The sequence below is a fragment of the Thermobia domestica genome, chromosome 8 (assembly GCF_964235325.1).
Source record: "Thermobia domestica chromosome 8, izTheDome1.hap1.1, whole genome shotgun sequence".
Lineage (NCBI taxonomy): Eukaryota > Metazoa > Arthropoda > Insecta > Zygentoma > Lepismatidae > Thermobia > Thermobia domestica.
The window spans coordinates 7,471,625-7,539,523 of record NC_137461.1 but is presented as its reverse complement, the minus strand read 5'-3'; the positions used below and the strand labels follow the sequence as shown (position 1 = coordinate 7,539,523).

The following is a 67,899-nucleotide window of genomic DNA, read 5'->3' as shown; positions in this document are numbered from 1 at the left end:
AATGAGATACCTGAGCATGGCGTGATTTCACTAGTGCGGCAATGTCCGGTTCAATCTTCGTGATGCACATTATCAAGTCATTTAAGATACTCTATAACTTTTTTTAACAACTGTCCAACTTTTAAACCAAATTAGAAATCACTTTATTTTTTTTAAAATCAAAATTAAGTAAATTATGAAGTTTTGAAAATTTTCAAACGTCCTCCATTTTGAAAGAGTATGGCTGAACGGATTCGATATTTGTAATACTGACCAAATTTAGTTTTAATCCATTTGCTTTTAGGGAAGCTGCTGTGTCAACTTTATACAAGAAATGGATTCTACTATTATAGAAATAGATGGATATCATGAGATATCCGCAATAGGTGTATTAAAAATCCCACACAAGCTTATTACAATCCAGAAATTATAAGGAAGTCGCTGGCAAGAGGATATGATAAAATGGGGGTCGTGATACAAATTATTTTGAGAACCACTGTTCTAGATTATACGAAAGAAATCTTATGTGTTTTTATGAACGAGAATATATGTAGATTTATGGGCTAAAATATTTACAAAAACTCATTTACCTTTAATTATATATATATCAAAAATATTACAAGGTTTGTTGATGAAGCTCCCCCTTCCCAACTTGGGATGACATACCACCTAAAATAACTTGGGATTTCTAAGGTAATGAAGGTACCAAATCTTGACTATTTCAAATATAATTTTGTGTTAATTCGTTTCTCCATACTAAAAGAAATAATGTAGCGATTTTGAAATTATGCGAAAAGAATTTAGGATTTAGATTTCTGGGCTTTCGACATCTATGGCCACGTTAGCCCGTCACGTATTAGGGACGACGTTCCTCGGCGAGCTCATTATCTGGTGGAAGGGAAGGAAAGAACCGGCCAGGGACCTATATGTTAGGTACCACCCCGGCATTTGCCTGGTGTGAATGAGGAAAACCCAGTAAAACCTCATTCAGGATGACTTGTCCTGTAAAAGCTTTTCACATTTTTACGACCGAGTGTTCCCACTGGGAATCGAACCCGGGACCGGTCGTACCGAAGGCGAAATTACATGAAAAGATTTATCAAAAGACTGTTCGGGTACAGCGGCATCTTTTGTATTCTACACGGCCAGTTTTATACCCTCACTCGATTAATGTTGACGATTCTTCAAAAAGAAACATTTAAATTTTATTTTCTCTAACTCTAATGAGTTTATACTCAGATAAACCTTGTAATTATATTTTAGTGAAGTGCCTTGACACTGAGAGACTCACCTAACAAGTGAGAAAGAAAGTATATGTTTGATGAACAGAGAGGGGTAGAGAGGAGAGAATCGTGTTGATTACAATTATGTGTATTACGATGTTTCATTGTCTCCGCGTCACCAGTCTGTCCGAGTTATGCCAGGTCTTCCGGTCAGGTTGGGTCTCTCGTAGTAAGAGGTCTGTGCGAATAACCAGCCCCAGCTATTTTTTGCTTATTTTTTTCTTTCTGTGTTAGCGTCCCACGATTATGAACGGTGGTTAAGGGAGACGGCGATAGTGAGAAGGATGATAATGGTAAACTCACAAAAGTGAGAGGAAACGAGAGAATCCTACAAAATCTACATACATGGGTTTGTTCGCCTTGTTCCTTCTAGTAGATCACGGATCTGAATGCTTTCGGGACTTTTGGGTCATAAGTCAAGAAGATCGTAGGCTATTACGTCATTAAGGTTTGTATATGTAAAATGTGAATTTGTAAAATATGTAATATGTCAAGATACTGTATCCAACATTTTTTTTAAAGATATTGGGTTTTTCGGGTATTTTTTTAGACTTTCAGTCAAGCAGCTACTGCATCGTCACCATTTATCCTAGGATTATGGTTCAAAAACCATTCTCTTTAGGAGAGAAGGCTTTCAAACGATACCACCTATATGCCCATACCATATAGCAGAAGAGGAAAAAATTGAGGGGGAAAGGGAAACTTTTGTCACATTTGGGCCCCTCTGGAACGACCTGTATGAACGTAGAGAATCTAAGATTACTAGAAAAATATGACGAGGTGTACTGGATACTTGTACCAAACATCATTGAGACACATTGAAAACTAAGGACGGAAAAAAATATTTACCACTGTAAAATTTATATAAAGTAATAAGGCTATCTGTTCCCCAAACAAAGGATACAATGTAAACGTTTCCTAACAAATTACTGTTTATTCTAGGATCGTGGTTCATACCTCATTCTCTTCAGAATAGAGTAGCCTTTCAAATGATGCCACTAACATGTCCATACCATACACCAGAAAAGGGAAATTTAAGGCGAAATGGGAAATTTTCTGGAAAAAATCCCTTTTGCGAACTGACGTAGATGACGTCACTACACCCACGATACGTACGCATTCGCCCTAAAACATAAAGAAACTTACTTTGCAATGCTTCTGTGGGTGAAAAACAAGAGAAACCCGGGCGAGAAGGGTTATATAGGAGAATTATAGTGCAAAGTTTCAGAAAACCCTCGTATGCTATAAATTGTACCATAAGATCTTAAAAGGGATGAGTGAGAGGCCACATTTTAAATTAAACTGTATAATGCCAGGATATTCTTTGAAAATTAAATTATGGGACTAAAGTACTGTACGTTCTAATAACGAATATATATCCACTTCAAAAGGTAGCTCATGTGTGTATTTAGACTAATACTTTTTAAAGCATTTCTGACGTTTAAATTTCTTACTTTTTCGACGGTCAATAACTTGGTGAACATCGAAAATGTTTCCGCTTAACGTTCCACGATTATGTCTTTAGGATTAGGAAGATTATAATTAAGACAAGTGAATGATGATCGAAGAATTGATAGAATGAGAATGAAGGAGGAAAAAGTACCACGAGAAAACCCACGGACACGATGTTGTCCACCACAAACTTACTTGGCTGCAGATCGAATAGGGACCACACGCATAAGAGGTAAATGCTCTATCCCCGAGCCATCGTGCCCACAAGTTGAAGCAACGTGCAAGAAGTATTTTCAGGCCCCTAACATTAAAAGAGAAAGGAAAATCTTCATTAGTCCCAGCAGCAACCTTCAGGCAGAATATGTAATAATAATAATAATAACTTTTCCGTGCAAAGAACGGACATACTTGTACTAATTGGTGCACGTAAGTTCACCACCAGTATGCTGAAAGTAAGACGCACTGAAGGAACTTGTTACTATGTATGCTGTTCTCTCTGTATGTTAGATACGTACTGAGTGATTCAGGAGCCTAGTAAACCGAAGGGAAAAGGGAGAAACTCTTATCCATTGAATGTAATTTGTCCAAATACACATCACGTAATGGTGCTCTGTATTGGCTTTATGACTATGGACAGCCAGTGCGTTAATAGATTGATGCTGTAAAACCTTTCTATTTATGTTCGGTACTACAAGACCATTTCGTTGTTCAGTGCAGACAGACTTCCTTTATTTAGATTTCCTTTATTTTCGTTGCGTCTTCAAATCGTTTTCCACCGGAAACCATGAAGGAAGTTTAGAACAATCGACGTGCGGATGCATGTTGCAAAGTGTTAAAAGGACATATAGATAAGATAACAATATGTCTTTTTTTGTTTGTTTGTTTTTTGTTGCTTTCTGATGAAAAGCATTTTTCAGATGCACGAAGGGTCGCTGTTGGTGTTTCACTGCTTCGAGTGGCAGACGAGACAGTATGGATGTTTCGAATATTTCGTGGAATTAATATTTTGTCTCAGCTCATCTATCATTTGCCATATTATCTGGAAACCGTATGCCCATTATCATTCTACCTTCTACTGAAATGTCGTCTTTATTATGTAGGCTCCTTTTCCTAGATAGATATTACATAATGTAGGCGAAAGACAGTATCCGTATCGAACTCCCCTTCCAATTGGACTCTCTTCTGTCAGTTCATCTCTGGTGCTTGGGGTCTCGGGTTCGATCCCAGCCCCCGCCAAGTGAACTTTGTGGTGGACAAACACCGTGTGCGTGGATTTCCGCGGGGTTCTCCCGTTTCCTCCCACTTTCTTCATTCCACCATTTCATTCATTTCTCATAATCACCGTCTCCTTTAGCCTAACCGGCATAAGCGTGGGACGTAAAACTCAAAGATTTCATTTCATTTTTTCTCTTCTGTCATATTCTCCCCTATCCTAACACTTACTTGTTGATTCAAATGTAAGTTTCTTATGAGTCTTCGATCTTTTCATTCCAACATAATCTTATTTAGAACTTCCAAGAACAATTCCGAATTCACGCGGTCAAAAAACCTTTTTAGATCAATAAATATTACATGCATCTATTTCCTTTTTTCTATAAACATTTCACCAATCATCCTTTATATTCCAATTTGCATCTCTTGAGCCCTTACCTCTCCTGAACTTGATTTGTTTCTCTTCAACATTTTCATTTGTTCTTCCATATAACCTTCTGTTCAGAATTCGAAGCATTTTTTTTTTTCTGTGTGTGATATGAGACTAACAGTTCTATAATCCTACATCTCTCTGGGTTCGATTTCTTAGCCATCGTTATCATAATCGTCTTTAGGAAGTGCGGCAAGTGGACTGACAAAAAATGGCAGAATATATATATGATAATGATCATCATTATCCTATCGTATCTCATGGTAATATCCTATCGTATCCCATGGTAATATCCTATCGTATCTCATGGTAATATCCTATCGTATCTCATGGTAATATCCTATCGCATCCCATGTTAATATTCTATCGTATTCCATGGTAATACCGCCGCAAGTGTAGGAGAAAAAATAGAATGTTTTTTTTTTTTTTTTTTTTTTTAGCTAATCAGCTTCATAGGCGAACCCAGAGGGGACAAAGGGTCGTTCGCTCTCCCGCGTCCTGCGACACAGGTAAAATCGCAAGGAAGAGAAAATTGAGAAAATTTTCACCGACAGATTCCAAACAGCGCATCCCCCAAGAGTTCATCGTTATCACTCTCTGATTAGCTTAATGAACTTACATATAAAATAGTTTGCAAAAGAGGAAACGGAATCTACATTTATTTCGTAGGATGTTTTTATATTGCAGAATAAATTTTACTATATGTTATTTGATTCACGTAGTCTCGGGTGTGATTCCCGCTGCTAGATCATTGAAATTTAATCGCATCACAGTAACTCTGATTTCGCCGTAAATTGTAGGTTCATGTCTCATAAAGCATCGGTGCTGCAAAGGGATGCTAAATAAACAAAAAGCTATATATTATTTCTTATAAAATACATACTACAGAGTGAACATAAAATTTCTTCCTGATAAAAAATGTTAACAACAAGAAAACTAAGAATGATAAAAGCATGCAGTTTGAATCAAATAATAGGAAAACTCAAAAAGTTTTATTTATTTATTTATTTTGTGTGTGTGATTTAGACAATTTGCTATTGGATCCCTTATCCTGTTTTTGAGTGTTCTAATATCACGGACAGATGTTACGTAAACCCTGTCTTTAACATAACCCCACAGGACAAAGTCAAGCGTGTTATGTCTGGGGATTGTTGTGACCATGGTATTGGCTGAGCCATCTCTCCCAATCCATCGGTCAGAAAACGTTTCATTGAAAAATGAACGAACATTAGAACTCCAGTGTAAAGAAGCTCCGTTCAATTGAAGAATTACACTTGGTTGGTGTTCATCTAATTGGGAAGCTATGTACCACACCAAGTTGTCTAAGAAAATGCCTCAGTAATGGTTGATTTCTGAAAAAAAAAAAAAAAACCTCCAATAATTTTGTTATACATAATTCCACAACACAGATTAACTTTGGAGCTTTCTCTTTCATGTTATGCTCTTAATATCTGGTAGCTGCTCTACATACTCTCTCTGGAATGTTCGTTGAACTGAATTTTGTTTCATAATACTATGTACAACAGACGTTTCCCTTTCTGCTGTGCTGACGCCATTTTTAAACAAATGACTGTCGCGCTTTGGTCCGTTGCAGTAGATGACAGGACAGGCTGTGGCAAGATCTTGAAGTATCATAGAAGCGATGTTTTCAGACGGCATGTTTCTATCATTCTTTGTTTTCTTATTATTAATGTTTGTTACCACGGAGAAACTTTATGCCCACCCTGTATTACATGTATATAAGTGCTTATTACGACTTATAGTAGTTTCCGTTTTCTATGAAAATATGTTTTATGTCGGTTGGTCGCCTTTCTAAGTTGGAAAATTTGTAATAGTACCGAAAGTGGACAACATAGACAGTTTTCACTGTATTATTCTTTCATATCTAAGCTATGAGATAAAGGAAATATACAAATTGTATGTTGTTACAAGGATGCTGTTGACATAATACAATAGAAATAAGTTCGATGTAACTGCGCATCTTATAATAAGGCAAGTAGATGTCACTAGGTCTTGCACTATCGAATGCAATCAAACCATTTGGTATATTGGCATATATACAATTGATGTCTACACAGAGACGTCACGTGGCTATACGAGGTGAGCTCAATAAAAAAAAAAGACCAAACGTTACTGTTCTTCCCTTATTGCTCATTATATAAACTTTCAACTACAGTACAACCCCTCAAATCCGAACCCCGGAAATCCGAAAACCTGGCAAATCCGAACACGTTCTCAGGAGAAAAAAATAACTACAGCTGGAAAATGAAAAAAAAAAAGATTTAATCACACAAACTTAGTTTTTTAAGCTTTTAACATTTTTAGACTTAATGCTTATTCAAAATCATTATCTAATTATATTCTTACAAGAAGACAGTTATAGATATGCGACAATCATTTTGGACATGAGTGTACACCCGCCAGTCAAGGTCACTGCGCTTTCGACCAGTGGGCCACCCTGTCTAACCTCAGTCGTTGTTTTACCGCCAATTGAGTGACGAAATAAATACGTAATATTATTTCCCGGGTAATCCGAACAGGCTTCAGCTCCAATTAGTTCGGATTTGAGGGGTTGTACTGTACCATCTCCTTCAAAGTACTCCCCCTCTATTATTAATACACCGTTGGTATTGTTTTTTTAATTTTTGGAATTCTTGCTGGAAATACTTTTTCGATAGCGTGCAGTACTGCTGTTGTATTTTCTTGAATTTCCTTTGTGTACTGAACACGACGTCCTTTCAAAGTGTTTTAAGTTTGAGAAATAGAAAAGGGCCTGCCAGGGCCAAGTCCGGAGATAGGGTGCGTGTAGCACAACGAAAGTGCAATGTTTTGCCATATAATTCGCAATTTACTCAGAATTCAATGGAAGATTGTACACTTATACTAACGTCTTCAGTAGATTCACAAACAGTTCAATCACATTTTTTTTTAAATAATTTACATACAGCGTGCACAATCTCAGAGTGTTGGTCGTCTGTTGACGTGGAAAGTCATCTTGTCATTGGACATTCGACAATCGAACTCCTGCTTTCCACAAAACGCTTAAACCAATCAATCATATCACTGCGTTCGGCTCGTGTAGTCATTCTTCTGTATTTGGAATGTTTCCGTGAAAGTTTACGCCAGTTCTACGCATAATTTTACAGAGACTCACTGTTCCTCTAACTGCTTCATTGTTGCTTTATCACCAATCCGACGAGCACCTTATGCACATCAGTCAATCGTTCTTGGTTGACAGCTAACGCATAGATAATAAAGCTATAACCAAATGAAAGCTATATTTTACGAAGTTATACCGCTACGTGACCACCGTATTCGGAGCACACCACCTGCAGCCATTGGCCCTATATTTAAAAGTTCGATCTTGTTTTGAATACACCTCGTATGTTTACTATTCGACCAGGGTTCGATTCCCGGTATTAGCTGATGTAGCTTGGATTCCACATTAAACTACAGGCAGGCTCCTTATATAGCGTTGGTGTTAAGACATCAAATTCAAAAGCAACTAAATAGTCAATCGATTTCGACAGTTGAAAATTAGAACGAAATGTCAAGTGTGCGTAGAAATATCGTATACTGTGTTAAAGGAAACATCTTACATTTAGTGCACAATTACTTAAAAAGAAACTTGCTGTGCCTGCGGTACTTACACAGCGCACAGTTCTAATATGAGCGTGAATCTCCTTCCCACATCTCACTATATCTGGGTGAGTCCCTTTACGAACACAAGAACAGGAGGGTTCCAGACATAAATCCAAAAAACAGTCTTATTAACGTGAAGAGCTACAACAGCTAAGAATAACCGTTTCTCCAACCTAAGATGAATCTGTATGGTTTGGAGGTTTTGCTCAATGAACACCATGTGTCACTGATATTATGATTAATTGTGTGTGTAATGTATTTTCTTATATCATAGTGAATGCAAGCAAATATAATACACTGATCATACATGAATTATAAACTCCAATCGGAAAAAAATAATCGAAAAAATGTCTCCACTTTGTGGTTGTGTATATATAGACGTTGTGAGGAATGACAAGGAGATCCATGCTCATACGTGAATGATGAGCTACGTAGAGAGCTCAGATTCAGCTAGTGTGAAATTAATAGGATCAAAACGACACCTAAAATGTGGAATAGAAAAATAAAGACAATTTTAAAAACTGAACGAGAACTGACAAGTGTACACCAAATTTGAAACCGACTAGCGAAAACGGCACGTCTCTAGCAGTTATGGGTTCCGAGATCTCTAAAGGATTGGTCACAAACATATAAACTTTTCTTGACCACAAATATATAAACCTATCATTTTAATATATAGATATGCATTTGAAAACAAAAGTTTGCAATTTCAGTCAGGAGTAGAGCAACTAATTAAATTCTAACTTAGAATATCAAATGTAGAAATGATGCTCACAAATTCCTGAAACATCCTTCTGTGTTTGACATTAGAAACTTTTGTCCTATATATATGTGTGTGTCAATAAATACGAGGTAATGGCATTATTTATTATCCCTTATACCATTTTATTATTTAAATATATTTTCTATCTTTACACAGATTAAACCAAGGAAAAAGAACCTGGTATTTACATGCTTATGAAGAAATGCTATAGTTAAACAACTCGAACTATTCACTATAGCTCTTAGTTATGGGTAACATAACTAGCACCAGAGTAACGAGCCTTCTTGTTCCTTCAACAAACCTTGGACCTTTACCGAGCGCCAATGAACCACAACACTTAGTAGTAATTCCGGACGTTCTTTATATAGAAATTCATCTACAACTGTTGAAAAGCATTAACGACAGTAACAAGGAGGATCTAGAAGAAGCAGTTATATATGGGGCTGATGTTAATTGTCGTTTCGGTGAAGCATACTATACACCTCTCCACTTAGCAGCACATGTGGGAAATGAAGAGATTATCAAATATTTATTGGAAAATGGAGCTGATGTCAATGCAGACAATAAATTCGGAGAAACACCAATATTTTTCTTTCGGAATTCCTACCAACTTGTGAAGATGCTGGTAGAAAATGGGGCTGAAATAAGTAAGCAAACAGGGGAAAGGCAACTGAATAATCAAGAAGACTGGGATGTATTTAGGAACAATGATGCTCTGTCATTCTTACCGGATAAATTCAAAGCAAATAAGGTAAGTAGATATTGATAATTTTAATGTAGGATGATCTGCTTGGATTGTCACAAAATAAGCCATGTGTAATATAGGTGTACTTACGACTCTGTGTCCTGATAGTTTTACATGTAATAATCACAAGATTTCTATAAAATAATGAATAATGTCAAACGACAAACTTAATATGTGTCGAAGTGACTATACCACAGACTTCAAAAATTTTTGTTGTGATTTTCCGAACCTTTCTGTGATTTACATTAGCGGATATTGCAGATCTATTTGAAGATAATAATATTTAACAAATTATTTTGCTCTCGCTGTGTCATGATAATGTGTTCCAAAATCTCTAAGTAATTGAGAAAGCAAAGTTCGTCTTCCAAAAAGAAAAACAGCCATAAGCTTCCTGACTGGTTACGTCACACAACTAATTCACTTTAGGGTTCCATGGTTCGAGTTCGTAGATGTATGTGGGTCAAATGATTTTACTGTGTGTTCATATAGCCGCAAAAGAGAGAGAGATGGTCTTGGTGACCTTGCCCATATACATCCATGATTTAACCACTATCAATCTGTTGCATCCCAATCATTGGACACGTCGCTAAATATGTGTCTTGCACTGTAATAACTGTAGTTCATTCTTTGTAGATGTCATTGGGAGAAGCAAAAGTTTGGCATGTAGCATAAATGCTGTTTTCCAGCTCACAGCCGGAGCAACAATCTCGTGGGTTCTGACTCATGATGAAATCTAACCTAAGCTACTAGTTGACACTATTTTCTAATATTTATTGAACAGTGGAGCTCCTCTCCACGCAGATGACATATTTTAAGAAAATAATATTTCTTGTGTGAATGTCGTATTCACCTGTGAGGGTTATGGTAGAAAATCTGGCTGAAATAAACTAAGAAACTGAAATTAAACCAAAGGATAATAAAAATAACTGAAAAGCATTTTGTATTGTTTATACTTTTACTGGCAGCTCTTTGTTTTGGTTCTGTATGATGCCTTCTGCGATGTTTTCACTATATTTTATGTTCGCATTCATGTACCCATATCAAACAAGGTGATATCATACGTCAGGAACATGTCCTACCAATGCTTTATGTCATGACATTGGAGTGTATAATAATAACCATACTGCTCTAAGTAGTCGTTAAATACAGGTTAGATTACTTAACCAAGAGTGTCCCAAAACGGATTCAGCATTTCATGAACAATTTGGCAGAAAAGTTATCCGAATCATCAAAATGGCAAAAACCCTTACCCACTCAACCTCCCGACAGTCAAAACCTCTCTTACCATATCGAACCATCAGAAAAAGCGCACCGTCACATTATATGTTTACTATATTCCAAAAGAATCATCATGTAGTTGTGTACAAATGTTAATATTACCTTAATATATGCAGGGTCTAACTTAATTGATGTAACAAACACCGGAAATTGCTTCATGACACCGAGATAAGCAAAAAAAGTTTCTATTAACATATAGAAATTTATCACAGTTGAGTTGATTTTGAATTTACCGTCCCGTTCGGTAGCAAGGCTATATGAGACGTGGACCCACTAATTAACGCTAGCCAGGGCCGAAAACCTTGGAACAGGAAGTTTCAAGCGGTAGATATCGACGTACAGAAGGACACAAACGTGCGTGTGTAAGGCACATCACAGCAGATGCTTAAAGTAACCACCATCAACAGGAATGCATGCATGACAAGGTTAGATCATGGATGAGAGAACCCGTTCGAAGATATGTAGGTCTTGGCAAACAGTTGCACAGGTGTTATGGATTCGATGGTTCCAAGTCGTTGACACCATTGACGAGAGTATCGTACACTACAGTCTTGATGTGTTCCCACAGAAAAAAATCAGTGGATTCGGGTTGGCAGGCGAATAAACTGGGTCCTCGCGCCCGATACAATGTCTTGGGAAGTTGTAGATATTCACACTGAAGTGCGTGGGAGCCCCATCATGCAAGTAACACATGTCGCGGAGAATCGCTAGGGGAACATTTTCCAATGCTTCTTGTAATGTATCATGCAGGAAGGTCAAATACTGTGCTCTATTCAGCCTTCGGGATAGCATGTATGGATCGATCTGTTGATCATGGACAATACCACACCATACATTGAATACAAGTTACTGTTGATGATGAGTAACAACCGTACCATAGGAATATGCATCTGCTTATATGTATGCGTTATGTATGTTGACGGTGCCATCCCCAGGAGACGTGGCCTAAAACAGCATAAGGGTAGTGGTCTGTTGAATGAACCACTGGCAGCATGCTTCATGTGGTTGGAAATCCTCTTATGTCAGTCATTTTGCTCTTTGTAGGTGGTATGGCTAAAAGGCATTTTCATGTAACGCACGCCACACAGTCAAGTAACTAACATGCATTTCATGGCTAAGTTCCCTCTCACTCGTATCTGACTTATTGTCCACAGCTTCTAATATACTTTGGTCCATAACAGGTGTTCATACAGAACATGATTGACTAGCACTAGTACGGTCCCTGTTTCACATACTCGCTGATAAATTGCTGCAAACATCCTATATGATGGTTGACGTCTGTTAAGAGAACACTCCAGATAGAGTCCTGCTGCTTCACGCTCATTGCCATCTGATCAAACGTACATTAATAGTACGTTGGTCTGTTCGCAGTTTGAGTAACGAACCATGTTTTAATCGAGCATTGGCCTTGCCCTATTTAACACTCACACCACAATGGCCACCCTCCGCTCCATTATTGTAGCGTCTTCTAAACAAGAGTCAACTGTGTGTGTGTGAACAGAGAAACTCCGTATTGAGCACTAGCGCCATCTCCAGACCTTCTAGACCGGCATCTATAAGAGTATTGGTTTTCGAAATCTTCCACTTCGATGTTACTGTTCCCATGCAGTCAGAAAACGTAAACTCTGTCAATATGCTCAATATACTATACTCTCATAGGATTTCTTTTGGTTATCTCGATCGCAGAAAACATATCCCGACGTTCGTTACATTAATTAAGTTACACGCTGTATAAGTATTTAGTTAAAACCAGTGTTGGCTTCCTGTAATTCATTTACATCTCATTTAATTTTTTAAAGGCAGAGAGAAGTTGTTAGTATAATGTTTTGAAGAAATTGCATTCAGATAAATCTAGTTGAGAGTATGCTGGTAAGAAATCAAAATAAGTAAAGAACATTTTCAGCAGATGAATATATTGGAAAGAGTAATTATCCTGTCAAAACTTAAAAAAAAAATATTTAGAACTGCATTGCTTAGAGACTCCAGTGTCAACAAAATATCTGTGATGTTCAAGCATATTCACTTTATGTTAACGATTATTAAAATATGGACCAAGAAATCTTCTGGATCCGCAGTTCCAGTCAAAGAAAACTTGAAACATTTTCTTTACATTAAATTCGTAGCTTGATAGAATGTGACGTGGAAGGAAAATAGTTGCTGATAGGACAAGAAAAATTTTGATAGCTATAAAACTGTGTCAAGTACAAAAGGAAAGTGGAATAGATGGTATTAAAGAAATGAAAGTGGCTAATTTAGATATAATTACCTAAGCAAAGTTTAAAAAAGAGAAGATATGTAGCATTACTAATGAAGATCTCAAATAAACCTGTTAAGGTGGTATAAATAGCGGGTGGTTAAGTTCCGAAATATGGATATGGAGAAAAATTGATAAACTTGCCTTTGTTTAAAGTAATACATTTTGGGATTCATGGTCATGATGTAGATAGCGGTACTTCGCATTTGATTTATTTGATTCATGTTTAACGTAAAGTATATAAGAATCAAAGGTATTCTTAAAATATTGTCGGGTCACCGAACTTATCTTAAATCACTCTATTTTCAAATAACTTGGTTTTCTCCTCAGAGATTCTGGCAAGGAATATTTTTACTTTATTTTTGGTAAAGTTTAGCGTCTTTCTTCTTCACTGGGTCTATGTTAGACATCAATCTATAATTAAAGGTGGGATTCAAACCACCGCCAGTTAATATATTCAAGTCTCTTTCACCAGGAAACAAACCCGAGATCCTGTGCAAAAAAAAGTGCTCGCGATAGTTACTAGAACGGAAGGAAATGCTAGAATTGAATTCATATCATCGATACATACTTGAAAGAGGAGAGAATCGAACTACAAAAGCATCCCCTCTCTTCCATGAAATAAATTCAAATACATATTTTTCGCGCTGGAACCTAGCCATAGGAACTAAATACGCGTTTCTGATTGGTTGAAGTTATCTGTTTGCCCGGCCCCGTAGTACACATGTTAATCCCAGCTGCACCAGCCGAATGTGACATATGCGAGCAAAGGTAGAACAAAACGAGCCCTGCGAGGCTTCTAACCCCCTTTGCTAGCTAATGCTCGCTCACCTATGTTTCGTAACGTAAACAAATACCTTTTTAATCAATAAAGTTGTGTGTGTGCAAAGTTGACTAATAAACCACGTGACATTACGTCACGACCGGATGGCATAACTTAAATGTAAATTTCCCTACTTCGTTGAGGCGGGTTTGAACCCACACCAAAAGCGATTTTCATTACTAGTCCGCTAGTTAGCATGCTCGATTAAGAGGACCTACAGCATCTGGAATTTGATTTTTGCTATATGTATGCTACATAGCGAGAACCAGTTAACTCCAACCAATCAGAACTGTGTACTTAGTTCCTGTGGCTAGGGTTTAACGTGATTAAAATATATGCAATTCAAATATCTATCAGAGATTGGTAGTTTCTACTTAATAAGCAAGAACCTTGAGGGATTGTGTTTCTTGAACGTAATTCTACCACAATAGTATTAGATAATTCAATACACTGTAACAGCTGTGCGCAGCGATCGAAGCATCACAAATGACATGAAGACTACTAAACCGTGATGTAGTGTTATGACATCGTAACGTCGTAGTACATACATAACTGCCTTTTTTTTAAGAAAGAATATGCATACCAGTCCAATTCAACGGACTTACTAGTGTGCACTCGTACAGATGCTTCGAAATACATCTCAACGATTGGTTTTAAATATTACTTTTATCTACAGTTTTCTGTAAAATAGTATGCCTCTGAGTGCTTTACTGTTTGGTTCAACAGTGGAATGTTAATCCTTAGGCTCTCAAGACAACTAACGTATTTCTAACAGGAACGAATTTGTAATACTTAGATAGTGCTAACATACAACCAATTATTGCGTTATTATAGGTAATCAGATACTAATATTAAAATACAATTATTTTTAAATAACTGGTGTCTATCCATTTTTAGCCTATAACTGACGTTGGACGAACTCCATTGCACGAGGTGGCAGCTGCAGGCAATGCAGAATGCGTCGAGTTCCTTCTTCAAAAAAATGCTGATCCCAATGCTGTTGATGTAGACCGATGTACACCACTACACCTTGCCTCGTCCGGTGAAGGTAAATCATCAGAAAAGTAAGTATTAAAGGGTGACTGAAAAGCTGGCTGATTAATTAAAAGAAACGGCAAACCTTCTGGTAAGAGCCAGAGGCAGATGGATTGGGTTAGCTGTGATATTCCTGTTAGCTGTTTCATGAGTGAATCACCCAGTATTACACTTACTTGATCATAATTATACAGCATTATAGTATAATCTAATCTTCCTTCGCGAAGATAGGCAAGTTGAAGTGGAACAGTGCAATTATCATAAACTTTACAGACAACACATAAAATAAAAATGGTGTTTGCTGGTGCATCCTTAGATACCTACAGAAATGTGCGTGTTAGTCACCGATTTCTTAGTTTCAATCAATGGCATGTCGTTAAAATTTACAATTTTATACCCACAAGCTAAAAGAAGGAAACTTACAATTTTATAGCTATACGTGAAGGGGAGAAACCTTGTCAAATATCCCATTTATTTACACCCTGGTTTCGGTTAAAACATGTCTGTTAGAAATGAAAAAGTTCTTCAGTTTCTAAGAAGCTTGATAATTGTTGTATCTGCATCTGTTAAACCGGCGAACAGCAAACATATTTTTAATACTGTGCCGTTGTCTCAAGACATATTTGAGTAGTACAGAAACTTGAGTGTTCTGGGGAAGTACCTTAATAACCCATTAGAATCGGTCTTCTTCTGTTTGTGATATCAGACAACGACATGTCACAATAGTAAAGGTTGCATTTGCAAATATCTTTGGTCTTAATACTGTCGGGAAAGTTTTAATCTGATAGGATCTAAATCAGCAGTTGCATGATAGGTAATGATTCTGTTGGATTACCTAATTTCATTCCTATAATATCAGAAAGAATGTCTGTAACTAGCGTCACCATTGTACGGAGTACCATATATTTGGTATTCTTTACACCCAGAGGTACGTGATTGGCTATATGTGATGACGAAATAATTCGTACCGCTAGCGATCGAGTGATTGAAACACAATAATCAATCTTTACCTACTCGTTATTTCCTATTAAACTATTGATATCTTAGCATTACATGTTGTATATCAACACATGCTGTTGCTATCACGGTGGCTTAGTGATGCAGCGTTCACCTCTAAGGCGTAGGGTCTCTGATTCGATGTAACATCATGCCCAATAGGCTTTGTGGTGGACAACAACCATGTGCGTAAGTTTCCTGGGATTTCTCCGGCTTTTTCGCACTTCATTTATTCCAACATTTTATTCATTTTAATCATCACACTCTCTTTAAGTCTACCGGTATTACTGTGAAACGTAAAAATGCAATATTTAAATTCACGAGTCTCTATAGCGACTAACGTAACGGGATGACAGAAAGTGTTGCATCGGAGTGCACACAGATTCATTACAACGCATCAAACTACAAATATAAGTGTTTAGAAACTATTTAGAAAAATATACTTATCAATTTAAGAGCAATGCTTGAAAAAAGTGGCAATTACCAAAATAATATGGTGCCCTTCATCCTCAAAACAGCTTTGATGTGACGTGGAATAGAGTCATAGAGCTTCTGAATGGTTTCAAATGCAATGCTACATCTTTACGTAGGCAGTTCTCTGAGAGAGGATGGAGGAGAAAATCTGCGACGGTCTTTGTCTCAGAAACGAACCACATATGTTAAAATAAGTTCAGTTCCGGAGATTGGGTTGGCCAGAGAAATGTTATACTTCTTCCCGATGTTCCTCAAACCACGACACAACAGTTCTAGCTTAAAACATGTATCCATTGTTATCCTTGAATATGGCACCAATGTTCAAAGGAAATATATGTCCTAAGATGATGAAATAATCACAATCAGTGACTCGACCGGTAAGGATCGTTACAGGACCTCCAAAAAGCTAGGAAGCTGCGATCCATAGCATATCAGAGTCACTGTCATATATCACTGTTCGGTAGAGGCAGTGCGAATCATACCTCTAAGGGCATTTGCGAGTCATAAACACGGATCGTGGTTGAAATAAGGAGAACATTGCCTCAACCGACCATACGAGACGATTCTAGTCATCAGTGGTCACTGTTGCATACCCTGGCCACCATTGGCGTCGTGCAAAAGCGTTATGGTCTGTTATCAGAGGTTTCGTACAACTCGATTCCGTATTTGCATGTTTCGTAACCAGCAGAGGACTGTGATTGAACACAGGCTGTGGGAGGTGCGTCTTGAGTTTTTCCATCACTTGTACCATTGTCGGATGACGGTTCAGAGGACAATCCGCTCTAGTGCTCAGCGATTCAATCATTGCGAATTTTCTTCCGGCCACTGTTCTTGTTGGCCAATGTGGCTTAGCTATGAGTTTGTAGGCCGTCATCTCCATGAGCACTGCCCTTCACGACACACTCAAGAGAAATGACACTATCGTCACACTCACCACTTAATCAACCACTAACAACTAACCTATTGGGGAATCAGCAGAGAGTTCCTCCATGCTTAGATTACTGCACACTTCCGTTTTACTGTTCCATGCGTAGTAGCGAGTTTGCCCCAACATACCACCAACTACATGTTGGCGTTTAGGCTGTCATTGAACGTTACTAAGCCAGAAATCTGACGTGTTTACAACTTGAGGTATTTCCTTGAAATTCATGGTGATGTGTGTATGTGAACCTTATGAGAACTTAAAACGTTTCGTTTCGTTCACAACTATTCGATTTTTATCCCTGAAGTACCTACTAGCAAGAGAGAACTGTGTTTGATTCTACTATCTGTTCTTTGTTTCGCATACTATTGTTAGCTGCCGTTGATAACTGTAAGTAGTTGATCCCGTCATAGAAAAATGTAGCATGAGCAGTCAAAAATCAATCGGTCGTCTAAGGTTTCCAGATGTATTTAAACGATAGGGAGGAACATAGCATCACAAATGAACGCCTAGGATTTTAAAGCAATTATTTCCAACTGACCGATGTATGACGTACTAGCATGGTTTTACAATGTGAGAAAAAAGAAAAAGGCATATAATGGGAAATGGATGGGAGGAGATGCAATAGAATTGAACAAGCCTGTATTGGCAGTGTATGAGTAGTTATCGATTCATGAGTAATATCCGTTAAAAACCATCGGCTACACACTCGATGTTACGTTCTTGGTTGCCTATTACAGCTGTCTTTTATCAACGTCAGGTTATCAACTCCTTGTCTTCTCCTAGAGATTTAATCAAAAAAGGAATAGTATCCTGTTATGTCATATTTATTCAGTTGGAAATGATTAATTTTAAAGTTGTAGTTTCTGAGAGATGCCAAGATTATAGACGATGTCCGTTGTCCGAGGAAACGAGGATGCGAAGGTGGAAGAGGTGTTCCCACGGGGAACCTAATGAATTAAATATGATTTTAGTATTACGACAGAGACTCCTGTAGTGAGCTAGACTCTAATTAATTAATATTAGTTTCTTTGATCTCTGTACACTTTACAGTTTCCAGTCTAAACATTTGACGATTGACTTCTTTTCCAGCCATAAGAAGATCCTTGGATTGTTGTTAGACCACGGAGCCAACGTAAACGCCGAGAATGTCATAGGAGAAACACCTCTTTATTTTGCGATCTACGAAGCTTCCACTGCTGATGCCATAGACTTTTTGATTATAAATGGTGCTGACATCACTCATCAAACACACTGTCGTCAAAATATTTTCCACTATGCAGCTGCTTACGAACACAACGGAACCTCCATTCTTCAGAAACTACTGGAAAAGTAAGAATACGTATATGTATAATACATTGTATAGTTTATTATAAGTACCGTAGAAGCATGTGGTATAAACATTACAGAAGATACTTTTTGAACACATGGTACTGATGAAAATGTTTACCATTGAACAACGTAGCCACTGTCATAGGGAAATGAAATATTGAGCTAAGGAAATGAATATTTAAGGACTTAACTACTGTTGAAAAGGAGAAATGTGCATTAAGTTACCAGTATTTGAATGTGCAAGGCCTAGGAAACATGCTTTCAAAACTTAGACTGAATATACCGGTATTTCATTACGTAGCTTTGAGAATAGTGTGATATTTTTCCTAACGAATAGTACTAAAGGATCATAAATCTTGCATAATAAATTCTGCATACAAACTGACAACATTCTATTTACTTGTTTTGTATGAGATACATTCAGAAAGTAAAACGTTTCTTGTAATAAGCGAAAGTTACTATGTACTATTTGTGTACAGTAAGTATATTAACTAAAAACAACATGGTGGCTCAGTAGTAGAGCGTTTACCTCAGGTGCGAGAGGTCCTTGGTTCGATCCTCAGCCAGTAAGTTTGAAGTAGAGAACATTGTGTCTGAAGGTTTTCTCGGTGTACATCCATTTCCTTCCTCATTCTTATTTCACCAATCCTCTATCCTCAGTCACTTGAATCAATAATCCTCTCCATTACCCTAAAGGGCATAAGCGTAGGACGTTAAACAGAAAGATTTCATTTCATTTCATTTTAGATGCATAACCACCAGGAATGGAATTCGAAAACTGTTACCCAATCAGAGGCAGGCTGTAATGTAGTCACCAAGTCACGTGCCTTGCAAATTAACAAGAAAAATAATGATTAACAAAAATAATTATACACATTTATTCCCATCATAGGAATGAGCAACGACCGAATAAGAAATGTAGTTATTTTAATATAGAGTCTGCATTCCTGGTTGATATCCAGAGATATTTAGCAACATGATGTAGATCACGATCCTTGATGTTACCCTCTGTTCACGTGCTCTGGCTTTGCTCTTTCTTCTGTTACCCGGTCACAGAGAACAACCCTTTAAATACCTGCCGTTACATACAACGTAATCACACTGTCGTTAACAGGTTTCCAGCAAATCTATGGTGCTGAGAATGAAAGCTTAAGTGTACACACTTGAACTCACAAATGAGAAAAGAAAACTCATTAATATCCATTGAAGCTTTCCTAGCAACGTATTGCGAACACATCTTTTCGGGTTAGCAGCCAGGTAAATACTGTTGTATCTTGCAACGTTTCGAGGGCTGACATTGTCGTCATCTTCAGGCGAGTATGATGGGGCAATAGAATGCGTGGAGTATATGCTTCAGGTGTCTGTGATTGGACTCTTCTCATTGGTGGTTGAAATGGTGGGATATGATACAATCAGAAGCACGGGGTACCGGGGTGCCCTCAGGGCTCTTTGGTGCAAGGGGTACCGGTTTCGATTATTGGTCAAAGAGCCCTGAAATTTGAACGCTTCGCTTTGCTTCCACCTTCCTCGCTTCCTTCCACTTTATATAGACTTGGTGCTGTAAGAGATGTCCACTCCAATCTTAGTAAACAACTAATATTTTCACGAGCTCTTGATATTTCACTGTTTATAAGTTTATTAATAGTTTCATTTTACTTAGCCTAACCATTCGTTTATGTTTATTCAAATAATTTAATTGCAATACTCTGTAATAAAAAAGTTTGGTTTAGGTAGTGGTTATACACTGATGATGTCTTCGAGACTTCACGTACAATATTCCTCATGATTCAGCAGATGACCGTACATTGTCCTGTGTGCATTGGATACTCTCTTGCTGTAACTCTGTTAAATCAGTTTCACAATAGCAAATTTTCCCTCGGAAGCCATGGAATTTCCGGATTACATGCAAAATTTCTTGCCAAGTAAAATGGATATTTCTTCTGGTAATTATAACAGCAGCAACGCTTGTAAGTATTCAACAAAATCACCAAAAGAATACTTCCCAATGTTTTTTTTTTTCGAAACCTACAATTCCTTCCCATGTGTGCCAAGTAGAAGATGTAGCAATGCAGAAAGATCAATTTATCTACAGTAAAAATCCACGATTCCAGTTTCTTCTTCTTTCCGATTGAGCTTTCCTACATTAATTCAGTTCCTACATTCTTCCATAGGTTTGTGGCTACACTTGTTTAGATAGGTAGAAATTACTTCAAACTCTAGATGTAAAAGTGATTGCTTTTATGTGTGCCTGAAAGGGAAAGTGTGTAATGGAATAAAAAATTAAAGAATGAAAAAATGTGTTAGAACAATTCATAATATTAGAATTTCCTGTTTTCAGTCTATTTTAAAGAAAAATACCCGCTAGTATTAAGATCTTCCTTTAGCGTGTTCGCCTGTGCCATCTTGCCATGCTGTAACGCCCATGAAAATCATTGATGCTTCGTTGTGAGAGAAACACTAGACCAGTTCTTTGGCTTATATGCAGTTTCTTTTACGAGCTCTCAGTTTCGACGGTTGACACCTGTATATTTAACTGTCTACAACTGTTGGTCATCGTATGTATAGTTCACTACCAATAAGGCCTGTTATATACTATGAGATAAATCCAAGAAAATATCTTAGGATTTATCTGAGGAAAAGTGTTGCGACATATCTTGTAGTAAATCCTACCATTTTGTGCCATACACGTAACTACACAGCACACTCTACTGATATTGATACCAGGTGCGATATTGATATATTATACACCTCCAAGAAAACCATAAAAATGAGAAGATAAATTAGCAAAACGTACCTCATCAATCCCTGCACCTCTTCATTTTATCTAGTATTTTTCCTCTATCATCCACATAGGCTGGCGGGTAGAAAACAAATCTATTTTCACTTTTCTCACCTGATGACGCTTAAAACGAAATCTTGCTAAATTTCTTTCCGAAATAGAGCGCGCTCTAAACAAAAGAAGTCTCATAGGAACGTTTGGAAAATAGGAAATAACATCCGATCTGATACCATACACGTTGAGAATTTGACTCTAGGAAAAGAATAAGAGACTTCCTAGGATCTATCCTATAGTGTATAGCTGGCATAACTAACACGAGTGCAGCGCTTCTACGTAAATTTTTTCTGTGTATTCATTTTTATTTTCCTACAAATATTTAAAAGCAAACATATATATATATATATATATATATATATATATATATATATATATATATATATATATATATATATATATATATATATATATATATATATATAACAAATTCAAGACAAAACATAAATATGTTTTGAACAGTTTTCTTTGTATTTATTTTCAGATACCAAGAAATGTCGGAAAAAAGGAATGAGAAACAAGATCAAGCAAGGTAGGTTATGACTAAATAGTTGGATTTGTACGTCAATTATTCGGTAATTATGCAGTGCGTAGTTTGGAAGTTTAAAAAAGAGATAGAAAGCAATTTTTCGTGTAAATTGACATACTTACTCAAACACACAGGATAAGTGACTCTTGTGATAATTATATGCTATACGAGGGCGGTTCTATAAGTAACTTGGTTCGCATACTAATAGATGGCACTGACATCATTTGTAAATGTATTCATAAGGTTTCTTATCTATGAATGGACAATCTGTGTTCTCAAGTCATTTGTTGTTTGACAGTTGCTTAAACAGATGCGCTTAAAGTAATGGACGAAATTGAAATTCGTGGTGTGATTCAATTCCTTTGTCTGGAAGAGAAAAGAGAGAAGGAAATTCATGAGATGAATTTACCTGCATGAAGTCACTCATGTTCATCCTATGAATCTATTCTACTTTTGGTAAATAAATTTATGCGTTGCAAAACAAGCATTAAAGATGAACCACGTTCTGGAGGCTCGAAATCAGCTGACACCCGAAATGATTGATAAAGTCCTTGATTTAGTTTGGGCCGACAGATGAGAAAATGTGTAAGTTAGCAGAAGCAACAAGCATCACAATTGAGTGTGTTCACTTCATTTTGTATCATGAATTGTACATGCCGTGTTTACTCACTCCAGACAAGAGGCGAATTCGAGTGTGAATATCTGCCGACATTTTGAAAGTATTTGAACTTATATTTGATTATGCCTATTCACCAAATATAGCACCTTCGGTCTACTATCTACTCCCGAAACTCAAAATTATCCTGACAGGATGAAAATTTGAGTCAAATAAGTCCATACAGGAAATAAACGATTATTTTGAAGGTGTCCAAGAACCTCATTTCCGGGAAGGAATCGCGAATCTGGACAAGGGAATTATATCAAAAATTAAGTGCGTTACAAAATTCAAATTGTTTTCTTTAACATCAAACTAAATTAATTATGAAACCACTCTCGTATTATGATTGGATTAGAGTTGTCCTCGTCAATTTGTCTTAATATGGTGAGGTCATCAAAGAATGTACCTAAATCATCACAATTCTGCTTTAATTAGCTCCTGTTCTGTCCGGGTGAGATATAATTGCATCAATTTTAGAGCAGAAGTTACTTCATGAAATGAAACCAGTGCGTGCTTAGTATTCCGTTTATTGTATAACTGCGGCAAGGATGTATTGTTTTATCAACGCAATTGAAAACATTACATTAGGATTGTTATCAGCAGGGCCCGGATCTTGTTGACCTAAAATTTTCTAAAATGTGATCTATAAAATGACACTAAAATTTCTGTAAAATGACCCTAAAATTCACAAAAATTGGCCTTAAGACTTGCGTTTTCTTAAACGTTTATTTCGTTGAACATTGACATTTTTTTTAAATATTCATTGGATTTTAATTAACATTTCTCAGTCATATTCAGAAAGTTTTGTTTCAGTTAGTTGCAGTCCATTGATCGTTTATGTCTACTGATCAGTGCATTGTACGGCATTGTATGCACTGAAAGCGTCAATTCACTCCCGAGTTGAAAATAGGAAGCACTCTTAAACAATAAAAGTTCGCAAGTGTCGACTTCATGAGAATAATAGATAAAACCCTATTTAAAATCTGTGTACGCTTTCTAATCCATTTTTAGTTATTCACGTGATCACATCCTTTGTGGTCAACAACCCAAAACTACCTGTTTGGCCATCTAACAATCCCCACCATTCGTCAACCAGCTACAGCTTAGTTTTCATTAGTTTGTTAAGAATCCAGTTTTTCCACCCTAATAGTCAGGAAGCATGAAAATAGATAATTTAACTTTCTCTTTTTCACATCCGTAAACACTGTTCATTTTAAGATTTCCTTATGTAGAAAAAACAACAAAAATACCATAAGTGACCTAAAAGTTACCTTAAAATATTAAAAGATGACCTGAAACTTCAAAACGGCAAAAAGTGACTAAAATTTGATCCTAATAAAATGTATTTTTAGAACCTAGAGTTGATGGATAACGTTTTTTTTTTTTTTTTTTTTTTTTTTTTTTTTTTTGAACTTGCCTTGTCTTATGCGTAACAGAAAAAAGTTGAATTGTCAATAAGATCCGGGCCCTGGTTATCAGCATTGAGACCTGCACAGTTCTGTTTCGTGCTGTGTTTCTGCAGATGCCTAAAAGTAAATGCTGTAATTGGCATAATGTAGATTAAATAGTAATAAATATTATGGAAAAAATAAGAGCAAGTTGTTGATTGATTGCTCTACTCTTGCCGTACATTTTAACGAGTCAATTTTAATAACACGTTTATAATTAAGTATTCAATTAGAACAAATTGAGGAAATAAAATTTAATTATTAACTAGGTATAGCTGTCTTTCAACCTATAATAACATAAAATGAGGATTGCAACATAACTCCAGCAACTGGATAACAGATCTAATAGAAAATCCTTGCCTTTTATTTTGCTTTGTACCCTCTAGGACGATTTGTGAGGTCCTCTGGTGGCAACAGCGTACAAAGTAAAAATCCAATGTACGTAGTTGTTTGATTGAATTAAGAGTTAAGAGTCTCTTTTAGTGCCGAAACTATTGATGAGTCGTGGACCTACAAATTAATGTGCGATTCGAACCATACGAGCTCCCACTGAAACCGGAGTAGTAAAGGAATGTTCCTGATATACTCATTACAGATAATAGAAGAAGTAATTCCTAGACCTTCCTGTTCACGTATGGATGCGTGCCTCCCAGTGAAACTCTAACACACACACACACACACACACACACACACACATATATATATATATATATATATATATATATATATATATATATATATATATATATATATATATATATATATCAACTAAAGTGCTGTATACCATATTAAATGTTTCGCATGGTATGTCCTGTATTTGTATTCAGTTTCTGCACTACAATGGAATATCATCTGGCCCACACCAAAGTTTTATCATCGGATACTGGCAGTACCTAAATGTGTCTTATAGATCAATCATCGTCTGTACATTGTTACTATGGTCAACTGAATATCCTTTCTCATCGAGTGTCCGACTCATCTGGATCTCTTTATGCGCTCTACTTCCCGCGATTTGTCGTTTGATTTCGATCAGAATTTCAGTTTAGCGTCCCATACAATAGTGAGTCTATATGAGACGTAGATCAGCGTAACAATGGTTCAGATCCCATTGGAGAGCACAAAAATGTAATTTCAACATCATTCACTTGCGTTAATCGTACGTCCTCTTTAGCCTAAAAGGTATATTCGTGGGATGTTAAACTAAAAAAAATCAGTTCACCAATATATTTGTACGCTAGGTACCTTATTGTTTTTATATAAATGCTTTACAAAAATAAGATCACTTCTCATTTTTTAAATTATGCTGGTGACGGTTATACACGAATCAACCTCTGTTAATGATTTTTTCGTTTTCTTTTTTCTTTCTTTGTTTCTTTTCTTTTCTTTGTCTTTTTTTGTGTATCTGTTGACTGACATGTAAGAGTCAATGGTTTCTTACTGACTGCAAGTAAATAAAACAAAGCTATGTGTTACAGTGTGGTTAGCGTGGAGAGATTTGCCTATGTGACGTCTTTTGGCTCTTAGATAATAGTAAGCGACTAATGCGATCAATATACTGCAGCTCTAATAGCGTATATTGATATCTTATGAAATAAATAATACGATACCTACGTGTGGTACATGTCTAAATTTTCAGACTCTAAAATTCATTCTTGCAGAAGTTATTTTGGTACAGCCTTTTCTATTACGCGTTATGTCTCTCATCTCTCATATTTTGAACATTATTAATTCTACTTTTGACGATCATCATAATATCATCCAGGAATTCTACTTGATTAAGAAACAATAAATTTGTCAAGTTCAGGAGATAGAACTCTTTTTCTTTTTAAATTTTTGATGCTAATATCCTCTAAGCTACACTGCTTCCTTTTGAAAAACTAACCTGAAAGCTAAAACCAATGACAGAAATTATTTTTTAATGTGAAAACGAAACAGGGAAACGAATGACTGATAAGATGTTTATTGAGTTTACATTATATTGAACTTTGTGCATTTTTTTGTTTTCATAAATTAATAGCACAGACTATAGTCCATACAGAAAATTTAAATTTACTTTGGTTTATGTTTTGTTTCATGGTTTTACGACACAAGGTCAGTATAATTACAGTCTTTGAGATAATAGAATGTAGTATTATTTATTAAATTCAAATGGGCGGAAAATGCTATAAGATAAAACATGCAATCCAGGTGATTAATTATATTTAAGAGGTCCTATCACGGCGAAATTAAAATACCGCTAATTTTACGGTAGTTGTGTCATACCAAAAAAATAATCGAAAAGTGGAACAAAAGCTCGTTAGACAATATTATTATACATGAGATACGTTAGCACGACACACTTATCTGCTTTCGATTTCCAGCCATTTAGAAAATCGGCAATATTTTCGCGCTTATAAATGTCTGGAAGCGGAAAGCTACTAGGTGACTCGTGATAACAATATTTTATGCTAAATAATATTGTCTAGCGCGCTCTTGTTCTACATTTCGATTAGCTTTTATCTATTTGAAGATATCTGATAATTACTGTAAAATTAGCAGTATTTTAATTTTACATTGATTAGGCCTTTTAATTTATCGGGTGTTTTACTGAATGTTTAATTACGATAGTGGTACAAACAGATTGTATTAAATATTGTTTACTGTGGGTATTTTGTAGTTACCAAAGATATTTCCAGGCTTATACTCGTTGGTAAAGAATATAATCAGTTTCCCTTTATTACAAAACTTCTGGGGCGGTATCCAGAGAAAATTCGTTAATCAAGTTTTAGTTCCACAATTAGTTAGTATTGTATTAGTTTTGTACTAAGGGGTGTTTACTTTTTGGTATTTAGAATCTGCTTTGAGTTCAGCAATAAGTTGCGTATGATTAACTAATATAACCCTAATACATCGGGTGAGAAAAATAAATGTGGCAACTACGGAAATCTAGAAGTGCACATGTGTAGTTTGTAAATATAAAAAATATATGAAATACAAAATTCGAAATGTTTTTTTTCTTTGTGGTTTGAATCAGAACAATTTATAAATAGTTATGAAATTGGATCATAATTAACTTATTCATTTGTGATGGATGTATTTATGGCAGGAATAAGTAGAAGTCAATTAATATTAGCGACAATACAAGGATTGTGTTGTAATCATTAGGGAAGATAATTTATCGATCAGTTGTATGTATCCCTCAGAAAACTGGAAATTTCCTACTTATCTCCTACTGTTCACTTTAAGAAAAAATTCTGTTATTATAGAGGATTCGGCTAAATAGCTGCTTCATAAATAATTCACCCGATTAGGTGAAAGGGAAGAAAGATTGTAATTAATTGCTTTTGTAATTTCATAATGTTGGTTTATTGTGGCTAAACCAGGGTACCTTCTGCTCAGAATTAATTAGTCATATCTGATTAACTTAGTCAACTAGTATAGTAGAGATTCTGAATACACTTCTGATAATCTAGCGTTAGTCAAACCCTAGTATGGTTTTAATCATATTTCAAAATTACTCTACATAAGATCCCTGATATTTAACGTTAGGCACAGAACCATTTACACACTACTCTACTTAAAAGTAATTTATTCATCTCCTTCCATTATATATTTTAAACTAGCGTTATTATGATATTACAACTTTGCTTTTCAAATATTTTACAGGAATAGATGTGCCTCAAAACCTCTGGAAACATCAACAACAACACGCAAATTTCTAGCACGCCAAAACGTTATTGAAGACCAGAGCAAGTTTCACTGGAAAATAAATACAATTCAGGATGTTATAAACTATAAAGATGATGCTGGAACAACACCTGTCCATTACACTGCAATTTATGGTAACGTAGAAGGTCTGAATCTTCTTCTCGATCACGGAGGTCGCCTCACAGACACCCATCAATTTGGTGAAACTCTTGTGGACTGCATTGTCTCGTGCATTCCGGAACCCCAGAAATTTCTACAACAAAGACTTGATTCACAAATTAGAAGCACGGGTGAAAATGTTCTTAATTTTAGAATAGAAACACATTTTTCTTTGTTGACTCGAGAGAATCCGGAAAACCAAATGTCAGTATTTCAAACCATTTCCAATTCTTCAGATGAGGAAATAGTGAAAGAATTATTGCAACACCCTGTCATGGAATTGTTTCTACGATTGAAATGGGAAAAGATCAGAGTTTTCTTTTATACTTTGTTTGTACAATATTTACTGTTCATAATTTCTTTAACTTCTTTCGTGACTTTAGGATATTGGAGATATGACAATATAACAACCAATTCAACCGCTCCAGTGGAATATTGGAGTTATGACAATATAACAACCAATTCAACCGCTGCAGTGGGATATTGGAGATATGACAATACAACAACCAATTCAACCGCTCCAGTGGAATATTGGAGATATGACAATATAACAACCAATTCAACCGCTCCAGTAACTGAGAATTCATCACTAACATCGTGTGTACTAATCACAATGCGTGTAATACTCTATTTGTCATCTTTAGCTAACATTTTCTATGTTCTTAGTCAAATGTTTGCTCTTCCTCGTCATTTCTTAAAACAATTTGAAACGTGGAGAGTTTTCTTGTGCTCAATCTTTTCTTTTGTGATTGCACTCTTTAACCCAAAAGATGAGAACCTAGTTTTGAAGCATATAACATCATTCACTGTAATTGTAGCCTGGATACAATTCATGTACTTAGTTGGAAGATTCCAGTTGATGGGCTACTATGCTTTGATGTTCTCCACTGTTTTGAAGAATGTGGTCAAAGCTTTATTAACTTTCATATGCTTAATCATAGGGTTTGCCCTTAGTTTCTACGTACAATTTAATAATGGAAAGTCCTTTAGAAACCCATGGCAATGGGCAGTACAAACATTCGTAATGTCAATAGGAGAATATAATTACAATGAGGTGTTTGAAGATAATTACTTAACCGTTACAAGTAGAGTAATTATTCTTTTGTTTGCAATTCTGGCATCAATAACAGTGTTAAATCTTCTGGTTGGTTTGGCAGTAAGTGATATAAAAGAGCTTTTGGTGGTAGGTCACATCCATACTATGATGAAGCGAGCAGATTTTATTTCCAATTTTGAAGAAATTATTTCTCATCCTCTAGTGAAGCCAATTTTGCCTAAGCCTGTTTGGAATTTTTTCAATAATTGCAGATCGATTCCTGAGAAGGTCGTGATATTTCCAATTCAGAAATACTGCAAAGATCCTAATGGCAATGTATTATTCATAACCTCGAGACAACTTACAGACAAAATTATGAAAATAGAAAAGTCAAGAGAACTTGATATAAATAACGTGAAAAATAAACTTAAGCAATTACCAAAGAAAAGTATGGTTTTATAAAGAGCAGGAGTAACATCGGAAGCGCAAAGGATCAACAAGTAATTTGTGATCAGTAGGGCTCGGAAGTTGAAGGACCTATAAAAAGACCTAAAAATATCTTTAAAAAAGAACCTAAAAACTAGAAAAAAGGAAAAAAATAAGACCCAATCTAATTAGAATTACATATTTAATGAATATAATGCTCAAGAAATACAAGCTTCTGGTCTGTCCTTCTTCTACAAACTGAAGTGCAAACTAAAATAAGAAAACTTCCACCTTAACCCCTCTTGCTGGAGGACATTGTTACGCCTCCTAATCTGCGTTGTGATTGTTGCAGATCTGGTCTTATCAGTTCAGTCGTTAAAGAATGTCTTATTAGCTTTTGAATTTTCTTTACTAAAGAAAATATGTTTAAGAGTCTTCATCCCGGCGAAATTAAAATACCGCTAATTTTATAGTAATTATGTGATATCTTCAAATAGTTAAACGATAATCGAAATGTGGAACAAAAGCGCCCTAGACAATATTATTTTACATGAGAAACCGTTATTACGGCTCACTTATCTGCTTTCGATTTCGAGCCATTTTGAAAATCGGCATTTAGGTTCGCGTTTCTAAACAGTTGAAAACGGAAAGCTGCTAGGTGACTTGTGATAACGGTACCTCACGCAAAATAATATTGTCTAGGGTGCTCTTGTTCCATATTTCAATTATCTTTTATCTATTTGAAGATATCTCATAATTACTGTAAAATTAGCGGTATTGTAATTTCGCTGGGATGAAGACTCTTAAGAGGTGGTGGTGATTCGAGTTAATGGCCAGTAAATTTATTGTTGAAAGATGAAGTGCAACGAAAAAAAATGTTAAGACCAATGAAAAGCTTAAAAATGACTAATAAACAAAAAAAAACGCCGAAAAAGGCAAGAAAGGACAAATAAAATCCAGCATTTTCTGGCCTACAATAACCCAAAATGAACATATATTACATTAAGCCTCGCTTTCAGGGATTTGTAAGAAAGAGGATTTTTCTGAACTTCCGAGCCCTTGTGATCAGTATATCAGAGACTGCAAAAAAGCTCACATCGTGATCAATCAATTTAGGTCACTTGTAACAATCTTTGCTACGTCTATCTCTGAATACCAGAATACGCTATAGCATGTAGTTAGTTAATATTTTTAATGTGTATATAATGTAAATAAATTCTGGTTAAAAACAATTTCACATATTGTTTCAACCTTCCTTACCTATGATATTCACGTAGAGCCAGTACATGTATTTGAAACTGAGAATCATGTTTGATCGTGATTTACTTGCAAGACCATATTGGAATACTAATATTTCTAAGTCATCGTACAAGAAAGTATAAGCAGTGATGTTATTTAGGCAGTTCGCACTGGCTCCCTCAAATCATTTGTTAAAACTGCCTTTCCCCCTCTAGATCCAGAAGTTATGGAAGAAAATTAATTCATTAGTGCCATTTAAAAAAATTAACATATCAACTTTGGCTTTATAATATATGATTAATCCTAGTTACCATTATTGGTATCATTGGAATAAATAATGATATAATAATGCAGTAATAATAATAACACTAGGTCAACTTACTATTGAGCCTAAAAACCAGTTGTTAAATGATTCGAATGACACAACTTAGTGTAAGTCCTGGCGGGAGTTCATGTTCCTTGGAGACCACATAGCCTCACATGTCAGTAGTAAAAGGGCGCTAAACGAGAAATCAACCAAGAAAATGTCAGTGTAATTGCAACTGAGTTGGAGAGCAATGATGGGTTCGATTCCTGCTGGAGACACTCGGTCCAAAATGTGTAATATATTTTCCAGGATAGTTATCCTGAATGAGGTTTTTCCTGAGCTTCCCTCATTCAAACTAAGCGATTCCCCGGATTGTACCTGGGATGCATTTCCCAGGTCGTTTATTTCCTTCTCTATTAATTTCTTCCATTTCCCATTTCCCGGATATTGTGATCCCCATGGGAAGTCATCCCTCACACATTGTGGTTTAAGGCCATAGATGTCCGTAATGCCAGAAATAGATATAAATAAATAAAATATATCCAACTACTGACTTGACCAATGGAGTCACTTTCAATAACGTTAGCCAATGTTTATTTGATGAAATAATTGTGCTTTCAATAAAGAAGATGGTGTATCTGTAGGAAAAAGAGGCTAAGAGTCTGTTATTTACAGGAAAATGCCTGTTTTAATGATTAGCTCTAAAAAGAAAAAGAAGAAGTATAAGCCATGTAGTAGTTGAAAGGAAAGAAGCAGGGCGTGACTAACTTTTGGTAGTTTGGGATTGTCTTAGTGAAAATTCTAGATGTGAACACGAAGCGAAAGTAAGAGAAGGAATTGCAAAAGATTGGATTTGTGTCAATTTTCAATAAGAATCTACGATATATCGATATAAGAAGTGATATTCATTCGAATTGTTAGTATGATGAAGAATAAAAAAAGAAGTCACCTTGAAAGTGACTTTCGTTTTACAGTGCCAAATTACAGTAGCCATCAGAAGTACAAACATTCAATACTCAAACTTGAAGTAGCATCTTCAACTATTATTTGCAATAAATTAATAAGATCAAAGATAGAACCTGTTTCTTGGACGTTGAATCCATATGCCGCGCTTAGTTTAAAAACGTCTCTTGTCCATTTTACTAAATCTTTGGGAAATCAAGAGAAACGTTTAACATTTTCATTGTGTCATTAAGTGAGCATTTTATTACTCGGAAATTTTCTCGAGGTCAATGTTATTTTATTTTCCTGCTAAATATATTGGTCACTATTAAAGAGAAATTAAGTTAAATTGTTTTTTGGATAAGGTTCATTTTGAAACTAAACTCAGGACAAAGGACGGTTTGAAAACAAAATCCTTTTCGTAAGAAAGATTTTTTGTTCAAATGTATGCAATAATAGGAAAAGGGTTTTTATTTATCGGAAATGTAATGTACATGTTTACCATTACTTTAAAACAGAACAATTCCAGGCTCGTTTTTTAAAGAATCTCACTAAATATGCTACAAACAAACAAAAAACAGCTTGTAGTATAAGAATTCTCACGAATGTCCTGCGTAGTTGAGTATGAAACTAGAAAATATACAATGGAGTGTATCTACTTTTCTACTAGATGCCTTCCAAATCTTCCATCATTCCACCTTCAGAAGCCTCTTCGGCTGTTTAATTAAGAAATATTTCCTTGTAGAACTGCAACTCCATAGCCACCCATTCTTCTCCAAAATGTAGTGGCAGCAATCTCCCAACGTCTTCTAGCTTCTTCTTTTTCATAGGAACACCTTTCATAATTTGCAATAAATGATTTAACTGCATTCCTTTTAGCTTCAAAAAGGAGAGACTTGCGGTCTCCTCCTCACTTTTTCCACTGCAATTGTGTCAGTGCTAAAGTAACGTTTACAAATACGCTGGACCCTTTTCTCACATACACCCAGTATATTGCAAAATATTTTCTTTCTGTACAAGTGATTTCTTACCTCCTTCTGATTTGGGAATAAACTAGCGAATTCAGAGTTCATTAGTTGGCTTTGGTTCATTCCATGCTCGCTTCCATTTAGGTGATTTGGATATTGTATGTTTCAGTAGGAAATTGCCTTCGACCAGTTTGCTCTTCTCCTCGTAACAACACTGGTGGAACATGCGCACATCTTGTAGAAAAAAAGTCTTTACATTCAAAAGTCCTTCCTACATGGTTATGGTCAGGTAGCTGAGGTAAAGCTCTAGACGAATATCATTTTCCCTTTGCTATGTTTCGTTGCCAAGTTGCGGGGTTGACTTCTTTCTTCTTCCTTTCCCAGTTCTGCATGCAACAATATACTTTTGCTGCTGCCCTTCTTCAATACGTTCCATAACTATGAAACTACATCTGAATGTTTCTTTCTTGTAAATAACGTATTTTACTCATAATCGAACAAGTGAACACAAGCCTCCTGAAAACAGTAAGGCGGAAAGAAACCTCAGGTATTTTGGCGCGTAATTCAAGGAAATCCCGCGAAATTTGTCTGCATTAACGAATAGAACATCACTAATTTACAAAACAAAAATTTAATAGTATTTGAAACCCTATTGACATTCAGCTAAGTTTAAGGGAAAAGAGACGTTTTGAAACAAAACAGTGGAAACGTTGATGAAAAGTCATTGTGAAAGGGACATTTTGATTTGAAATTATTTTACTCGAAAATGTCCGCCATGTTACTGTAAACAAAAGATGTTTTGAAACCAAATCCATATTTCCAAGATAATTATTGCAGGTTTCTAGATTGATTTACAACAAAATCTTTGCAGAAATTGATAGAAAAGCCATTAAAGATTAATAAACCGTCATTATCTCGATTTCCAAACTTTTGGACAAGAGACGTTTTGAAACTGAGCTCGACATATGAAAAACCCATTAAACGCTTTTTATATTTTACTGTGATAAACGTTGAAACCGAAAATCGATAATTTGAAGCACTTCAGCATTAAATAGATGGTTAAAAGAGGAAATAGAACTTACATTGCGAAGTTCAATCGATTATAGAAAACTGAATCTCTATATCTCTTACAAGTAAACCTTACGTTTGGGTGAATCGAGTTGCTGACTGAGACACATATGAGAAAGTAGTACTAAATGTGGTCAGTATTTCAGTGAATTTGTAGGTGCGAAACTACAGGGGTTTAGGAGATACAGCTACCAGAGTACTATCTTCTCATATGTGTCTCAGTCAGCAACTTGATTCACCTAAACATAAGGTTTACTTGTTAGTACGTTTGCTCTACAGAAATCAATATTGAATCTGCAAGTAGTAGCAAGTTTCATTATCTTACAGTTTTGGTAAAGTGTTACGAGTTGTGTTGATATGTTTTCTTGAAACCCTGAAATGTTTCAAGAAAACCACATCTCGATGTCTAATACCAACTTTGTTCTCTGATGATACTTGCTGAAACCGGAAATGTTTAATTTGAACGACTTTGTGTTTGAGGTGAGGGTTAACAAAGAAGAACAGCTGTTACCGTTAATGGCACATTATATTACAGAAGCATCATACTTATACGAATTATTGAAAAATATAGTACTTTAACTATATATAGCCCTTTATGGTGTAACAAGATAGATTTGCATGAAATTTTAAATCAACCTTCATATTTCCCCAGCGTCTATTCTTAGAAATATAACGCAATCAGCTAACAGTTGGAGGAGAACAATGCTTAAGAATTTGTCACCCCAAAAGGTGCCTCACTTCTCCAGACAGTCTTGCTTCCTCCCGTCAGCCCATATTTGGAAGAACAATTTTGCTACTCTCGAAATCAACGCCCACGCACAAGCCCTCATGACGATGATAGACTTCTACGTGACAATGTGAAATTTATAAAAAATCATCAGTTCCATAACTTATTAGAATAATCAGTGTTTTTAATGTGATTCTATTAACCTATGAACCATTTATTATATGTTATTAGCAATATTATGAAGCGAAACTTAATGTTTTCTACGAACTATATTTTAGTTTAGTTAGTGTATTCTTACGCTGTGAACTGGCAACGATGTGACGCGAGAAGGAAAGAAGAGAGCGTCGCCTCCTGTCAAATAGACTGGACGTATACAAGATATGATCAAAATAAGTTTAATTTTAAGACTTAAAACAAACATGAATAGTATTTGAATTTTACATATACAAAATGCAAGGCGAGACCAGGAAGCAGTGACAAGTATACAAATAATGTTTCAATAGCAAAAGGAACATGTGTTAATAAGAATTGTTCTTACGCATTTCTCTCGCCAATACAGCGATTTTGTAGAAGAACCCTGTTGTATGTCAAGGAATGGAACATTCAACTCACCGATATCCAGCAATGGAAGTCAACGAGTTAATAGTGCATTAGTGAATTTTATTTCGTATATTCGCCGTGATCGTCGTGCGCGTTTACAGATCGTTCCGCAATCATGCATAAGGGCCATCATTTTTCGTTTAAGTGAAATCTTGTGGTTGTGTTCTCATATATTTGTAAATGGTTTATATTCATTGAACTGAAAAGTTAAATATAAGTGTTTCGTAAATATCTCTTTTTTCAATATGCAGTGAAAATAATAGTTAATAGTTTCAAAGTGTGTGATCCATATTGTCTCTTTCTCAGCAAATGGAGAATATTACCATCTAATAGTGCATATGGTTTAGAGTATAATTGAACAGGTAAGGTACTTCTAAGCAGTGGAGGTCAAATATTACTTTCCTCTCCCACTACTCGTCTGGTGTTAATCACGCATGGCTGTCCTACCTTGCACTCTTTTACAGGTATTGACCAGTGTATCTTGGAGCTGACGCAACAGCGATGGTGGGTATACGGCTTATGCCTCTGATATGTATAACGCCCGAATCTTAGGACCGTGGAGGAGTGAAGATATTTGTTTGTTGCCAGTTTTTTACTTCAATTTACTAATTTGTGCATTTGAATGATGTTGTAAAGGAGATTTTTGGGAGATCCAAGGTTCGAATCCCAATATTATTATTAGTTGGTCTTCTTGAACTGGAACAAACGAGTATCGAATCCCATTCCCCTTACATCCGGCGCCCCGAAACAGAAACATTTTAGGATTAATGGGAAAGTGTGATTCGACCTCCCAAACTCCCCTTATAAATGGCGCTTCGAACACGGACATCCGGAACTCGAACCCAGAACCTCATAAATGACGCACCGAACAAAGACAGATGTTTTAGTTGGAAGAAAGCGAATTTTTGAACTCCACTGTTTCCTATTCAATGCCATTTTAATGATTTGCGTGTTGTGTTTTGTAGTATAATATTTTACAATGTCAACGCTTAGTGAAATGGAAACACTGCTCGAAGCAGTGAAAAAATTATCTGCAGACTTGGCTGCAACTAACCAAATATTAAAATCAAATCAAAAAGAGTTGACCAAACAATTTGAAAATCTAATAATACAACTGGTTGAATTACGTGAAAAGGTTGAAAGTAATTCTCAAGAGCTGTTAAATCAGCCAAACGTTGCTGCACAAAAGCAGGTAGGTCCTAGTTTATGCATGCAAGAATGCGAAACAATTACTGAAAAGGCAAATTATAAATTTAGCAATTAATGTTTTGCGAAAGAAACAGTTCCTTGTATTCTATCATATGTAGTGTTATTTACATTTTTATATTTTTGTGTTCGTTTTAGAATATATAATTCATAAATCCACGTACAAAAAGCTAGCGCTGAATTTAATGAATGTAAGAGCACAGATAGAGTTAGAGTACGCTAACGTAATAAATGAATATAAATATAGTACTGTTCCATTTTGTTAGGGAAGAGTTTCAAAATGTTGTAGGTCTCGGTGTAGAAACTTACAGTCTCAATAGAGTAGCGAAACTAGCAATTTGTGAATCTGTATTTAATTTTAATTGTGAATATAGGAGAGACATCGAAAAAGAAATTAATCTCCGTGTACGTGGTATTAGGAAATCACTTCAGTACGATAAATTGAAAGAGAAGTGTGCTCGCGGCAAGTATATAGATTTCAATTATGTAGCTAGAAAGTTGAAACTTCAATGTAATGATGTTAATGTCAAGAATAAGGTTATTGAAATAATAGTTCAACGGCTACAGAAAAAGTATTCCAATGATGTTAGTTCTTTTAGTGATCTGGATAGTACATTCAATGGAGAGGAGAAAGAATTATTTTCAAGTAATGTTGAAAGTCCTCCTCAAAATGCTCTTGGTGGTATCAAATCTATCCTCAAAAAACGTAGCAAAGATGTCAGTTTACATACTATGTCAGGTAATGTGGGTCAGACCAAAAAGGAAAACAGAATTCCTAAAAAGGTTAGATTTATTGATGAATTTAGTGTGGACCCGTTAGCACATGTTCGTCATAGTTGTCCTTTTGAGGTTAGAACTAAAAGTTGTAAGAGGAAATTGGAAAATGTTGCCGATGATACTGATTTTTATCCAAATCCTGTAAAGAAAGGTAGGTTATCTGAAGTCCAAGAGTCGCATTTGGTTCAAATTAATGAAAGTGAAAATGTTAAGTGGAATGAGTTGTTTCAGTTGTTGGATAATAACACTGTACAATTACAAAGCATTACAACTAAGCTGGAAAGTATTTCTATTTTACAGAGTAATAATGTCTTTATTCAGGGAAATGAAGTAAGTAATGAAAATGTCAGTGTAAATGTAAACACCGTGCAGGTTGACTTCATGGAGGCTACCTCCAATAGTAGTACGAGTGTGGTTAACGTAACCACCACTAGGGAAATAAAAAGTGATATTGTTGTAGTATTTTTAGACGAGATTAAAGTCTGCACTTGTCCCTTATGTGAAAGGAAGTGGGTGGATCAGCTGTTTCCCCCCTCCGGCTCAATGCTACTTGTTTATAAAAAATGTTTGTCTACAAGTCCTGTATTTTTTGTGGTGTATACACGGCATGTTACAAATCATCCCAAAGTAAGATTCATTAGGCAACCAATTCAGATTGGTGAGTTGCGTTATTTTTCCAGTGGTAATATATCTTTAGTGTTGCTGGAAGGTACAGTATGTATACTCGTAATTGTATGTTTTAGTAGAGATGAAACCATTCCATGTTCGCTTGACATACATCGTGCAACTTGTAAATCTATGAAATTTAGGTTCAGAAAAGGTAAGGAAAAGTGTATTGAACTAAGTCAGAACGTTCAGATTTATTATCCACCAACCAACACTTTGTACTCAACTCGAAATGTTCCTAAGAAATTTAGAAACAGAAATTTTTGCTTGGAAAGCAAAAAGGCTAAGCAACGGTTTTTCCACCGTGCGAAAATGAAAAATAGCCTAAAAACTTGCAAAGATGTTCGTAAATTAGGTAAGGTATTACGTTTACATAGAAAGCGTAATTTCTTCGCTGCCAACATTGGTAATGATACTCAATGCGTAAATGTACCGAGTGTACAAACAATTCGTAAGGTAACTGCTAGTTCTCATGTTAAGGTAATACATAAATCTACTGCTTACAGAATATTGCGTTTTTGTACTAACAAAAATCAATGGATGCCTACTGTGGAAGTTAAACTCAAAATTCTTGAATGCATGATAATTTTACTTTACGATGTTGTACTAAATCCAATACGAAAAGGAATTGGGTAAACGACATTAACACATAGCCGGATTGCCCATTTTCCATATTTTGACATAGCAATGAAAAATAAATTTTAGTTACATTGCAGAAATTTTGTATAAAATTCTTTGATATTAGTAATTATTTTTCATACTATAAATATTTTTCAACACTGTTAGTGTTTTACAAAATTTTGAATGTTTAGATAAAAGCAATAATATTTTATTGTGTGTATCACGTTAATGGCCATAGCCAATAGATTCAGGAAAATTTTTTAATATTAATTTTTTTCGCTTCATATATTGTTGCACCTAATAAGATCCTGAAAATGTTGGATGAGAGATACAAAAAAAAATTGATATTTTATATACGTATTACAAAATTACTTGTAACAGCATATTTTTTCGTTAATGCATTTACAACGAAATTTAATTTTTCGAATTATGGAAAATATATTATTTCTTTTCGAAGTGCAAGAGTGAATTTGCGCAGTGAAAATTTTCAAATATAGTGTAAGGAAATAAAATTTCAATTGTGAAGGTGTGGAAAATCTCTATTGAATATTCCATTACAGTGTTGCAATTTTACAAAATTAAAAATGTTTTGAATCACAAATTTAAACATTTTGGTGAGAAACCGTTCGGTAATAAACCTCAATAAGCACATTTTAATTTAATGAATTAAAGATTTCAATTTTTAAATAACAACCATGCATCAATTAATAGTAACGTATACTTACGATGTGTTATGTCAAGTTATCTGTTTTAATTAATCAGTATGCCTCTGGGATTACTAATCAGCTGAGGATACTTGAAGTTTGGTGTGGTAAGTTATGGTAGTTACCTGTACCCACCTTCATGGCGCGTTGTCTAGTTGAAAAGAATATACAATGAAATATCTTACTATAAATAAGTACCAAGCAAGTTGTGTACATACTAATTGTTAGCAACTATGGTTGCATTCACTTTGTATTAATCTTTTCGTTGAATACGAAAACATTTCAAGTAGTACTTGAAGACATTGAAGCAAAGGTTCCTCCAATATTATGGGTTATTTACATTATGTAATGCCCGGAGTAGCCAATTTTCTTATTAGTCCCCTCTATATTATTTTTGAATTTTAACCAAATATTCTATTTTTTCACTTTGCTTCGGGGATGGAAACATATTAATAAATAAATGGCATAGGGTCTTGCAAATTTAATGCAGGCAGTATATTTTTATATACTTCGAGCGTGACGAGCTCGCATCTGTCCAGTCTTTCATTTTGAGTAAATGAAATATTTTTAGTGTTATATTTACATATGCGTTTTTTAACATGTAATCTTCATAAAATACATCAATTATGTGCATTGTATTATATGTTTTAGTTGTGTTGAATTATTCCGAATATTTTTGATAAATGTACTGTGTTAACATGTCAATGAAAGTACATTTTGAATTTTATGCATAATGTTGATGTTTTCATTGTAATAAATTTTCTACATATATTGTAGAAATGAATATTTTATTTTCATGAAAAATAAAATCATGATAAGGTGAATTACTTGATGATATATGTTACTTTCGAGTGATATTGTGTGTCTTATTTTAGAATTAAGAAGTATTGTTGCAAAATATCAAATCAATTTTACTATTTTAAATTTATTGGTATACATTTACTTTTGTATTGTTGTGTATCTTTAAATATGGCATTGAATACGATACCTTACCAAATTTAACACGTTATTAAATATAAAACTTTATTGAATATTGTATTGTATTGAATATATTGATATGTTTGTATAACTTGGTTTGAATTTTGAAAAACATTATGAAGTACAATGGTGAATAGTATTTTGAAGTACAAATAACTATTGATTTATATTCAAGTATTGAAATTATATTTGTGTTTACATTCTAAAGGAAGATTAAAATAAAAAACATGAAAGACACTTACGAAATGGCCCTCGCGTTCGTTATTCTTCGAAATTCGCGATCATGTGCGTCCGAGTGAAGCTACAAACTGTTATTCTTCAATGTGAACGAACTTAAAATGACATTAACCCTCTATGGACTAATGGAGTGCTGTGATTGCTGTTATGTTGCAGTGTGATTATGAAGACTTGGATTCCAGGGTTCTTGTCCACTTCTGTGATACCTCCAGTGGAGAGTCCGTTGGCCGCCAGTTGTAACAAGATGGATTGGCATGAAATTTTAAATCAACCTTCGTATTTCCCCAGCGTCTATTCTTAGAAATATAACGCAATCAGCTAACAGTTGGAGGAGAACAATGCTTAAGAATTTGTCACCCCAAATGGTGCCTCACTTCTCCAGACAGTCTTGCTTTTTCCCGTCAGCCCATATTTGGAAGAACAATTTTGCTACTCTCGAAATCAACGCCCACGCACAAGCCCTCATGACGATGATAGACTTCTACGTGACAATGTGAAATTTATAAAAAATCGTCAGTTCCATAACTTATTGGAATAATCAGTGTTTTTAATGTGATTCCTATTAACCTATGAACCATTTGTTATATGTTATTAGCAATATTATGAAGCAAAACTTAATGTTTTCTACGAACTATATTTTAGTTTAGTTAGTGTATTCTTACGCTGTGAACTGGCAACGATGCGGCGCGAGAAGAAAAGAAGAGAGCGTCGCCTCCTGTCAAATAGACTGGACGTATACAAGATATGCTCAAAATAAGTTTAATTTTAAGACTTAAAACAAACATGAATAGTATTTGAATTTTATATATACAAAATGCAAGGCGAGACCAGGAAGCAGTGACAAGTATACAAATAATGTTTCAATAGCAAAAGGAACATGTGTTAATAAGAATTGTTCTTACGCATTTCTCTCGCCAATACAGCGATTTTGTAGAAGAACCCTGTTGTATGTCAAGGAATGGAACATTCAACTCACCGATATCCAGCAATGGAAGTCAACGAGTTAATAGTGCATTAGTGAATTTTATTTCGTATATTCGCCGTGATCGTCGTGCGCGTTTACAGATCGTTCCGCAATCATGCATAAGGGCCATCATTTTTCGTTTAAGTGAAATCTTGTGGTTGTGTTCTCATATATTTGTAAATGGTTTATATTCATTGAACTGAAAAGTTAAATATAAGTGTTTCGTAAATATCTCTTTTTTCAATATGCAGTGAAAATAATAGTTAATAGTTTCAAAGTGTGTGATCCATATTGTCTCTTTCTCAGCAAATGGAGAATATTACCATCTAATAGTGCATATGGTTTAGAGTATAATTGAACAGGTAAGGTACTTCTAAGCAGTGGAGGTCAAATATTACTTTCCTCTCCCACTACTCATCTGGTGTTAATCACACATGGCTGTCCTACCTTGCACTCTTTTACAGGTATTGACCAGTGTATCTTGGAACTGACGTAACAGCGATGGTGGGTATACGGTTTATGCCTCTGATATGTATAACGCCCGAATCTTAGGACCGTGGAGGAGTGAAGATATTTGTTTGTTGCCAGTTTTTTACTTCAATTTACTAATTTGTGCATTTGAATGATGTTGTAAAGGAGATTTTTGGGAGATCCAAGGTTCGAATCCCAATATTATTATTAGTTGGTCTTCTTGAACTGGAACAAACGAGTATCGAATCCCATTCCCCTTACATCCGGCGCCCCGAAACAGAAACATTTTAGGATTAATGGGAAAGTGTGATTAGACCTCCCAAACTCCCCTTATATTGGATTGCACTAAAATTTGTTAATCAGATTCTACATTTGAATAGAATATTTTTTTCTGAAAACATTATTGATTTATTGCTATCGAAACAAATAGTAATATCAATATTCTTAAGATTAGTAAACATCATGTATATAATGTTTTTTTTAAGTTAATGCACAATACAGTCTAAGTTATCTTGAGGAGGTACGCACTACTGCGAGTTCCTGGAGTATTCGTAATTTGTCCGAAATCATAAATACCGTTGCGCTAAGAACATCTTTCTTCCAACGAATGGGTTTACGGACAAAATATCGCCGCCCATAACCTCGCGGACCAAAATCTCGCTTGGCCAAGAATTAGCGGAATGAAACCTTTCCTTAAAATTTGCCCAATGAGTTTCTTAATATGCAATTCCATATTACAACAAGAACAACAACTAATAATAATAATAATAATAATAATAATAATAATAATAATAATAATAATAATAATAATAATAATAATAATAATAATAATAATAATAATAATAATAATATAAAACATCGTGTGTGGGGGCTTTCTTGGGGTATTCCCGTTTTCTCCCACTTTCTTCATTCCATCATTTCCTTCATTCTGATAATCTACGTCTCCTTTAACCTACAGGACATATCGAGTGACGTAAAAACTCACATATTATTTCACACTTTCATAAATATTATTCGATTTTCTTAGAAATTCCTAAGGTCACCGTCAAAGTAAAATAAAAACCATTCCAGGCTCAAACTCCATCTATATTAAAAATTTGATCTTGACAGGTCTGGTGGTTCAAGAGTTATTAAGTCACAATCGCAGCCAATTAATTTTTGAGTATTTCTATATGTTTCCACATTCTCTTCCGTCTTCCCGTCAAAGTGAAATGATAAAAACCATCCGAGGCGGTAACCTGATCTGTCTGGCAAATTCGATCGAGATTATTTTCTTGGTTCAAGAGTTAATAAGTTTTATTTATTTTTATACATTTCCCCCTCCACTTCTTTATGCCGCAAAACTGAAATTACAAAAGACATTACAGGCCCGAACCCCATCTATGTTGAAAATTTGATCGAGATCGGTCGTGTGGCTTAAGAGGTATGATGTCACAAACATAGTAATTTTCATTTTTATATATACATATTTTCAAAGCACGTGTTAGAATATTTTCTTGTCATTATTTTAATGCAATTATTTGTTATTACAAAATATTTACCGGTATATAGAGCATTCTACATCGAAGAAATCGTCGCGACGAGATTTTATACTGACATTCCTTCTCCGGCAAGATTACTACGTAGTTTAGACCAGGCGAGACTCTGTGTCCAGAGATCAGGACCACGAGGTTTTAGCAGGCGAGATTTTGGGTATGGCGAGATTTTGGGACACGAGGTTTTGGCAAGGCGAGGTTTCGGCCTAGCCAGATTTTGGACCGCGAGGTTTTGGACAGGCGAGATTTTGACCCGCGAGGATTTGGGCGGCGAGGTTTTGGCCTGGCGAGATTTTGTTCCGTGAGGTTTTGCCCAGGCGAGGTTTCGGCCCTGCGAGATTTTGAGCCGCGAGGTTTTGGACAGGCAAGGTTTTGGCCCGGCGAGATTTTGACCCGCGAGGATTTTGGCGGCCAGGTTTTGGACAGGCGAGGTTTTGGCCCGACGAGATTTTGTCCGCGAGGTTTAAGGCGGCAAGGTTTTGGCCAGGCGAGGATTTGGTCCTCGAAGTTGTCGCCGCGAGGTTTTGTACCCAAACCAACGAATTACTAAGCCTATACATATCCTATTTTATTAATCTGCTTGAAAAGAAGTATATTTTGGAAAATTTATTTTTGCGAGTAAAACAAAATATAACATACCATCCCCTTCCCACATTTTTACTATACAGACTACTACTGCCATTATTTTGCTATTACTACCACTATTGCTATTATTATTTAATTTTTTATTTTTTTATTTTACCCTGTTGCACCTTCCTGTGTGTTATGAGACAAGTATCCTTGCCCAGCATGTTTCATGAAATGGGAATCCATTAAGAGAATAAATGTATTTAAAGATTTAAGAAATTTGTTTGGCCAAAAGTAAACACCATTTTTAGCCATGTTTTGAATGCTGGGCAGTTCTTAACATATACGAAATTATTTCAATTCATCTACATTATGTAAGGTTTCAGGTACCAAGATAAACCATCTCAAAATATGTCAATCCATATGAAGCTAGTTGGCATGAATGAGGATTCCTTCACCATCTTCAATTAAAAAGAAAAAAACCTTTTACATACTACTACCATACACATGTAAAGTACCGATTTTACCGGTAACGATATATCAAATTTGCCCTGTAGATATTAATGATTTGTGGCACCTTTGAGGATAAACCCTTTTACATATTTTTCATTGATGTTACGGTTCATTACATTTTACTATTGCGTATATGTTCCCAATCTGCGCATTATGTAACTGTTGCTTTGTGTTTATCTTTGTTTGAGAAACGAGCTTAAGTTCATACGATGCTAACCTCATGATTCTAGATGAATTCAGCGAGATATATAATGATACATTTTTGTAAGCCTATATCAAACCTGTACATTAGGCCTATACGAAATCTGTAATATAATGCCTTATTAAGAGTCATTTTGACGTATGTTTAGCATGATACTAAAGGATTGACTACTGTAGGAAACATATGTTAGTCTAACTCTTTATTATGGCACTAATAAGTCGCAGAACGACTCTGCATAAGTCCCATATTGTTTATTGGGTGCGAGTAGGTGTGTCATTCATACAGAAAGTGGATAAAGAAGAAAACATATCATTAACAAAAACAGCAGTGACTGGGAGCTCCTCTTATTGAAATTTGATCAGCGATAAAATTACGCTTATTTGAACGAAACCTGTGTAGAAATTTGAATTTCGATCAAACCTACTATATGTTTGGTACAGGAGGAGCTCCTCATTAAAATTTTTCTCTAAACCTAATTAGTTAACAGTCATCGGTGAAATTAATGTTCTTCCATATCCCCCATTGCGATCTGGAAAAGAATTGGCTAGATACAGGAATTGTGACAGGACGGAGATACTTCCTTGAAAAAGAGTAAAACAGAGGTGTGATTTTGGTTGTGTCAGGCATCTTCTATCAGCGTGTAAATAGACTTGAAATTCAGGTAACCAAGTTTTCTATTTTTAATTATCAGGAAGTTGGAAATTGAAAGTTCAAGATAGTGCTGACTACATTAATACCATAATAGCTACCATCGGTACTAGTGTGAATTCAAAGTAACTGTGAAGATAATATTGATTTATTTTGATGAAAAATGTTTAGCGTCGTAATGTTGGACTAAAATTAGCACAGCGCCACGCATTGCAATCGTTCCTTGATTGTATCCCCACTGATTTATTCAAATAATAAAATCTTTTTGTCGTACCTTCCATAAAAAATAGTTTACTAACTGCATCATGAGGGTAACATCGAACTGTTTTCGTTTTATTGTCTTTGTGATTTTGTTGTTATAAGATAATACAACCTTAAATAATAGGTAATTTTTCCGAGCATATAATTTGAAATCGTCCGATATCAATATATCGAATAGTATATGTCTATCAATTAGATAATTGTCGGGAGATTTTGGAACGTAAAAATATTTCCACAAAAATCTTTCAAGTGCCGAAATAGTTACCTTGACAAACAGTGCATAAAATAAGGTATAACTAGACGAAAAAAGTGTCGCCTAGTGACGAGATATTGTCATTTAGTGAACAACCATGTCGCCTAGTGTCGCCTAGTGAACAGCCATAGTGCGGGCAAATCGATAATTGAAATCAACAATTTCAGAAATAAAAATTTGGAATAGTAATATGAAGTTAGTTGCTACTTATTATCGAGAATCTGCTCTTCGTTTCGATGAGTTTGAGAAAATTGGCAAGGAAACAAATGTTTCAATTGTGGATTTTCTTGCTGAGTGAGTTTGGTGCAGATTCGAAGTGCGTTTTGTCGAACTGTTGATAAACTTGAATCAAGCTGTTTCAAACAACTTACCTTGTGTGCAAAAGGACTGGACATCAATCACTAAAAATCGAGAAAAAATACTGCCAGAGGATTCCTGTGTCTTTGGAAAGATTGTGATCAACAACAACATCTCACTTGCCTCATGATTGACTTCTTGAGACACCTTGATATGCTTCAAGAAGAATCCCAAAAATCAATGATAACCATGATAGACATAGAGCATGTGAAAAAAACTTTCATTCAGCTTCTTACTTTAATTGTACAAAGACCTTACCCTGGTTGACTAAAAGGATTGATCAATAATAATAATGCTACAAGTGATGAAGATGACCCATCTCATTCTGGCTTGGAACTCTTCCCCAAAGACGTGCTGTAAACTCCCTTGTCCTCACTAAGAAGTGCTGGTCCGCAATAATCGCAAAAGTGGTATTGATTTGCAATGAATTTATTTTCGAAAGACTTCATGATGAGCAACAAGGCACCCTGAATTCAATAAATGCACTCCCCGAGGGATGGAACGTGAATGAAGTTGTTTAAGCAGCACATCCAAGTTTAAAATTTATTTGGAAAAAGTGCAGTTACCTCTTTGACAGACGATATTATAAGTTTATATTCTGCTGAAAAAACCTTCTGTTACTTTGAATGTGAGTAACTCCATGGCAAAATTATATCACTCTTTAAAGGTGAAAATGAAATGAAATCTGTGAGTTGTACGTCCCACGGTTATGCCGGTTAGGCTAAAGGAGACGGTGATGATGAGAGATGAGTGAAAATGGTGGAATGAAGAAAGTGGGAGGCAACGGGAGAACCCCGAGAAAACCCACGAGCACGGTGTTTGTCCACCACAAAGTTCACTTAGCGGGGGCTGGGATCGAACCCGGGACCCCAAGCACCAGAGGTGAACGCTCTACCACTGAGCCACCGCGCCCCCTCACTCTTTAAAGGTATCCAGACCGCAATCTGTACTTTTAAAATTAGTGAAATCTTATATTTGTTTAGCCCCACATTACGCTGGGGCCGAGAGACCAGTATCAGTTTATACAATATTGAAAACAAGTTAGCAGTCGAATTATTCAAGGGAGACTCTAAATTCAAAAATGTATATTGCTCTTAATGGTTTGGAACAGCATTTTATGATCCTAGGCCTACTGTGGCAAAATTTTTACAAACTAAAGACAGAAGACAAAGGACTTCCAGATCCGGAGTTATATACCGGATAACCAAGAATACATCAAGATTTTTTTTTTTTTTTTTTTTTTTGCAAAACATAGCCGCATCTAGTGAGAAAATTACCGTTGTCTCTTGTATGGTGTGATACTTAAGCTGAGTCATATTTCAGTTCTAAAGTTAGTTATTAAGATTTTTATTGTGATTTTTCAAAGTCAAAGAGTTCAAAAATTTTGCTTTTAAGGATTTGTAGAAGCATTATTGTCAATTCTGATGTTCCATATATATTTGCTATCTGTTACGGAACTGTTACATTGATATGTTGCTATGATGTCTTTACTAATAGCATCTATCGTTGTAATCTGAAAATAAGGTGTTCAGATAACGTTACTCAGCCTCTGCGATGCTAGTAAAATGACATGGGAGCGGTGATTTTAATGTTCTTTCTCTATACTGTAGCCTCAGATCTGTTGATTATTACCACACTGGAGCTCGGAGAGGTAGCGAATAATATGTTTTGCCCGTCAAGTGCGTAATCACTAACTTACTTTTAGTGTGGAAAGCATTAATAACATGGTGTAGAATTACAAAAAAAGTATCAATTTGCATACAGAAACTTAAATGTATCGTCAATATCAAATTTTAGTCAACATAATCTTATTTTTGTAACTGCTAAGTGAAGTTGCTCTGACTATCTCCACGGACGTTCTCAAAGTTATACGTATTTGTTCACTATTTAGTATGAATAAAAAAATTGAATATATTCGTAATATTATATAAGTTCAGTACCTGTGTTAAATTCATAAAATAATAATCTATGTGTTACTTAAGTTCCTAGATCTATTTCTTTATTTGCTTACTGCTTTGCTTCTGCTTCTTATCTGTCACATCTGTGTTATATGCAAAAGGCTTTGTATATTTTCTCACGGAAAATGCATAACTATGCGTATCTGATATATCGAAGGGCGAATTTAAAATTTGGTTATGCCATTAAAGTATCAAAGAATAATAGGTAGGCTATGTTTAAAAAATAAAACGTATTATATATTATTTCGAACTTTTTATTTGGTAAATGAAACCTTTGAATTTGATTTACGTGCGAATTATTGTTCTAATCATTATTTCTCTTTCAGCATTTGTTTGACCCATTGTGATTACTTTTGGTACTTTATATAATCTGTCATCTTTAGATTAAGATTTTGACAGAGTTAGTTAAAAATGATTTGACATCGAATCGTTGATGATGCTTAAATCCGCTAAATTTTCCGTGTCTTCTGATGCATTTAGACCAGGGCTATCAGATTACAGTAATCCCGAAAGCAATAACCATGTTACTTGGAAATATGGAGGGTGGCAAGTCGTTAAGCTCTTCAGCAAAAGTAATATATAAAAATGTAAATGAAATGTAATATTATATTAAATGATAAATCATTGGAGGTTTGTGAGCCACACAGATTTGCTTCTGTGATCTGCAAGCCGCCTATTGTACAGCCCTGATTTAGATCATTGTTTTGCCTTCCACTGATTTAAAGGTCCATCCTTAGATCTTGTAATTTTTTCACGCTCGGTCAAATGTGTGTTAACGCATTCTAATGCTAATATTTCATTACCTAATTAATGATTATTTTTAAAGTCCTTTACTTTCTGTTATTACTATACTATTGTTTCATTATTTCATTTTAAACATTCTGAATTTCATTTTCATTGGATTTCATACAAAAACTACTCAACTTCATAGATAAAAATATGGAATTTAGAAGTAATAAGGTTTTAATACGACAGTAAACATTAAATGATCAATACATTAACCATTAAAGATAAAACAATGCAATAAGGACAGTGTCACTTATACTTTATAAAATATATTACAGAAAGTGTGGTACTAAGTGTGACATTCACTGTTCACATGTTCCTTCTAGGCGATGCGATTTCAATGTGTGACACAAAATGTTAACCGTGTAACGGGCCCTTACAAAGACTTTTAATTTGATATCTTATATCATGATGCAAGCTGCTTTTAAGTTCTAATGTCACCTAGTAAAAATGTCTTAAAATATGCACTGTTGACAAATAATATGAAATTCACCATAATAGTAAGATATACGGAAGAAGCATTTGCAGGTTGACTGGGAGTTCCAGCTTGCTCCCCTTCGTTAACAAAGACTGGTCTATAATTATCATTTCTTGTTAATAGTTTTGATGATAAAGGCCAGAAGACAAAAGAATGACCATTTTTATTCTTTCCATAATGATCAATGTGTTCTGCAGTTTATCCGGAAAAGGCTGTCAAGTACATTTTTTTCTTTCGTCACTGTTCACATGATCATATGTATATAGTTCATGGTTCATCGTTGTGTTGTTAGTAGTTAGGTCACGATTGAGTAAGTAAACGTGATTGTCACAAATAGTATGGTGTACTTGCTGTAAAATCAAATGTTAAAAATGAGGAAAGTAATGTGTGGCAGTACATATATGAGCAAGGATGACAGCTAGGATATTCTTCATTATTATGGAATACAATACTATTATAATTGGAGCGTAAGTACTGTAACTCGGCTGCGTTCGATTCTCGTGTTCGGGCTATTGATTTTTGTACTTAAAGCGTAATTAGTGGTTAGAACAATCAAGTACTTCACTCTGCAGGTAGTAGTGGTTAGGATAAAAGTCATGCAAGCCTCCAAATCAAATCACAAACCAATATAAACTCAAGCTGAGGTTGCACTCGTGCGTACCCAACGTCATCGGCACGCTCGTTTTCTATTTACAGAGTGCACACAAATACCTGTACGTAATGCTAACCACTCCTGTAGTGATTCATGCAAGAGCCGCTGAAAAGATAACTGAAAACAAAACAAATACATCAGATAAATTTTATTTGATCAAAAACAATTCACATATTAAGTTACTTACGTATACCCTTTTCCAATAAATCTCTATTGATAAATCTCTTTCAGTATATTTTCAAAATCTTTTAGACCATTTTGAATTTCAATAAAAAATTTTTAAAAAATGACGAAGGATAAATTTAAAATGAAATGATAGATTTTTGCCGGCATATTTTAAGCTTGGTGATACACAACCACCTAGCACATGCCGGTTCACTGAACACCACTTCACTACACAACAATAACAGGGGATTTAAAGGGGGGAACTTAGAGTAATTCCTTGCAACGTCGTCTTCTTATTCTAATGATAGTTTTCTGGCTCTATCCTGATTACTATGGCTCACCTCTTCCCATGATGAAGTTTGTGACAAAATCACTTAATATTAAATAAATTGATAGCTCAGCTGATGGAATTGTTCTTTCAAATAACTCATACTATCTTACCATAAGTATTGACGAGCTTGATTGAAAAGATAAAATTTTCTTCTTGATGAAACACGTACATTACTAGTTTTTACCATGTGCGTTTAAGTGACTTTGAGTAATCTGCATTATCTATATATATAAAAGAGAACGTACAAAATCCTTTGTCCGCTCATCACGCTAATACGGCTGAACCAATTTCTTTCATTTTTGGGGGGTTATTAGGATTTGGACCCTAGATGGTTTTTATCATATCACTTTAATTTTTAATTACCAGTGTCTTGAGATAATTGACCATTCAAGTGTCCATAACGTACAAATCCTTTGTTATTAGTTCATCATAGGTAAAAATAAACGTATTTATATGCAACCCGCATGACCGTGTCACTCGGCGGGTTAACATAAATGACAGGCGATATAATGTTAAGATTTACTGCAATCTTCTATGGTTTTTATCATATCACTTGAAAGCGAAAAAGTAAAAATTATCTAAGTAACAAAGTTTATTGCGTTCCGGGGTGACCGCAGCGAAGCGGGGTGAACGCTGCTAGTTTTAACATATGTTCAATAATTTTCATTAAACCTTTACGTCAAAAAAACTGCATTAACCATCGTACACATTTGAAAAATTAATTTTACAACACTTCGAGCGATGATTTGTTAAATCAAAGGTTTTCTTAACACGCGATTCACCTCTTGGTGCATTTACTTAACCATGGCGTCGGAATGCTCATCTTCGCGCCTTCAGCACCAAGTGTCTGTATTCCTACGCCTATCCATAGCTACGCCTATTATTGAAAAACAACCTTTTATAGGTAATATGCATATTGACGAGTTTTACACTTATTCGCCATTTCAATAAGTAAACCAAAGTACTAAAAATAGTAGGAATAAACGTTGATTGCATTGGGATTGACTGAACTACTTTTTATAAGATCACAGCCACTTCACAGTTCATTGTCTTCTGAGCAGGTAATGCAAGTCACCACTGCAAAGCGTTGCCAACACGTTGAAAAAGACAGTACCATAATATAAGGTTTGCGTCAACGTATAGTGTATAGAGCCTTATTCCACTTCAGATAAGACTGACTGGGGAATTTAAAATGAAATGGGAATGAGGGAGGACACACGCTCATAGTACTTTACCTCAGGCCATATCAGTGTTATTCATTTAGATGATTAGGTTAAATATTATCAGTCTTGAGTGCAATAACTGGATTGCTCTCGAGTTAGCGTTGATGTCAGTAGAATAATGAGGTGTTCCAATGTCAAGCTTTTCATATAAACAACAATAACTAAATGATTCAACTATTCAAATATTTATTTGATTGTCGATAACGAAATCAAATACATTGGCATCTTAATTACAGACTTGAAATTTACAAATTGAATGTGTATGAATATTGAATTGGAATGATTTTACATTCTTCTTATTTCGAAACCAATAATTTTCCTTTTGTATCTGAATTCATATCGATGTTATCCGTGTGTAACAGGACGACTAATAAGTTATAAATCGACATTATCTGCAATCAATAAAATCAAGTATCTAAGTTTCAGTCTTGTGTTGTAACTGAGGCATTTTGTTATGTAATTTCATATATATAAAATAATAGAATAATCAAGTAGCGTAGAAAATTAAGTTTCACTGCTGGTATACTACTTTAGCAAGAACTTGAGACATCTAAATTAACTAGTTAAATATACATTTTGGCCTAAACAAAAGAGTAGGGAATTTAAATATTTAACTTTAAATCTACATTAGACATATCTCAGAAATTCCTACAACAGTCAGAATTTCGTTTACTTTAAATAATTGTCCCAAAGGAGTGCACTTCAAAACTTGGATAACTCAAACTTACCATTAAAAAAAAAACAAACCGTATCAAAATTGCCAACTAGGATTTATAAATGTTTTTTATAGCGGTGAAGACCGTTTGTTTACTTTATTAACTAGTTAACTAGTCATTTACTTGGTTAAATAGTTGTTCAGTTTAAATAACTACGCCAAATTAGGGCGTATCACACATCGGCATCACGAAAGTGCTTTTAAAATTTTAATCCCTGCCAGTTTGTAAATGGCTGTCATTATTGTTGAGCACTATGTGCCAATAAGTGACTTTCCAGATGTTAACATAAACTTCTATATCTTAGAACTGAGTTATTCAAAAACATTGCAACAGACACTATTCGTTAGCACTTGTTTTCATTAATTTTTGCACATAGCATGAAAAGCCGTAATTGAATCCTAATAGATAAGAATTACTCCCTAAGTTTAGTATCGAATTTCAACTAATTCTACTTTCTAGAGCTAAGGTTTGTAACGAATGGTTGCAATATTAGAGTTGATTTTTTCTTAGAATTTCATATGATTTTTATTATAATTTTTATTATAGTTACTATACCTAGAGTAACAATACTAACACAATTTTTCCAAAATTTTGTGTTATCTTTTAAAATTTGAATTTTTTGTAATTTTCCCAATGTTTGATGTATAATATCTCTGGACAGCATGATACTTGCTGTTCCAACTTTGATATTTGATTGTGTACGAAGTTGCGAATTTTCGGAAATTGCACGGAAAACGAACATTTAAGGTAGTTTCAGCCATTTGCTTCTGAAATAAATACTATCATAGAGCACATTGTTTTAATTTAATATTAAGTACAACATTGAAATAAAAATAGTTAATTTTGAAAATTATAAAGAATTGATTCTTACCAATTACGAACAAAAGGTAAAATAAAGAATTAAAAGAAATAAGATATTAATAGAACATTAGAAAACATGTATTATAATTGAGTTAAAAATAAACACACTAGGGAGAACAATGTCTCTGTTCGCTCATTATTTACTTTTTAGATAGAAATGGCAGTCAATATAAAAAAAGTTAAAATATCAAATATTTGCAACCATAAGCCAGATTTTGGACTAGAAACTACATTATGTGAAAATATATATTTTAGGAAATTACTTCTTTTATATAGTTCAACTACTCCAAGTATATTTATTAAAGTAATCCATGGCTGATTTAAAATCAAAACAAAAGCTTTGTATTATTATTAACTTACATGTTCCATAATTTTGGTCTTTTCTCACAATGGTTCTAAGCTCTAACTTCCATTTCTACCTCCTTTTTTGCTATTAGAAAAGACTTCAGCTCTCACCCGACGGACACTCCCACTTCTTAAGATATATAATCGTACAGAAAGGGCTTCTTTTAACAAGACTAAAGATTTTATTTTAACTGCAATTATCAGATTTGTTTGATCTTTACAACTCGAAAGGGGTATTGATCCATAGAAACGGAACTTATAAAACGTGTAAAAATAAAATAATCTATCAACACTTTAAACTAAGTAAATTATTATAACATATAATCGTACTGATTAACTTGATTGAAAGTACATATATGCATACTACTACAGCTGAATTATTTATTTATGCGACGTCATTTTTACATCAACGCGCACATGCTAAATACAGAGTTAATTTAACGAACTTAGAAATAAAAGTAAACAAAAAAAAGTATTATGGCAAACCGAATTGATAAATGAGCTTCGTCATACATTTTATTTCAATAAATACTCGCAGTGACAACCGAACAGAATCCGGGATCACGAGAAATTGGCAAATATCGTCGCGTACTAGTTACCAAGATGAAGTGATCTTGACTTGCTTGAGTATCGGACACTCTTACCATACATGTTCTTATTTAGTGTATTTTCAGTAAGCGTCCGTACTGTGAAAGCTGTATTCGGCCATTAAGTGTTCGACACATTCTTTTAAACTGTCCAGAATACTGTGTTAATACAAGGGAAGGTCCTACAAGTTGTCGCTGAAATCTGATTGCCACATAGCACATCTGATAGAGCATCATGAGAAATGAAAATAAGCAAAATTTAAGGTGCTATGGATCAGAAGGATACGACCTAAAGGGCTTCAAAATTTCAATATCCAAACAATTATATCATGGAAATATACACGTTTTAAGTAAATATCTTGAAAATCGTTAAAGCAATCAAAACGAAAGATGCACAATATAATGAGAACAAAATGTCGTATCGAAAACAACAAACAGTGTTGGGAACCCATGTATTTCTTTTCAAATAGCACCATATACACATGTGTATAGATTTAAAATACACTATTATCATTAAACATAACAGTGAAATGTAGTGTGCTGTGTTGGACACTATTGGAGCTACATGTTCTGAAAATGTACAATGGAGAGGTCTGATGTTGGCAACAAAGGATAATAAAGGAATCTGCGCCAAATGAATTAAATTCAAATGCAGAATAACACCGAAAATCTACAGAGCAAAATGTCATCAGTGTCACAAAAAATTGATACACTCGAAAAACATAATTGACTGATGCCATTTTTACATCCTGTGTCAGCACTGAAGCTATATAGGACACGACCTACAGCGTAAAGTGGGATCCGAACCACTATGAAAGACGAAAGATGACAATGAAATGCAAGGTAAAATACAACAAAAACCTCAATGTCCAGGGCGGGATTGGAACCCATGATCCCTAATAATTCGATGGCTTAGCCTTCTAGACTATACGTCTATCCCGACCGACTAAAAATGAAACTGGTGGTAATAAAATTATAATATTTCCTCTGTGTATATGGTAATATTACAGTGTACAGTAACATATATGACGTGTATGAGAAGATGTAAAAGAATGTGTCATCTAACACGAAAGACTTAAACCAAGAAAGTGCTCTACCAAATCTGGATAAGATTATCTGCGAAAGGAACTTACAAAATTAGAAAACACGGGTTTCATTCCTCATATGTAATATTTTGTTTTTGCGAGTTGCTTATTCACCGGGGCTGCGGAAGTGCAATGCAATCTTTTTTTCTAATTCATTCCTCTATTACCCGCTGTTGCCACATATCAGACTTCTCCATTGTACATTTTCAGCAAACGTAGCTCCAACAGTGTGCAACACTGTACTCTACATTTCACTGTTATGTTTAGTGATAATAGTGCATTTGAAATGCATCGTTAGTGCTTCTAGAAAATACTAATAGTTTCACTATTAGTGCTTCACTATTAGTGTAGATATAGCCAATTGTAAGTCAGGAAACTCCCGTAAGAAATATATGGGGAATTCTTCATTGCGTTTAAATTACCGCCAAATTCAAAAGCACTAATGAGTTCTTGTAGTGCAATCGTTAGTGTATAGTTAGTGCTTATTAGCAGACCAACCCTAACGTTAGTGCTTCATTAGTTTCTTAACTACAAGTAAAAAACCTTTGTGCCTAGCATGAACTTGGACCCCTAATTTGAGCACTAGCGAAAAGATTAGTGCCATTCGTTATTGCATCGTTAGTGTTTTCAGAAAATAGTAATAATTTCGTTAGTGCTTCACTATTAGTGTAGATATAGACAATTATAAGTCACGAAACTCCCATAAGAAATGCATGGGGAAATTTTAATTGCGTCAAATTACCGCCAAATTCAAAAGCACTATTGACCTCTTCTAGTGCAATCGTTAGTGCATCGTTAGTACTTCTTACTGCACCAACCTCTAACGTTAGTGTTTCATTAGTGTAGGTGCGATAAGTAAAAAACATCTGGGGGGCCAAGTTCATGCACTTCACTTCAAGCACTGCGCCCCCCCCCCCCCACTTCAAGCACTAACAATAAAATTAGTACCATTCGTTAGAGCATCCTTAGTGCATCTAGAAAACATTTATAGTTTTGTTAGTGCTTTAATATTAGTGTAGTTATGGCCAATTACATGTCACTAAACTCCAATAAGAAATGCATGGGGAATTTTTTATTGCGTCCAATTACCGCCGAATTCAAGAGCACTAATGATAATTTTAGTGCTATCGTTAGTGCATCCTTAGTGCTCCTTAGTGCACCAACCCTAACACTAGTGCTTCATTAGTGTAGAAATTACAAGCAAAAAATCCTTTGGGCCTAGCGTGAACTTGCCCCCCCCCACTTTGAGTACTAACGAAAAGATTAGAGCCATTCATTAGTGTATCGTTAATGTTTCTAGAAAATACTAATAGTTTCTTTAGTGCTTCACTATTAGTGTAGATGTAGCCAATTATATGTCACAAAACTCTCATAAGAAGTACATGGAGTATTTTGTATTGCGTTAAATTACCGCCAAATTCAAAAGCATTAATGATATCTTTTAGTGCAATCGTTAGTGCTTCTTAGTGCACCAACACTAACGTTAGTGGTTCATTAGTGTAGGAACTACAAGTAAAAAACCCTTTGGGCCTAGTGTAAACTTGCCTCCCCACTTTGAGCACTAACGAAAAGATGAGTGCCATTAGTTAATGTATCGTGCTTCACTATTAGTGTAGATATAGCCAATTGCAAGTCACGAAACTCCCATAAGAAATGCATGGGGAATTTTTCATTGCATTAAATTACCGCCAAATTCAGAAGCACTAATGATCTATTTTAGTGCAATCGTTAGTGCATCGATAATGCTTATTAGTGGACCAACACTAACGTTAGTGCTTTAATAGTGTAGGAACTACAAGTAGAAAACCCTTTGGGCCTATCGCGAACTTCGCCCCCACTTTGAGCACTATGAAAAGATGAGTGCCATTAGTTAGTGTATCGTTAGTGCTTCTAGAAAATACTAATAGTTTCGTTAGTGCTTCACTATTAGTGTAGATATAGCCAATTGCAAGTCACGAAATTCCCATAAGAAATGCATGAGGAGTTTTTCATTGCGTTAAATTCCCGAACTAAATAGTAACCATTACAGTAATATATGGTTATTAATGCTTTTAAATTTGGGGGAAGAATTTTACAAAATCGAAAATGCTACATGTCTAAATTGAGTCCAGCACGCACCTCAAATACTAAAAAAACGTTACAGATGGTTAGTGGATCGTTAGTGCACATTAGTACACTAAACTCTGACGTTAGCTCTTTGCTTCAACTCTATATTAGTGAATATTATTTCCGACACTAAATTGAATGTTTTCTACTTCTACAATTATTGCCCTACAAAGGTGAGAAAGACGTCAAAAGTTAGTGCATCGTTATTGGTTCCCGAAACACGAAGCATTAGTGTTAGTGCTATTACAGTGTGAGAGTTATAAGTCAATAACTCACTGTGTGCTAAATTTAACTTTAGCAAATTTTACAATAATTTTCCACAAAGGTGGAATAAGCGTCAAAGATTAGTGCATCGTTAGTGCTCCGAAAGACAGTAAGTATTAATTTTACTGCTATCGTAGTTTAGGCTGACTAAGCACTAATGTTAGTTTTATCATAATTTAAGTGTTATTAGCGAGTAACACGCATGAGCCTAAATTCAAATTTATCGAATTGTACAATAATTGTCAATCAAAAGATAGGATAATCGCTGATGGTTCGTGCTTTTTTAGTGCTTCAAAATTTCTAAGCACTGACGATAGTGCTATCAGTTGAGGAGTTATCAGTGAATAACTCGGACTGAACTCAATTAAAATTTATCGAATTTGACACTAATTGTGTAAAAGTTGAAAAACCTGAAGTTAGTCCCGCTCGAGATTTTTGTTAAAACTCCTAAACTGTGACGGCACTCATGTTAAGTGATTAGTGTTTCATGGAGCACTAACATTGCACTAAATTTCGGTGGTTATCTTACCTTTGCGGGACAATTAGTGTGAAGTTCGATACATTTAAATTCAATCCTATCCGGATTATTCATGAAAGGACTAACGACAATGCTTAATGTTTTATAGAGCTCTAGCAATGCAGTAAGCGCTTGTGTTTGTCCCAATTTTGTGTTACAATTAGTCTAAAATTGTTTAAGTTGAAAAACCTAAAGTTAGACCGGGTTGAGTTATTCATTAATAAGTCCTGAAATATGATAGCCCTAACGTTAGTACTTATTATTTTTTGAAGCGTTAAGGATGCACTAACCATCAACGTTTGTCCTACCTTTGTGAGAAAATTAAAGTTAATTCGATAATTTTAAATTGAGTGCCGTCCGAGTTATTCATTAATAATTCCCAAACTACGATTTCACTAACGTTAGAGCTAAGATAGCATTGACGTTAAAGCTAAGGTAGCATTAACGTTAGAGCTTTTTGGAGAATAAACGCTGTACTAACCTTTGACGTTTATTCCATCTTTGTGAGACAATTATTGTAAACTTCGATAAATTTAAATTTAGCCCTAAATGTGCTATTCACTCACAACTCCTAAACTATGACAGCACTCAGTGTTTAATAGAGCTCTATAAATGCACTACCCACTGGTGCTTGTACCACTTTCGTGGCACAATTACTAAAAAAATGTGTAAAAGTTGAAAAATCTAAAGTTAGCCCCGAACGAGCTATTCATTAATAACTTCTAAAGTATGATAGTACTAACGTTAGTGAAATCGGCCTAACCTAACCTAACGTTAGTGTTTAGTGCATTAATTTGCAATAACAAAGCACTAAACATGTAAATAGTTTAAGAAGCACTTGAGAAGCGTGCAGGGCTAAATTTAGACACATAGCATTTTTCAATTTGTAAAATTCCCACATATTTAAAAGTACTAATAACCACATATAGTGTAATGCTTATAGTATAGTGTAGTCTTAGTAGCTCTTATTGCAGAACTCCTAACATTAGTACTTCAACAGTATGGACAGTAGAAAATAAAACTTAGGGGAAGCTAACCATATGCTAGTCCACAAAAGCATTCACGATGAGAAGCATTAATGTTCGGCCTTGGTGCACGAGCAAGCAATAACGAAACACTAACACTAACGATGCCACTAGAAGACATCACTACTACTTTTGAATTTCGTGAGAATTTGACCTAATGAAAAATTCTCCATGCATTTCTAATGGGGGTTTCGTGACATATAATTGGCTATATCTACACTAATAGTGAGGCATTAATGAAATTATTAGTATTTAATAGAAGCACTAACGATGCAATAACGAATGGCACTAATCTTTTCGCTAGTGCTCAAATTAGGGGTCCAAGTTCATGCTAGGCACAAAGGTTTTTACTTGTAGTTAATAAACTAATGAAGCACTAACGTTAGGGTTGGTCCGCTAACAAGCACTAACTATACACTAATGATTGCACTACAAGAACTCATTAGTGCTTTTGAATTTGGCGGTAATTTAAACGCAATGAAAAATTCCCCATACATTTCTTACGGGATATTTCTGACTTAGAATTGGCTGTATCTACACTAATAGTGAACAACTAATAGTGAAACTATTAGTATTATCTAGAAGCACTAACGATGCACTAACGAATGACACTAATCTTTTTGTTAGTGCTCAAAGTGTGGGGGGCAAGATCACGCTAGGCCCAAAGGGTTTCTTACCTGTAGTTCCTACACTAATGAAGCACTAACGGTAGTGTTGGTGCACTAAGAAGCACTAACGATTGCACTAAAAGATATCATTAATGCTTTTGAATTTGGCGGTAATTCGACGCAAAGAAAAATTCACCATGCATTTCTATGGGAGTTTCGTGACATGTAATTAGCCATAACTACACTAATATTAAAGCACTAACGAAACTATAAGTATTTTCTCTAGGCACTAACGATGCACTAACTAATGGCAGTAATCTTTTCGTTAGTGATCAAAGTGGGGGGGCATGTTCACGCTAGACATAAGAGATTGTTTTACTTGTAGTTCCTACACTAATGAAGCACTAACGTTAGTGTTTGTGCACTAAGAAGCACTAACGATGCACTAACGATTGAATTAAAATATATCGTTAGTGCTTTTGAATTTGGCGGTAATTCGACGCAATGAAAAATTCCCCATGCAATTCTTATGGGAGTTTCATGACATGTAATTAGCCATAACTACACTAATATTAAAGCACTAACGAAACTATAAGTATTTTCTGGAGGCACTATCGATGCACTAACGAATGATACTAATTTTATCGTTAGTGCTTGAAGTGGGGGGTAGCGTGAACTTGCCCCCCCAAATATTTTTACTTAGAGCAACTAAACTAATGAAACAGTAACGTTAGCGGTTGGAACAGTAAGAAGCACTAACGATGCACTAACGTTTGCACTACAAGAGGTCAATAGTGATTTTGAATTTGGCTGTAATTTGACAAAATGAAAAATTCCCCGTGCATTTCTTATGGGACTTTCGTTATTTATAATCGGCTATATCTACACTAATAGTGAAACACTAACGAAACTTTATATATATTCTGGAAGCACTAACGATGCACTAACGAACGACAATTTTTATTTCCTTATTGCTTGAAGTGGGCGGGCCAGGCTGTGCCATTGTTTTGGCTCTAGAGCCTACACTAATGAAGCACTAACATCAGGGGTTGGTGCACTAGGAAGCACTAACAATGCACTAACGAATGGCACTAGTAATTTCGTTAGTGCTTGAAGTGAGGGCAGCGTGTACTTGCCTTCCAAAGGGTTTTTTGCGTGTAGCTCCTACACTAATGAAGCACTAACGTTAGGGGTTGGTGCACTAAGAAGCACTAACGGTGTACTAACGATTGACACTAATTTTATCGTTAGTGCTTCAAGTGGGAGGCCAAGTTCACGCACCTATATCGCATACATATCAGGCGACTATGGATGCAGTGGAACCAGAGATACATGTAGCTTCTGTAAAAGGGTTGAAGTTATCCCCAGGAAGGATTTCGATCTTGTTCTTTAGCACTCTGATGTAGCGGTCAATTGTCATGTTGCTTCAATGTACACCGGCCAAGATAGCAATTCTTCCCAATGCAAATTTTCACACGTGTCACTCAGTCGCTATAACACTGGAAAATGCACCCGGGAAAACTGTATTCACCACGATCGCTTCTAACGGTTCGGAGAAATCACTAAAGTACACTTTGTAGTAGAACTCAGAATCCCTATTACTTACCATTCGGCGACAGTGCTCATGTGTTTATCGTACCCTCAGGCGCTTGTGGTTTTAGTCAATGAAGGCTGACTCTAAAGCAAATGTAGCGGCAGTTTAGAATTCAGCATACGCCGTGGAACCATTAGCACAGCAAAAGGCATCGTGCTCCTGCATCGATCCTACGTTCTAGGTGACACAGTAAGCTCCATCAGGACGGGTGGACCAATTGTATATCATCCAGCTGTATGGTCATGTTGTGACATATATTGTCTGATTGTAGATTTACTGTTCTCTTCATTCAAATTTTATTCACAGATGCATCATTATTGTGAGGCATGTTTTATACGGGTACGAAATGCTGCTCTTTCATAGCTCCACTGATCCTCACTCGAATGCAGTAAGTCTGATTATGCAATACACTTTGAGACAGATCTGGCATTTGTCTATACATGTTTTTGTTTTCAATTTGTCCACGCTTCGTTATGTAAATGCTATATAATCAACTTATAAGTAATACTATTCCATACAGTGAATGGATGGACCTGCAGGGCCCACGAATGCGCCATCCATCTTAATTTTCAATCATTCATATATCATACCATGTTCTACAAACTCTGTGACTTTGAACGTATTTCCGTAGTTCCTTAGTGTAGCAATTTTCACAAATAGCGATATATTTTACGTTCAAAGTAAAACACGAGAAATATTGCTCCCATGATCAGTTCTTTGTTTTTCTTAACTTGGTAGCTGGTGTGTAAAAAAATATCATTGCAGTAAACATGTTTTATTCCTGAAGCATTGCGTAAGTTCATTAAGGAATGTAGAATACATACTTCATTGTTTAAAAAATTAACTCGCTATATACAAATATGGATGAGTTTTATTACTATACATACAATGAATAACACCTTATGTGTGTAAATAAATATCCTTGCAGTAAAAATGTTTTATTTCTAAAGCATTGCGTAAGTTCATTAAAAATGTAGAATACATACTTCATTGTTTAAAAAAATCTTTATATTTTGACGCTGGGTCCAAAAATATGGTTACATTGCTCTTTATTGAAGAAATTGAAAAAGGCTATTTTGGATTAATGTGCATTTTACTAAACAGTTTTCTCTTTTAGCTTGTCACAAGCTAGTAATAGAGAAAGGAAATACGCAAAACCTCGAAGGTGACTGTGGTTGCTTTACTGCGCAAATTTCGTAGGATGTAGGATGTATAACCTTGTTGAAGGTTATACTTGGTTACTAACAGGATACACCATCACGATTTTGACAACGTGACCCCGCATTAAATGCGGAAATTTGGTTAATAGTTAAGAATCTATGGACAAGTCATAGATAGATGTGGATAAGTCTAGAAATCCTGTCATTGAAATCTTTCAGTGGTAACATCACGCTGTCCACGTGTGTACACGCCATGTATTCTGCGTGCGGTTCCTTGCTAATAGCCAATCAGAATGCAAAAGAGCAACAAGTTTCCATATTTGTGGATCTGACGAAAAGGATATGCTGACTGATATGAGGATTGGGTGTGTCCCTCGTAAAATAATAAAAAGGGGCCTCAAGGTCTCAATGATTGATTCGGACACTCAGAGACGCAGAGATTTCGAGATACGTAGCTTCGAGATCCAGCATTTCGGGACGTCGATTATCAAGTTGCTAAGTGTTAGTAGACTTCTTATACAAGGTATGTAAGAGCACTTTTCGCATTATTCACTTCAATTTAAGAGATGTCATGCAGTACTATAAATGATTTCTCAGCCTATCGTAAAACTTTCAAGATTGAGGACTGAAGTCGCATATTCGTATTTCATCTTCCATTTCTTCTAACTTAAATATTTGAATATCTAGCCTGTTAATCAAAATATATTAATGTACCTAACTGTCTATGAACTACCAGATATTCCATTACTTTTGTTGAATCACTAAATTAAATGTTGTTGTATAATTCAATTTTAGTTATGTAATAAACTTAACTAATTAGAAATTATTTGTCATTCCTCTAGATTAAACCACTTTATCCCATGAAAATCATGGTGTAATTTGATTATATTTTCTTTGTGATATCCGCAACGGAATTAGCGTGAGAAGATCTCTACATTATGGTGGAATAAAAGGAGCTAAGTAAACAGAAAGAGACCTGCACATCGTCACAATATATACAAATATGGATGAGTTTTATTACTATACGTACAATAAATAAAACTTTATGTATGTAAATGAATATCCTTGCAGTAAAAATGTTTTATTTCTGAAGCATTGCGTAAGTTTATTAAGGAATGTAGAATACACACTTCATTGTTTAAAAAATTAACTCGTTATATACAAATATGGATGAGTTTTGTTACTATACATACAATAAATAACACCTTATGTGTGTAAATAAATATCCTTGCAGTAAAAATGCTTTATTTCTGAAGCATTGCGTAAGTTTATTAAGGAATGTAGAATACACACTTCATTGTTTAAAAAATTAACTCGTTATATACAAATATGGATGAGTTTTGTTACTATACATACAATAAATAACACCTTATGTGTGTAAATAAACATCCTTGCAGTAAAAATGTTTTATTTTTGAAGCATTGCGTAAGTTTATTAAGGAATGTAGAATACACACTTCATTGTTTAAAAAATTAACTCGTTATATACAAATATGGATGAGTTTTGTTACTATACATACAATAAATAACACCTTATGTGTGTAAATAAATATCCTTGCAGTAAAAATGTTTTATTTCTGAAGCATTGCGTAAGTTTATTAAGGAATGTAGAATAAATACTTCATTGTTTAAAAACTTAACTCGTTATATACAAATATGGATGAGTTTTATTACTATACATACAATAAATAACACCTTATGTGTGTAAATAAATATCCTTGCAGTAAAATGTTTTATTTTTGAAGCATTGCGTAAGTTTATTAAGGAATGTAGAATACACACTTCATTGTTTAAAAAATTAACTCGTTATATACAAATATGGATGAGTTTTGTTACTATACATACAATGAATAACACCTTATGTGTGTAAATAAATATCCTTGCAGTAAAAATGTTTTATTTTTGAAGCATTGCGTAAGTTTATTAAGGAATGTAGAATACACACTTCATTGTTTAAAAACTTAACTCGTTATATACAAATATGGATGAGTTTTGTTACTATACGTACAATAAATAACACCTTATGTGTGTAAATAAATATCCTTGCAGTAAAAATGTTTTATTTTTGAAGCATTGCGTAAGTTTATTAAGGAATGTAGAATACACACTTCATTGTTTAAAAAATTAACTCGTTATATACAAATATGGATGACTTTTATTACTATACATACAATAAATAACACCTTATGTGTGTAAATAAATATCCTTGCAGTAAAAATGTTTTATTTTTGAAGCATTGCGTAAGTTTATTAAGGAATGTAGAATACACACTTCATTGTTTAAAAAATTAACTCGTTATATACAAATATGGATGAGTTTTGTTACTATACATACAATAAATAACACCTTATGTGTGTAAATAAATATCCTTGCAGTAAAAATGTTTTATTTTTGAAGCATTGCGTAAGTTTATTAAGGAATGTAGAATACACACTTCATTGTTTAAAAAATTAACTCGTTATATACAAATATGGATGAGTTTTGTTACTATACATACAATAAATAACACCTTATGTGTGTAAATAAATATCCTTGCAGTAAAAATGTTTTATTTTTGAAGCATTGCGTAAGTTTATTAAGGAATGTAGAATACATACTTCATTGTTTAAAAACTTAACTCGTTATATACAAATATGGATGAGTTTTATTACTATACATACAATAAATAACACCTTATGTGTGTAAATAAATATCCTTGCAGTAAAAATGTTTTATTTCTGAAGCATTGCGTAAGTTTATTAAGGAATGTAGAATACACACTTCATTGTTTAAAAAATTAACTCGTTATATACAAATATGGATGAGTTTTGTTACTATACATACAATAAATAACACCTTATGTGTGTAAATAAATATCCTTGCGGTAAAAATGTTTTATTTTTGAAGCATTGCGTAAGTTTATTAAGGAATGTAGAATACACACTTCATTGTTTAAAAAATTAACTCGTTATATACAAATATGGATGAGTTTTGTTACTATACATACAATAAATAACACCTTATGTGTGTAAATAAATATCCTTGCAGTAAAAATGTTTTATTTTTGAAGCATTGCGTAAGTTTATTAAGGAATGTAGAATACACACTTCATTGTTTAAAAAATTAACTCGTTATATACAAATATGGATGAGTTTTGTTACTATACATACAATAAATAACACCTTATGTGTGTAAATAAATATCCTTGCAGTAAAAATGTTTTATTTCTGAAGCATTGCGTAAGTTTATTAAGGAATGTAGAATACACACTTCATTGTTTAAAAACTTAACTCGTTATATACAAATATGGATGAGTTTTGTTACTATACATACAATAAATAACACCTTATGTGTGTAAATAAATATCCTTGCAGTAATAATGTTTTATTTCTGAAGCATTGCGTAAGTTTATTAAGGAATGTAGAATACACACTTCATTGTTTAAAAAATTAACTCGTTATATACAAATATGGATGAGTTTTGTTACTATACATACAATAAATAACACCTTATGTGTGTAAATAAATATCCTTGCAGTAAAAATAATTTATTTATGAAGCATTGCGTAAGTTTATTAAGGAATGTAGAAAACATACTTCATTGTTTAAAAACTTAACTCGTTATATACAAATATGGGTGAGTTTTATTACTATACATACAATGAATAACATCTTATGTGTGTAAATAAATATCCTTGCAGTAAAAATGTTTTATTTCTAAAGCATTGCGTAAGTTCATTAAAAATGTAGAATACATACTTCATTGTTTAAAAAAAATCTTTATATTTTGACGCTGGGTCCAAAAATATGGTTACATTGCTCTTTATTGAAGAAATTGAAAAAGGCTATTTTGGATTAATGTGCATTTTACTAAACAGTTTTCTCTTTTAGCTTGTCACAAGCTAGTAATAGAGAAAGGAAATACGCAAAACCTCGAAGGTGACTGTGGTTGCTTTACTGCGCAAATTTCGTAGGATGTAGGATGTATAACCTTGTTGAAGGTTATACTTGGTTACTAACAGGATACACCATCACGATTTTGACAACGTGACCCCGCATTAAATGCGGAAATTTGGTTAATAGTTAAGAATCTATGGACAAGTCATAGATAGATGTTGATAAGTCTAGAAATCCTGTCATTGAAATCTTTCAGTGGTAACATCACGCTGTCCACGTGTGTACACGCCATGTATTCTGCGTGCGGTTCCTTGCTAATAGCCAATCAGAATGCAAAAGAGCAACAAGTTTCCATATTTGTGGATCTGACGAAAAGGATATGCTGACTGATATGAGGATTGGGTGTGTCCCTCGTAAAATAATAAAAAGGGGCCTCAAGGTCTCAATGATTGATTCGGACACTCAGAGACGCAGAGATTTCGAGATACGTAGCTTCGAGATCCAGCATTTCGGGACGTCGATTATCAAGTTGCTAAGTGTTAGTAGACTTCTTATACATGGTATGTAAGAGCACTTTTCGCATTATTCACTTCAATTTAAGAGATGTCATGCAGTACTATAAATGATTTCTCAGCCTATCGTAAAACTTTCAAGATTGAGGACTGAAGTCGCATATTCGTATTTCATCTTCCATTTCTTCTAACTTAAATATTTGAATATCTAGCCTGTTAATCAAAATATATTAATGTACCTAACTGTCTATGAACTACCAGATATTCCATTACTTTTGTTGAATCACTAAATTAAATGTTGTTGTATAATTCAATTTTAGTTATGTAATAAACTTAACTAATTAGAAATTATTTGTCATTCCTCTAGATTAAACCACTTTATCCCATGAAAATCATGGTGTAATTTGATTATATTTTCTTTGTGATATCCGCAACGGAATTAGCGTGAGAAGATCTCTACATTATGGTGGAATAAAAGGAGCTAAGTAAACAGAAAGAGACCTGCACATCGTCACAATATATACAAATATGGATGAGTTTTATTACTATACGTACAATAAATAAAACTTTATGTGTGTAAATGAATATCCTTGCAGTAAAAATGTTTTATTTCTGAAGCATTGCGTAAGTTTATTAAGGAATGTAGAATACACACTTCATTGTTTAAAAAATTAACTCGTTATATACAAATATGGATGAGTTTTGTTACTATACATACAATAAATAACACCTTATGTGTGTAAATAAATATCCTTGCAGTAAAAATGCTTTATTTCTGAAGCATTGCGTAAGTTTATTAAGGAATGTAGAATACACACTTCATTGTTTAAAAACTTAACTCGTTA

The 67,899-nt window shown here is 34.8% G+C and overlaps 1 protein-coding gene across 1 annotated transcript; it reads left to right on the top strand.

Moving 5' to 3' along the window:
* The first annotated feature begins 9,008 nt into the window (after nucleotides 1-9,008).
* Nucleotides 9,009-29,478, top strand: LOC145691517 (transient receptor potential cation channel subfamily A member 1 homolog). The gene is made up of 5 exons (XM_081766926.1): nucleotides 9,009-9,512; nucleotides 14,759-14,925; nucleotides 18,381-18,620; nucleotides 21,938-21,985; nucleotides 27,734-29,478. Exons 1-5 carry the CDS (start codon nucleotides 9,009-9,011, stop codon nucleotides 29,430-29,432), a joined length of 2,658 nt encoding a protein of 885 aa, XP_081623052.1. The 3' UTR covers nucleotides 29,433-29,478.
* Nucleotides 29,479-67,899: the final 38,421 nt, after the last annotated feature.

What these genes read in the sequence shown, in the direction of transcription:
- LOC145691517 (XM_081766926.1), top strand. Translation starts at nt 9,009, where the DNA reads ATGGGTAACATAACTAGCACCAGAGTAACGAGCCTTCTTGTTCCTTCA. An exon ending in CTTCAGAAACTACTGGAAAA is followed by an intron (nt 18,621 to 21,937) that starts GTAAGAATACGT and finishes ATTTATTTTCAG; the next exon opens with ATACCAAGAAATGTCGGAAA. An exon ending in GAGAAACAAGATCAAGCAAG is followed by an intron (nt 21,986 to 27,733) that starts GTAGGTTATGAC and finishes AATATTTTACAG; the next exon opens with GAATAGATGTGCCTCAAAAC.